Source organism: Uloborus diversus, chromosome 3 (genome assembly GCF_026930045.1).
Source record: "Uloborus diversus isolate 005 chromosome 3, Udiv.v.3.1, whole genome shotgun sequence".
Lineage (NCBI taxonomy): Eukaryota > Metazoa > Arthropoda > Arachnida > Araneae > Uloboridae > Uloborus > Uloborus diversus.
Window position 1 is genome coordinate 181,499,921 of NC_072733.1, and position 72,089 is coordinate 181,572,009.

The window sequence follows — 72,089 nt, forward strand, 5'->3', positions numbered from 1 at the left end:
AAAACCCATTAAAGTTTCTTTAGCAACTTCTTTTGTTTTAAAGGGTGACTTATGTGGGCTGCTGCAAGCCATATTTATATTTTAAAATTTTTATACTTAAACTTTGTTCTCTATCATAGGTAAATTTGACATTTTGAGTCAAAGTTATGGGCTAAGTGGAGAATTAACATTTTTTTTTACTAGATAAGAAATGCTTTTATTGCTATTTTTTCCGTATCTATGTAAGAATTAATTAATATGAAAGCAAACTTTTACAAATCATAACTTCTGTTTTTTCTCTAGGTACGGAGCAACACTGTGTTAATCAATTCTGACATTATATTGGTCAAATTCAAGATTCCACGCATGTGTGGAACTTTAAAATACAGTTTATTATTAAAATGATCTTATGCAAGTATAATTTACACAAAAAGCCTGCTCTTAAGAGCAATAACATCAAATTTATCAAATTTTGATACTTGATGAAATTATTGTAACTTTTTCCAGTTTTTATGCATTTATGATCTACTTCAAGGCGGAGCGACACCTCAAGATATTTTTGCGGTCGAAATCCTTTTGCATAACCAAATATCTCTACAAAAGGCAACTTTTCCCGGTTATTACTTAGAGTTTCAGATTTTGATTTTTTTTCAATCCACCCTAATGAACATATCCAGTACTTCAAAAGTAAGTCCACCTCTAACTACAGCGGTATTAAGTGAATATGAATCTAGCTTTTGTTGTAAAAAACACTGCTTATTTTGTGGCGAGGAAGTGGATGAAGAGGCTGAGAAGAACGAAACGCAGAATTAACGCAGAAAAATTCTTAAATTTTCTACACTTGCATTCAAAGAATCCCCTTTTAAAATTAGCTAAAGATCGTTCGGAGGTGTGTCAAAAGCTGCTCTTGCACGTTTTAATGTTGAGTATGATTTAGTCACTGCTTTATGAATATTTTTGCGATAATTCTGCGCTTTCTTCTCAGCCTCCTCATCCACTTCACAGCCACAAAATAAGCAGTGTTTTTGAAAACAAAAGCTGGATTCAAATGCACTTAATTGCGATACAGTACTAGGAGGACTTACTTTTCAAGTATTTGGCCTTGGAATTAAATCCTCACGTTGCTGCAGAGAATGAACTTTTCCGGGTGTATGCTTTTCTGCAATTCATGCGAATTGTAACGGACTTTTTACTTCTTAAATAATCAGCACTCTTGTAACTTCTCCCGACACTTGCATCAATTAAAGTTGGCATTCCACGACTGCCCAGCACAACAGTTTCACCTTCAGTCCAAAGTTTGTTGCAAATAAAGCAAAATTGTGACATTTTTCTTAAATATTGATCAGCAAAAACAGTAGACACTTGTAATAAATACATTTATTCACTCGAATTGCACGTTTAACTCTAAAAGAAGCATGTACGTCAGCCCACCTAGAAGGGGTCATGGCCCAGTCTGCGCCATCGAAATTTTTAGGGGGATTGTTTTGAGGGGTATTTTTCTCAGTTTTTAGAGGGGGGCGGCTCCGCGATATTGAAGGGTGCGCCCATGCCCTTAGTGGGTTGGGCACCCTTGGGTATGTGAACGATGCCACACGGACTAGAATAGGCAGATGTTATTCAAGGCCATGCGAGTAGAGGGGATTCTGTAAGTGACTGGCTGTCTTTTGAGAGTACACAATATCTGGGAAATGGTTTGGTCTAGGAGATAAAAATCATAAGGACCATTTTTATAGAGAATTTTGAGATCTACAACTTTGGTCTGAGGTACTTTTCGATAAAACGTACCGTTTTTGAGAAAAATCCAAAAAATCTAAAATTTTGACCTTTGACCCTGAATAACTTTTTTAGTGCACATGGGATCGACGGGGACTTTTGGCACTTTATTTGTAATGCTAAACCCAAGGTCTCTACAAAAATTTAGCTTTCCCGGAATTTTCGTTATTTCCATTGTCTAAACTGATCGGACTATTAACTTCATTTAATAGCTGTTGGTACATCAACCAAAAGACTAATGGTGCTAGTGAATGCTACGCAAAATCAAAATTCTGTTATAGAAAGTAGAAATTACTCTAAGAAAATCAGAGTTGCGTTAAAGTGAATTAAAAATGAAATATTAAGATTTTGTTACAGATACGTTAATGATAATTTAATTGTTAGAATTTCCAGTTGAGTGTAATCGAGACTAAACGAGTAAGGAGGGATGGCTTTTAACAGAGAAAAGATAAAGTTCTGCAAGTAGTAAATGATTTGGTCATAACAAATGTGAAATCTCTCTTATGGAAGACAGCGGATAAATGATAAAAACCAACAGCAATTCTTTATACAAGCTAATTGAAAGTCATAGTACCCTGCTGTGCAAGCAGAGATAAGTCTTGCGATTTTGCAATGATGATACATTCTTAATTTCAAAATTTAAGTCAGTATGTACAATAATGTTAAACTTTGAAACTAATGCAATAATTTTAAACTCTTTTGTTAAGCTTTAATAAATTTTAATTTGCTATATTTTCTAAGCTTTGAGGCCACTCGGCTACCTCTACATATTTTAGTACATTGTGGAAACTTCTCATGCGTTATTTTTGTAGTAAATAGAACCAAATAAAAGAGTGAGGCTTGCAAAAATCAGACAAAATTTCATAGCTTTTTAAGCTCCACCCTAGTGTCCATGAAGGAAAGGGGTATGGGGCAAATTGTGCCACCAAAATTTTAGGGGAATTACTCAGAGTTTTTCCATACATTTTTTGGAAGAGTATACAAGAGGATTTACCATTACCTTGGGGGAGGGGGTCGTATATCTATGTTGAAACCAATGAAAAACTTTAGAATGAAATTCATGAAATTTTAGTTATACATGCTCAACTTAAAATTAGTTCTTTTACATAGAAACTGTACCTGCACTTTCTATTTATGAACCAAGTTTAGATTACTGCATACTTTGAAACTGTCTAATGCAAGGGCGCCCATATAGGGGGGCGGGCTCGAGGCCCCCCTTTGAAATCAGAACTTCCCCACTTTTGGTACTTTTTTCTTCGCAAAAATGTAAAAAACATTTATTCTCCAGCCATTAATGAATTAGTTATTAAAAATGACAAATTTTAATGACTAATCTGTCCTGAAATCGGTTCCCATGGAGAAAATACCCTGCTAAACCATATGAAAAATATCTGAGCCCCCCCCCCCTTACAATTTTGCATATGGGCACCCTTGGTCTATTGTATCAATGTAAGTTTCAAAGTGATATAGCGTTCCTGCACTTCGAAATTAATCCCAGAGTATGCACCCAATGGCATAGTTAAGACCTTGATGACTTCAAATTCTGCACCAAGTAACAGAATTGACTGGGCAATAGAAATAAACTTCGTTCCAGAATACAACTATAGATACCTCTTTGCACAAGGGCATTCATTTCTTTTTCACAATTTTAAAACAGTAGAAGACCATTTTGACTCATACCTTGGGGACCAGAGAATTTGGCATTATATGAATCATTTCAGAAATTTAGAAAATATTCTAAATATATCAATGTATTTACATATAAGATTAAGTTTTTAGTATGATGAATAATTAATGGAACTAAAGCTCAAACTTGATGCAATTTAATTTATATATTATCATTCACAAGATCACAAGTATATTTCATAATTGAAAAAGTACTATCATGCACTTTTGCTAACTTTATGGATTGGATAACAGCCGCCGCATTTTCAAGAACAAGCTGGAACTTTTTTACTGTGAATACTAATCATTTAAAAGCTTGGGATTAATAGGGGAATATGAAAAACTGTTTCAAAATTCAATTTGCCAAAGAATTGTTATGCTTGAAGGCAAAATGAAGCACTTTTAACTGAAAAATATATTTACATTGAAAAGTTGTGCATTTTATAGAGAAATGCATTTTATAGGTCAGAGTTATAAAGGTATTTTACTCTAAGCTCTTCATTGCAATTTGCTTAGATATAACTGCTTAAATTACAAAAAATTACAAAATAGATACATAGTACAAAATCAAATGATTGATTTAAGTTTTCATACTTTTGAAATATATTTTATAAAATAAATTTTCTATCGGCGAAGAATGTCTAATAAAATTTTTAATTTGGTATATGCTTGTAATACTAGAGAACCTTCAATTTCTTAATTTTTCAATTTGGTTTCAAATTCGGGTTCAAAACTTAGGGTTATATTACTCAATCCGTTTGCACAGGTGTCATTTTTTATACATATATTTGCAGTTAAAATGCAGGTTTTAAAAAACTTTGGCTTTTAATATTTAAATATAAGAGGCCATTTTGTATCATAATATGAAGTATCAACTTTCTAGAATATTTCTTTGTACTTAACAAAATTAGTTTGTACATGTTGCGAGAGTGACCTTACAGTAACCCCAGCAACATGTAAAAATTGATACTTTATCTTATAATTATTCATTCTATTCAAAAGTATTAAAATCAAAAGCCAAGATTAAATTTCTAGGAATAAAGTGCAAATATATGCTTATAAATATGACATCTGTGCAGATAGGTTGACAAATCTAGTAAATTTAAATAAATATGGTTAGACTAGAAAAACAAGGTCTTTAAATAAAATTTCATTTTCCATTGAAAACAGTGGATTGCAACTCCATGAAAAAATGTACCTGTGCATAAATGTATACCTTTTGGCCAGGATATATGCAGTTTTTTCATCAAGTATATTCTTATTCGACTGCAGTCATTTCACCAAGTTAGTTAAAATAGACTTCAATGTGATTGAATTCTATTGCAAATGAGTACCCTCAGTTCAAATTTTCCGAGTTTGACCTTTGATAACACTTCGATCAAGCTAAATTTATCAGATTGAATCGAATCAGATAAAACTTGTCAGATTAAATTTAATCAGACAAATCAAAATTTTAACCTGATGAAATTAAGTTCCAATAAAATTCTTATATAACGAATTAAACATTGAAAAAATAAACAAATTAATTTTATGAGTAAATAAATGGGTGACCGATTAAATAAATAGCTAGCAATACCTCCTCCAATTTGTCTGCTAAACTTATTTGAAATTATTCAATAGATTATAGTTTGAAACTCCAAAAATAACTTGTTGACAAAGCAAAAACTAATTTTGCAACTAACACAAAAAATCAAAACTTAGAATTAAAAGCTAATTAGTTGTAATGGTGAAACATTCTACTTGCTTTTGCATAGAACTAACTTTCTTATGCTCATATACATACTAAATTTGATGAATTTGTTATCTTATCTAGGTCTAACAATTTGGCATGTCAGAAATCTAACATTAAGCTCCTGGAATTAATTTTACTAACCGAAAACAGTCTATGATTTATAATTCCTTTATGCCATATTGGACCAGTAACTGATATTGTTTAATGGAAATAGTTCAGAAAATAAAATCCCCATTGATTATAACATTGTAATTGTATTGGAAGTTCATGAAAATCAAACTTGATAAAGATAAAAACTCAAAGCTGCTTTTTGTTTCCTGTCCTCCCTAGCAAGACAATCTCTTTAAAATAAAGATTGCAATATTTAGAATTGTTTTTAAAATATCTAAATTTTAATTATGTATTAAAAATTATTCTGTAAAACTTGAATATAGAGGTTTGGAAAAATGAAAATAACCAATTCATTTATGGCCTTTATATTTTGAAAAATTTCTGAATGTTTGTTTTGTACAATGTTCTACAACAACATATCAATACAAAAATTCAAACTGTACACAGATGTTGTAAAAAATTGTTTAATTTCACTGAAACTATACAATTTTCATAATATATCAAATATATCACAAGCATTTTTGCACAATTCTTCAAAGAATTTTATAATTTAAACTCTTGGAAATTTATATATGAAAAATAAAAGTTCAGCATAGTTCAAGATAAAATATCAAACTCTACATAACTATTACTTAAAAGTACCGCTTTGGGTAACAAAGTAGCTCATGGTAAAATTATTTAAAATTTTAAGATTTTAAAACAATTGTATAAATTAAATATTGATAGTTCAACACTATACACAACTTTCTGGAATGCATACAATAAATAGATAAAGTTTACTCAACAGTGACAGATTTAGCCAAATTACGTGGGCAGTCAACCTGGAAAAATACAATTTTGTTAATCTTTCCAAATGCATGTGCAGAAAATAAAAACATGCAAAAAACTTTAAAACAACACAACATTTGAGTGTTTCAAATCGAACAAGATGAAATAATTAAAAGAAAATTTACTTTAATTAAAAGCTATAACATCTCTTTAAAACTGACTTGGCATGAAAGTGAATGAAATGTATTTTACAAAAGAAAGAAATATTGCAACCAAGTTTTATAGAAAATTTTGAATTATGGATGAATATTTGATTTAGATTTACCAAGATTGATAAAATTTCAAAGTTCAGTATTTTGTTAAATTTTTAAAAAGCTGACACAACATTTAGTACAAATTCTATAAAATTTCAATTTTATTTTAATGAAGAATTAAAGTATATAGTTGCAACTTCTACGCTTAGAAATTCAGCACTACTTAGCAATGCATTTTTTACTAACCTCCTGTTTAACTACACTGTTAATGCACTGTTAGTGTTTGAGCTCTTAATATTAAGAAATTCTTTTGCATTAAATTCTTCATTTTCATACTTTCTCTCACTGGTGAAAGACAAACTTGAAAATTTTTTAATTGATTTAATATTAAAATTATTTCTTGTTATAAAACGTGTACAAAGTTATTTTACATATCTGGTACATAGTGGCACTTAGGGTGAGTCTTATTTTTGAAGATGTTATTTTTTCATGAGGCACCCTCTCATTTTGTTCCTTTGGATGAAAAAAAAATTCACATATCATAAAAATAAAAATTGAATAAAATTTAGAGGTTGCTACCGTTGCTTCAAAATTTGAAATCTTTTTTTTTTGCATCGATTATTATAATACTTATTTATGTTATCTTTTTGTCATTAATTTTAATTAGTACTAAATTAGATTGTTACTGACTTTGAAATTAGTTCATATTTTATTAAATCATGTTAATTAACTGTAGCTACAATCAACTCAACCTCTTAACTGTTGGTTAGCAACTCAAAGAAGCACAAGTTGTCAGTTAAGAACTCAAAAAGAAAATTAAAAGTAAATATAATCAAACAGTAATAATAAGTAACAATAATCAAAAACAAAATTATTGGAATTCATCATTAGATTATTTGCTTGACCTTGCACTTGCTGATGATACTTTACGCAAGATTTCACTTCCAGGCAAGAAATTATTTCTAACTGAAAGAAAACTAACTAGGAGGACAAGGCAAAATTGGAAACAAATAAATTTCTATTTAAAAAGGTAACAGAACTTGTGTAAAAAGAAGAAATTTTGAAAGAAAAAATCATGAAAAATCTGAATCAACTGTAGTGAAAGTATTTTTTTTTTTTAAACCTCTTTTGTAACGGAATGTACTTTGACTGATTCTGAAGAACAAGAATTTGCAATAAAGTTTATCTAGATTTGATCTTTTTTTGTTGAAAATCATTTTCACTTACAAGAAGGACTGTTGCTTCAAGTAATTTTATCTGACATCTACGTGTCATTTCTGAATTGAAAAAAAACTCCAAATTGGTCTCTTTCTTAAAGAAACCTAAAAGAACAACTCCTCCAATGAAACACTGAACAGCAGATGTTGTAGAACTAAAACCAAAGGAAAAAAAATAGAGGATTTCATTACTAACATTCAGATTTTTCACCATAAAGGTCTTTTCATCAAGTTTTTTTTTTGAAGAGATACTATTATCAAATAGTTTGGATGATGAGTAGCAATAAGAAAAAGGCTTGTATATTTAACATTACTAGAAACAAAGGGGAAAAAATTACAATATTGGTGAATGGGTAAAAGACTGAAATTATAAACCAATGTTATGAATGGCGTAGTGGAACTTTAGCAGGATTTAAGTTTGACATTATTACACAGTATAGAACCATGAAATGCTTATTATTTTTTTGTATGCATAGGGAATAAGTATTTGGGTTATGTTTCTACCTTAACCAACCCAAATTCATGTTAATGTCAAATATTGTAATAGAAAATTGGAATATATTTTTACTCGACTTTTTCACAATGAACGTAATTTTAATCGCTGGTAGCAACCTCTAAATTTTGTTCAAATTCTATGAAACTTTTAAGTAAGTGTTTTTTCATCAAAAGGAAGCAATTAAAGAGATGCCTCATAAGAAATTCAAAAATTTTTCAAAAAGTGCATTATAAGACACATCCTCTGGCACATACAAAATATAATTAACAGTGACAAAACATTAAATGATAATTTAGAACATATTTTAACTAAACTACTGATCAAATTAACCAGTCAGCAAACTTATAAATGCATCAAGTGTGTTGCAGCACTTGAGTAAATTAGTTTAAAGTAGTATTGAAAATAACTTTTCTTTTCCAATATTGTTTCTAGCCAGCAAACAATATCTTGGATAAAGTATACCTTAAGTAAACTTAATGCATAGGATTTTTTTATAATTTTTGAAGTAAGTTAAAAAATATTTACTTACATTACATCCTCTCAGAACTGCAATATGATATGATAGTAACTGAAGAGGAATAACTGTTAAAATTCCTTGCAAGCAATCCACAGTATGAGGAAGTTTTAAGAAACTAAATGAATGCTTGAGAGTTTCGTTATCATCCTTTTCACCTATTATAATTGGTTTTCCACCTCTGGCAATGACCTAAACATTTGAAAAAATTTTAAGCTCCATAATGGGGAAAAAAATTATTACCTTTGAATACAAATGGAAAATAACTAAAATTCTTACTTGTTGTAAGGCATTCATGCACTTAGTGTAAACAGGATCTTTTGTAATGATCATTATCACAGGCATTGCATCATCAATTAAAGCTAAAGGTCCATGCTTAAGCTCACCAGCAAGAATTCCTTCTGAATGCATGTATGTAAGTTCTTTTATTTTCTAGAAATATAAATATGAGTCAAGTTCAAACATTAATTATATAATTTGTATGGCAGCTTGGATCCAAGGGGGTCTGAACCTTTTCAAAAATAGATGACCCCCACAATAGTTCAGATTTGGGAAGATAAATTGTATTATTTTGGAATTAAGCAATTATTTTTAAGCTTACTAAAATTTTTCATTAGAGTAATTACAATGCTAGGCTCTGTTGACTGAGAAGAGAGAATGGAAAGAGTGCAGATTTTCATTGGTGAAACTAAGACCCCAAGTCACAAAATAGATTTTAAAGAAAAGCATTAGAAGAAATCAGGTTACTTTCACCAGTTTCATGCAAAAGGAGTCAACCATTTGTCGCTGTTTAGTCATGTGACTTGAGGTTTTTACTCAGCTTTGCTAAGCCAATGATTGGACTCACTCCTATTTACTAATTCTTGCTCTCAGGTTGAATGAGCTTCCCCTCCCCTCCTTCATTTCATTGTGGTTGCAATTCCAGGGATAGGTGGGTGCAGCTTTCTAACACCTGAAAAATGCTTGTGAGGGGTGCTAAACACTCTTTCCAGAGATAAGTAGAAAAATTAAGTTAGTAAATTATGCCTTTCGGAAAATATTAAATGTGCCAGGAAAGAAGAATCTCTGTAGGGAGGGTTTCAGAAAAATTGGTCACAGTGCTTCAAAATTTGGAAACATTGCTCCTGCTTGCCGCTTCACCTTTAGAAAAAGTAACATTTTTAGCATAATATTCTACTAGTGAAGAGAGAAGAGATTAATATTTAAATTTATAAATATTAACTAGGTGTTTGGAATTTATTGACAGCTATTTAATTTACTAATAGTTCATCTAAAATTATTTGTCGCCTGATAGTTTCTTTATCTTAAATAGTGCAATTCTCTACTGATGCCAGCAGGTAAAATTCAACATTGTCAAGATGTAGTCTTAAGAAAGCATACTATTTATCAATATTATACTAAATTTATAAAGTATTGATAGCATTTTAAAACACATTGTGGAATTAATAACATCAAAATAAATAAACGATTAATTATACTGAGCATCTGCGAATAACAGCATTCATTATCTCTTATAACACATTGGCAAGAGAAGCGACTACTCTAAAAATTGGGAAAAATTACTAACTATTGATTTAAAGCCTATATTTAATGCTCTTAACACAAAATTCTTACAAAGTAAGCTCCCATAACTAGTGCATGGCAATATAAAAACTAGAGCAACATCAATAAAGTTTCAAACAATAGAAGAAAAAGTTTGGATTTCTTTTGTACATATTGTAATATTTCAGAATAAATTGCTTAAAACTATTGGGTAAAAATTATATTTCCTCTAAAGCTGTTTTTTTTAGTTTCCACTTTTTTGCCAGGGTGCAACACTTCATTTAATGTAGGGGAATATGGTGAACAAAGTGAAATATTTATTGATTTTTGTCACACCTATCTGGAAATAAATATTTTAACTTAATAACACATGCAGTGTATTCCAGTTAGGAAGAAATTACCTCTGAATATCAAAGCATTATGATAATATAATCAGTTTTTGAAAATCAATTCTGAAATTTTAATGTTTTGTGTCAAGTCAAAAATTTGTTATCAAGTTAAATTCTTGTTATTAACATTTTAAATATTAAGAACTAGGTGCAATATTTAGTTAATATTATGCTTATTTACTGTAAATATTTTGCACAATTAGTGCATGTAGGGCAAAGGGAATGGGCCAAAGTGAAATTGTTTATTCATTTACTCATTCCATAATTTAATAAATCACTTTAGTCTTCATTTATTGAAAAACTTATTTCTATTCTTCCATTTAATAATTCACATATTCATTGAGTGTGTTATTCATTATTTTTTATCGACTGATTTATTTTTCCTTCTATATTACTTAATTTATTAGTTTAGTTTTTTTATTTCTTATTCAAATACAAATACAAAAGTGACGACCAGCAACAGACTCTGGGCCCAGCTAGACTGGTTCCTAGTCAATATACAATCCCCAGTGAAGATCAATGGCCCTCTTAAAACTGTCTACTCCTTTGCTCATTACCACCTCTTCCGGTAAGCTGTTCCAAGGTTCCACTACCCTGCTATAATAATAATTTTTCCTAATATCCATGTTAGCCTGAGATTTAAATAGCTTAAACCAATGACCCCTTGTCCTGTTTTCAGTGCTAAACTTCAGCCCCGTAACATCTTTCATTTTAATAAATTTAAACAACTGAATCATGTCCCCTCGGTCTCTTCTTTGCTCAAGACTACATTTTTAGCCTTCTAAGCCTGGAATCATAGTCTAAATGAGAAAGTCCATTTATTAGCCTTGTAGCCCGCCTTTGAACCCTTTTCAATACATTGTCTTTCTTAAGATAAGGAGACCAAAACTGAACAGCATACTCCAAATGGGGTCTTACCAAACTTGTATATAAGGGCAGAAGAACTTCTTTAGATTTGTTTGAAATAGATCTATTGATAAACCCAAGCATCTTATTGGCTTTGTTGCTAGCAATGCTGCACTGTTGGCTAAACTTTAAATCCTGACTTAAGACCCCCAGATCAGTAACTTTGTTTGCCTGACTAATGACTGAACCTTGCAAATAATAACTTGTACACTTATTTCCATGCCCTAAATGTAGCACTTGACATTTTCCAACATTAACAGCCATACCCCATTTATCAGCCCACTTTGTAATATGATCTAGATCCTCTTTCAGCTGATTTGCTTGCTCTTTATTTTCTACAGTTCCCATAACTTTGACATCATCAGCAAAACAATTCATGTTCCCAGAACTACTTTTGTGAATATCGTTCATAAAGACAATGAACAAAACAAGCCCTAACACTGATCCTTGAGGAACGCCGTTTAAAACCTCACTCCAATTAGAATAATTTCCCCTTACAACTACCCTTTGTTTCCTTCCGGTCTGCCAGTTTTTTACCCAAATGAAAGTTTCCCTCCTATTCCTATATCAGCTAATTTGCTAAGTAGAGCAACATGCGGTACCTTATTGAAAGCTTTTTGAAAATCAATGTAAACAACATCTACAGGTTTCTTATTGTCCAAAGCCATTGTAACTTTGTCGTAGAAATGTAATAAATTAGTTGCACAAGATTTACCTTTCCTGAAACCGTACTGAAAACTAGTCAATGGATTATTAGTCTCTAGAAAATTTACTATCTTAATTTCCATCAATTTTTCAAAAATTTTGCAAACCATCGAAGTTAGACTCACAGGTCTATAATTTCCCGCACTCCCTTTAGACCCTTTCTTGAAGAGTGGTGTAATGTTAGCCAGCTTCCAGTCCTCTGGCACTGTCCCCGAATTATAAGAAACATTGAAAATATTTGCGATTACATCTGCTAATTCCTCCGCACATTCAACTAAAATTTTCGGATAAATATTATCTGGCCCCGGAGCCTTGGTCTATTTAATTTTTTTCAAATGAAGTAAAACGACATCTCTGGAAAATACAAAGTCCTCAAGCTGTACTATAGCTTGTGTGTGTGTGTGTATTCATTCACTCTTATTTACTCATCCACTTGATCATAAACATTTTTATAATCTAATTTAAAATATTTCAAAAAAATTTTCACTTTGCCCCACGAAAACAAGTGAAAATATTAAAATTTTTTCTGAAGGTGCAAATTTACTGCCATAATGTTTCAACACTAGTTTTATTACAAGATACTCTTTTTTTATGTACTGTAATTTTCACAACAAATTTCCAGTTCCTTCATTTTGAAAAAGTTGAAACATAACTATTTCACTTTGCCTAACATTCCCCTAAATAGAAGGGCACAATAAGTAAAAAAAAAAATCAAAGGATCCATCCAAAAAGGAGTTTGATAGCTAGTAAATAATTTGAAGAAATTAATAGCCAAAATCAAAACCAAAATAGCATTTAGTTTACTCGAACATACCCAGAAAAAAAAGGAAAAGATTTTAACGTGATCAATGGATAAAAACTTCTTTCAACTCTCATTCTCCAACAAGACACATCCTTAACGTATATATAAGCTTGTCAGATGTCCCGGTTTTCAGATAAAATCCCGGCGTCCAAGCCGGTTTACTTCATGTCACGGTAAAAAATAAATTTAATTACATCTGACAAAAAAAAAAAAGGTCTAAAAATAATTGACAGTGAAGGATTATTTAAAAAAATTCATTTGTGTACCTCAGAGCCAGACTGACGTAAAAGTCCACATTCTGCAATTTTCTCTTTATTACTGAATTGCATGTAGAATCCTAGTTCACATCGATCCAAGCAAACTTAATTCTAAAAAAAATCCTCCAATTATGTATCAGCGTAAAAAGAGTGCGGGTCCTATCCTTTGCATGTTTCAGACAAACGTTTTTCCAATATCCTGTAAAGTAGCAATTTTATGACTTGCATAAGTCAGGCTCTGAGGTAGACTGTCAACATTGACCTGTAACATTAATATGGGATTAACTTGTGAGAATTTTTACAACAACTAAAAACAAAAAAGGCCTAACCAATGCAAAGAAAGTGTAGATATTGTTCACATTATTATTCCTCAATCAGTTTCTTCTTAAGAAAGTAACTTAAAAATATTAACTTGTAAGAAGTGAAATGTTTAATTAAAACTGCTTGCATCATGTATTATTCACTACCCCTAGTATTGGCTCATAATAAGTAATCATTTATTCATTAGAGAGATTGAACTACCCTCTAAAAACAATCCAGGGATGTTTATACTTTTTAACACTCTATGCTGGTGGGGGTGTTCTGGTGTCCGGGTTGAACATTTCAGAAATCTGGCAAGCTTACATATGTGATTTGATAACAAAAAAGGTCACTGATGTATAATATTCCCATAACAAGAAAAAACGTAAAGAGAAAGAAAACTGCTTCTTTGAACATTCAATTACTGATTTTTTTAATAAGTCAAACAATTCTGCCAAAAAGTAAGATCACGTATTATGCATAAACATATTAAGGATAGAAAAATTGAAATTACTAGCATATACATAGGAAATATTTAGATTTCATAAAAAGGAACTTGAAAAACGAAAAACTTTGTCGAGACTGGAGCACATAGGTACCTAGTCCAAGTTTTATTTAAAATCTATTCAAGATTAAAATTTGTGTTTTGTATTGTAGCAAACTTAAACTTTCATAAAACCTTATAAATAAAAACAAGTTTTTTCTGAAAACTGCATGACTTCCCCATTTTTTTTTATTTTTTTTTGCGAGTAATGGTGGGGTGTGTGGGGGCAAATTTTAAATTTGCTGTAAACATGCCGAAATCTTTTAAAACTTCATATTGTCATAGTTAATACATTTGAATTGTTTTTTAATTTCTATTAAACTTACCAGTGCACCTTCCATGCATGTTGCATGATTATAGCCTCTACCCATAATTAATACAGATTTCTGTTGATACAACATTTGTGACAATTTTAAAACTTCTGAATCTAGTTTTAAAACTTCTTCAATTTGTTCAGGCAGCTTACGAAGTCCTCTTATAATTTCACTACGTCGAGACTGCATGGAGATTCGATCTTCAGACATAACCAATGCAAACATGACAAGAGACAAAAACTGACTTGTGTAAGCCTAAGTGAAAATAATAGTTTCAACTAAAGGATTAAATACAAAATACAGTGCATCAATTAAAGACCTTCAATTAGTGAAAGAGAAGGAGAAAAAAAAAAGAAGCATAAAAAGAATTGCAATACGTGCATGTATACTTATTTTCTGAATCTGTGTCCAGAACTAAAGTTTTTTTACATCTAAATATTGAAAAGCTGTTCTTTTGATCAAATTTAAAGTTAATTTATGATTAAAAGTATAATGTCAAAACATTGTCTACTACCAACATAATGTATCTCATGGCAAATAACCTTTCACAGGAAAAATTAAATGCTATAATCAAGCTGAATATATTTTTCATAGGCCTAACAGAAGGTGTCTTGCTATGTACAAAGTTTTAAAGCATCATTTCAAGCAAATCTGTTTACATAAATATTGCTCAACGAAATTTGAACTGAAGCTTATTCCACATTAAAATATAATTTTGAATGAGTGTTTTTCTCAATTTTTTTGAAACAGTTGACCTTCTCAAGATGGCTCCATAGCAAGCAAAACTCATGAGAGAAAAGCATTGAGCAGTCACGTGATTGCCATTCTAATACTCTTAGATGGTAGAGTTGAATCAGACTGGTGTAATTTCATTGGAAACTATTGATTCGATCCACAACAGATAAACATAATTTGGTAGGACAAACAATTTGGTAGGCTAATGCCTTTTAGTTATTTTGAAATTTGATATTACAGCATTTTAACAAATTATTATGTAAGACCCAAGCATAAATCTATAACCAACTGTCAAACTGTCCACGGTTTCAGAGTTGTTTTACCAAAAAATCAACTTTCCATGACAAATTTAGATCATGTTCAAAACATCCATGACACTCAGATACGCATATAACTTGATAATGGCAAAATGTTTGGGGAATGGTGACATATGAGAAGCAAAAGTGTATGCAGACTTTTCCAAGTTTCGAGAAAAACAAGTTTAAAAGTTAGATTATAAGTAGGCTTTCATTGAATTGTTTTTCAAAATCATGCTCTATAGCAGCACCTACCAGAGCTACTAATACCATCTCTTGCCCTAAAACAAAAAAGTTGTATCATTTGTAAGGATTATCTTCAAATTTAATTTTGGCACTTACATTCCTTTGCTTCCCTACCTCATATATGGTCTGGGCTCAAAGTGAATGATTTATTTCTGCACAAAATTTAACAGCAGCGATATTAGACACTCAGAATAAAATATATTTGAGAAGATGTCAATATAAGAAATTCAACATTCACAAGCTGTTGAATTCAAACAGCTGATAAACATATGCATCTGAATGGGTATGTGGCCTACAGATGTGGACAGCAGAGTGAGTAATGCACATGAGTGATTGGTTTTGACCTGTAAACCCATGTTATACTAAAACCAGATTCTTTACCTCTAAATCAAAAGGATCTGAAGGTTTGGCGGCAAAGTTGGATCGAATGCTTCGACCATACACCATAAACGAGAAACTATTTTTATTTATTTTCACTAAGAGTTCAGCTTTTTCTTTCTTAATTTCCCTTATCTGTATACAAATTACAGCTGTACAAATTTTCTAATGCATGCAAATAAAAGTGCAAATCATGAAATGCTTGGACAAATTTGGAATACACCTTATGTCATATTTTATGCACATTTATTTTTAATTGTAACTAATACCAAACTAGTTTCAACAACATTTTTACATTGCAATGACTTTCATGTTTATAGAAATTACTCAACTTCATGAAGTTAGACTTTACTTTTCATAACAGTAGCTAAATAATTTCTGTACTACATGAAAAGGAAAACTAAATTCCATAACTAGGTAAATCTTGTTTTCATAAATAAACATTGGTATACAATACTTATTCAATAATACATGAATCATTTAGTTTAGAAAAAATATTTTTACTGTAAAGGACACATGCAAAGCTTAAACAAAAATGCTATCAAGTTAATTTGCATAAAAGTTTGCAATGAAGCTAAATTGTAATTACTTTGCTTGATGCAACACCAATTTCAGGACCACAGTTTATGTGCACACCACAATGACTTTCTCTGCAAATGCTAGAACCAACTGTATTGGTTATACCAACAATTAGGGCTCCACGCTGCTTACAATATCTAAGAGCAATTAAAGTGTCCGCCGTTTCACCTGTGGATAAAATTATAACCATTAATTTCTGGAACATAAAAAATCTAGAATTAGTACCTTAGAGATAAATATTACCTGATTGGGAAATAAAAAAACAAACATCATCACGAAAGATTGGCGTATTCCTATCTAAAAAGTCACTGGCAAGTTCAACCATAACAGGCAACTCCGTAAGCTCTTCAACAGTTTGGCGTGTCTATAAGAAAATATTATAGTAAATTTAAAAGATGAATTTTAACTCCGTTTTTTGATGTACATAAAACATTTTATACAAAACTTATATTTTTAAACCTTCAAAATAAATATTACAATAAAATATTTTTAAGTGAAATTTCTTGAATTGACATTTTCTTACATAGCCTAGTTTTTTCTAAATGCATCTAGTATATATACATGACCTGAAATATTTGCAGGACCATATACATTAACCGTGTGTAAGCCTAAGAAGTTTTTAAAACTTTCAATATACATTATGTGCAGGACCTGATGATCACTCACCTCATAGTGATTAAACTGCATACTTGATATTAAATAAAATTTCTAACTGGTCACTAATTTTATACCCAACTGACCACATACATTTTATTTTTCACACAGAATTTGATTTCACACGCCAACAAGAAAAGCTATGATTCTTTTTAACTCCTTATTGTCACTCTTCACTTTTGGAAAGAGAAGGAAACTTCTAAAAGCGTTGGCACGTGGCAAAATTTTCCTTTAAAAAACTTAGATTTATTTTTTCTATTTCTTTTTAGACCACAGTTTTTTTTTACTTCATTGATTTTGAATGGAAAGTATAGAGTACAAATAGCGTATTTCGTTCAAAGACAAATAGCACTTTTATGTGTACAGTCCAAATATCGACTTGCACAAAGGACGCATTCCAAGACCCCTCGCACAAGTTGAAATATCAGGTTGTAGAAAAGGATATGGATGCATTTTTTTTAGGAACATTCCCACTTCTTTTAGACGCTTATAAACACCCCTCAAATAGCCTTAAACGATTCCTTAACCATATATTACTGTTTCTTGCATATTGAACTGAAATTCTTGAATTAAAAGAAATTTTTTTATTCAAAATAACATAACAAATACTGTTCAGATGCACAAAATCAAATCAATAATCAATGGGAGGGAAAGACATAACAGAATGATACAGTATATAGTAATAATAAAATGATGCACTATAATAGTACTGTACAGTAGGGTGTCCCGTCCATATATGAGAAAAAAATTTTTTTGAGCTACACTATCACAAGAGGTGTCAAAATTTGCGAAATTTTTCACAGATCACGAAAAAGGTAAAAAAAATGGAATTGCGTGTCATCTTGAGGGCTCTACCGCTCTTTGAAGTTTTGCATATTTTACATTTTTGACAGACCTAAACGATATGATTTAAAAAATACAAAAATAAAGTTTAGAAAGCATTTTATTTAAGAAACTAATGAAACAAAGCACAAGAAAAAAAAATAAACAAACTACAGTTTATAAATAATGACAAAAGTTTAGAATTTAAACTTATTTTTGTGTCCAAAATTTGGCATTTCTGCGCGAGATTGCAACTTGGTTCTAACGAAGCCATCTCTAGAAGTAGCGTTAGTAACACTTTGTGAAGCCTGTGTCATTAGTTTAACACATCTTTCCACAGATTGTGAGTGGCAAGGAAAGTCAACGATTTCCAAGCTATTATCTTTTGCCATAATTTGAAGGTTCTCGTTAGAAATATGTCGAAGAACCGGTGGTGCTGTAACCTGACACTCTTGCCAGACAATTATTTCCGTATAATCTTTAGCAGAAAAGTTAATTTTTGGTGTTTTAAATATTCTGCATTTAGTGCTACTTTCAGCCTCTCTAGCTTTTTTTATTCTTCGTAATGCTAACTCCCGAATGTGCTCCCTATCATCAAACATACTGACTAGCAGGTTTTCTGCGTGCGCAAAAAAAGCATTTCTTTCGATAACAGAATACACAACAGATTTCAAGTTTTCGGGTAAAAATCGAGAGTACACAATCATTTGAAAAAGATGTTTGGCTGCTTCCTTAAAAGATGACTTTTGCTTGATTAAGAACCAAACTGGAGCGTACACTTTAACCACGTAGTTAACAAGTAATCGCAAATTTTCTGTTGGATTAAGAGTACCTACATAAAGTCTGAGTATACGATTAGCAGAAGTAAGCCATCTCGAGTGCGCCATTTTTCCAGGTTGGCGATTTGCCAGCTCAGGACTACAGAAACCAGTTGATACAGCTTGACAAATCTCATAAAGATATTTTTGATCCGTGCTTAGTTCATCAACCACATTTTTCGGCAAATTAGGCAAATTACCATCCACCGCGCAAAAAGACAATGTCGTTTTATTTTCGCAATCAGCTAACTGTTTTCCAATAGGTCCGGAATATTCTTTAGGACCCAAAGTGCAACCATCTAAGGTCAAGAATAAATGACGAAGGGGTAATTCGTTGGCATGAAGCATACACACACACCATTGCAATGGTCTTTCCAAATACTCCTCTAAATATTGAATCACGCCACCCTTCCAACCGGTGTTTATTGCAGTTCCGTCACATCCAACGCAAATCACGTCTTCTAAATTCAAGCAATGACCTTCTAATAGAGCTGTAATCGAAGTTACAATTGCCTTTGCAGTGCCACGACTTGGCGTTGTGTGTCCCAAATAAATTGATCCGGGTTCTGCTAAAATTGAGATGTGCTCTTCTAAAATTTCTTTGCGATGGTAACGAGCTCCTATTTTCTCATTTATCAGAGTCTTGTCTTTACGTCCATCAAAGTAAATGCTTTTTATAACAATACTTCCAATATCTTTGGAAGCTTCTTTCCGAGCTTTAGCTACAGCTCTGTGGATTTTGTTTTTATCAACAACCAGAGTTAAATCTTCTTTTGAAACCAAGCCGACATCAGCTAAAACTGCAGAAGCAACAGCAGCAGCAGATCGCGTCGACAAACCGTATCTATCACAGACCTTAGCAACTGTTGGCAAGATCAGTGTATTTCTATTTGTCGTTGAAGTTGATGGTGTCCCTGTAGAGGCCGTATTCGTCTCTGTTATGGGATACGTTTCTGGAGAAAATTCACGCATTGAATCGTCATCAAAATTTTCTGAGACAGAATCGTTATTTTCAGTAGAAGACTTTTTTGCTGCCCTTTCAAGTTTTCTCTGCTGTTGTTTCATTAATCTAGCTGTTTCTTTCTTATCGACACCTCTTATCACCATTTTCCTGTCATTTCTTTGATCCAACAAGAAACTTCTCTCATTGATGGGAACTTTTTTAGGTTTTAAACACGAACAAGACTCAAATACAGGGCACTTACAAGCCGCAACGTCGAAGAGCTTCTCAGATGACTCTAAAAAGCACTTCAGTTTATTTTCAAAACTATCACTTCGTTTGCCTCTGGGGTATCGTTTCAAATTGACATACTTTTCGAAATAGAATTTTAATAATTGAATTACTCGTTCCTTAGTTACGATTGGAATTGAAGCTTTTGTCCAAATACTGTTGATTTTTTCAGAAACAATTGTATATATATCTGAACTGGAAGGGTCCTTTCCCTTATGCATACATTTCTGTTCGCTCCTGACAAATAAAATAAATTTTATGACGTCTTTTACAGTAGGTAGCTGCCGATCATCAAGTTCCTTGTAGGGTCCCAGTATAGCACAAGTAGTCTCACTACGTCTCGAACTCATTACTTAAAACTAACAGAATCGGCATATAACACTAACAATTGCAACTGTACTTTTATAGCATTAAAATTACTTTGGCTACGAAGAAAACACCCGTGAGTCAAGCCAAGAAAGCCCTCGAAACAAGTAAAAGGAATTAGCAAGTTGAAACCAAACAAAGTCGAAGTCCTCAGTAACATATTGTTGCATGCAAATCGAGACGTGGCGCCAAGCTTCGTGGACGATTCTACTGCGGAAATGGGGGTTATTCCCATATCGGCATTTACAGTAGTAATCACCATATGTTTATTTTTTTTTCTGTTCGTGTTGATATTACAAATCACGATCTTTTTATTTCAGCTGTCGAGCTTTTATTTCACAGTAAATTTATAACTTTATTCACAGTACTTCTTTTTCAGTTGCCATAAAAATGACAATTTTTCAAAACTTTGACGATCGGTAGAGCCCTGAAGATATAGTTTTATTCTATTTTTTAAATTATTTTTGTAATTTACGATCGATTTCGCAAATTTCGAGAGGTCTTGCATTAAGAAAAACGGAAAAAATTTTTTTCGGGACACCCTACTGTACAGTATCTGGGAGCATGGTAGCGCCCCCGCCAAGTCCAGAAAAAGCAAGCCAATTCAAAACAAACACTGTCACAGCCGTACTATCCTTTTCTCAAAGCTGCTACTCACTGCAATTTCGACCCCCTGTAACATTGTTGTGGGTAAAGATAAAAGCCGATTTTTTAATGACTAAGAGGACATGCGAAAGCGAGCTATGGTTGCAAATTTCGTTCCATTTATACCAATGGTTCACAAATTGTCAGCCGCAGTTCCTGAATTTTGTCCCTGACAGATGATAGGAAAAAAAAGTCATAGAAATTCGAAACTACTTCTAGCAGTCATACAAGCTTGAAATGTTTAACTCAGTATTCACCATATAATGAAAGGAAAAATTGAAACATTCCCAAAATTTCAGTCACGTGATATAGTTTTAGAGCTACTTTCCATTTCGCTAATTAATTAGCGACAGATGGCGCTCTCTTACTATAAAAATGAAATCATTGCCTAGTCAGCCGAGTTTGTAATTGTTGCATTAAATAATGAGAACCACAAACACAGAAGATGGTTACATTGTAATGATGATTGCCATATTTTTTCATTGTCAAAATAGACTGTTCAGAAGTTAGTATGAAGATATGTTAGATTCTTACATGCTTGAAACTTGGTACATCTAAAAAAATATTCCTAGAACAAAAATCCTAAATTTCATGGTTATACCTCTGATAGTTGTAGAAGTATCAAGATCTGAAAAGTGCCTTTTTTATAAGGACTGGTTGGTTTATTCATCAAAATGTTTACTCACTTCCAAGTGACTCATAAATTTGGTATAAAAATTTTATGCTTGGTTGAAGGAAAAAAATCTAAAGCATCAAAAAACTACATTAATATAGCAAAAAAGATACGGTATTTTTATGAGCATTGCGGCGAGCACTTCACGGTACCATTTTAAAATGTTCGCCAAATAATCGAAATAGAACCACTTGAGAAATGCTGACAAAACAAATTTGTTAAAATTTAAATTTTTAAAACGGGGCTTAAAACAATTCTTAAATTTCCATCAAAGGAAAAAAGAAATGTATCAAACAATTAAACTTTCAAATCTAGAGCTTGAATATGCTACCTTGCGGTGATTTAAGAAAATAGCCACATAGTTAAAACAACCTCCCTTCAGGAAAAACTTAGACTTCAGACATTTGTGATGCTAATGTAATTCCAGAAGAATAAAAAAAGTGTACATGAAGAAAAATACGATCTAGGTTTTGATAATTCCTCGGACAACATAGAAATTGCAGGAAGATTTGGAAAACTGGGAGTCTTGGCAATTTTTCCAATTGTCGCCAAGTCTGTGGACTCCTAAGACCAAGAGCCAAAAATGTACTTTCGCATGGCTGATAGTGGCAGAAGCAAGCGATTGTTCAAAATTGGCGAAAGTGCCATGCTCCCAGTTATCGAAATATCTTTGAAATTACTAACAAAAAGAAACAAGTGCATCGTAAAAGCAGGAAAAAAAGGAAGTCTTTCATTTGTACATGCTTTTACATTTAATTGCCTAATTGGGAACATTTTTAATAAGCTAAATTAAAAGTTAATGATTTCCAAATAAAACATAAATGGGAAGAAGCCAAGTTTGGTCGAAATGAGATTCAAGTTACTCTGTGTCACCGACAGCAATTCAGATCTAACGGGTAGCAAGTTCCATAGCAGTTCCTCATAAAAGTTGAATTGCCCCATATTCTTCAATTGATTTAGAAAACAATATTTTACTTTTGATATTGGATTTATACTTAGCGTTTTGAAAGCAGTTTATTCACAAAAAAAAAACAAGGCTACCAACAAAAAGAAATGAGATCCCATCAAAAACATAAAATGTACAAAAATGCCAAGTCTCACTTCCACCATAAAATGTAGTGAGATATCAAGTACAACCAAGTGAGAAGTTATAGTTAGTATTTTGGGAAGCACACATTTAACAACTTCATCCTAAATTGTTTCTTAACAAGTTACCATAGCCATTTGTAATATCCTTATTAATAATGGATACCTTTATTTCTATAATTAATATAATGACTTGGCAATCTCACGTCAATGTAATAACTTCTACATACTCTTGCGTTACCATCGCTACAGAGACTAGTTTTGCGACGGCAACGACTCGTGATGATTTGAGAGAGTTTTATTTTTGTCTGTACGAATAATGCATAAATACGACCTGTTAGTTCTTTGTTCGAATAGACGACAATATACAAGATACACATTTTAAAAAAATGTTGATTTAAAAATGTCTAAGTAAAACGATACCAGTGGTGATATTCCATTTGGCATAGGATATACCATTATTGGTGATTTGAGCGCCTGCATCCGTGCAACATTAAAATATCCAAAATTCTTCTGTCATAATGTAGCCATGCGATTGCCAAGTCATTATATTAGTTATAGAAACAAAGGTATCCAGTATTAATATAGGAAGAATAAATGGTTATGGTAACTTTTCAGGAAACAATTTAGGACGAAGTTGTTAAATATGTGCTTCCCAAAATACTAACTAAAATATCAGACTTTGTTATTCTTGATATCTCACTACATCTTATGTTGGAAGCTAGACTTTGCATTTTTGCACATTTTATGGTGGAAGCTAGACTTGGCATTTTTGCACATTTTATGTTTTTGATGGAATAATATTCAAGACTTAAAAAATGAAAAATTTGACGATTGTTGCTAAATGATCAGATTGTTAGTCTTATCTAATTTATTTTTAAAATACATTTGTAACACCTTTTCCTTATGGTGTTTCCATTTATGCAGTGGCGCCAGCTAGGCTGGTCCTAGTTAGTTTATAAGTTCCCAATGAAGATCAACGGCCTTCTTAAAGCTATCCACCCATTTGATCATTACCCTCACTTCCGGTAAGCTGTTCCAAGTGCCCACGACTCTACAGATCATAAGTGTAATCAGAGTAAAAGGTTAGCTAAGCCAATGACACATGACATAATTGATCTGTTAAGATTTGAACATCAAATTCTGAGCAATTTAAACATTCTTATATCTAAAATATAATAAATATGCTTATTGTACTGAATTTACAACTCATTTCAAGCACCAAAGGAGGCATTTTTGCCCTCACTAAGAATACTTAACCGACTTTCTCAGGTTAGAACAAATTTCATCACAATTAACATCTGATAAAAATATGACCTTTTTCTATAAATAAAATTAGTGAATATTTTAGTATTTTTGCTCAAAACTTTGAAGTTATTTCTCATACAGGAAATTTTTTAATTTCGAAAAAAAAAAAAAAATCTAATGTCTATAGGGATAAGCCTTATTTGGCAAATATTACATTTTGTTCTAACAAATGTAAAACAAGGCACTATGGTCCACTGATCAACGAAGAACATTAAAGAGCATTCTTCATATGCACCTTTTATAAAAACATGTGAAGAAATGAGAAAACTCCCTCTGCTCCATTTTGACATTAATGTTAGTCATGTCGAAGTTAGATAAATATCAAGGAAGTAACTCTTAATCATTTCCAACATTACGTTTGGAACTATAGATTTGAGCTAGTAAACACTATTGAAATTTAACTAAAAATATTTTTAGAAATTAACTTTGCATACTAAATATATAAATTTTGCTTAAGATTTAAATTTAGCAAGGCAAAGATTATTTTTTTATGCTCAAGATAAATTTTCATGTGGTAGTATTCACTTTAACTTGTGATGAAAGAGTTGGTGGCTCAGAAATAGATTTTTCCTTTTTCATGAGCTTATTACAAGTTTGGCTTGAAAAATGATGAGATTCGAAAATGTATAACATTTTAATAATTTACAAGTAGGACTGAAAAGCACCCTATGGATTCAAACAAAAAGTATCAAATATACTAGGTATCCATTCAAAATTAAAGCAGCTAGAAGGTTCTCATGTAGAACAGCAATTGTTCAAATCATCTGCAAATGGATTCCTCGTAAATAATAAATTTCATTCTGGTTGTAAAATCAGAACATAGGTCTTAGAAAAAATTTGAATTTCTACACATAGTTTCTTGTTCAATAATTGAAAATAAAAAGAACCACAGTTTTAAGTAAACCTAACAATGTGAGAGCCAAATTAGGATGACCTTACTGGTAAAATAATTTAATTCAAACTAAGTTGAAACTCAACTAAAAATATTTTGTAACATATAATATGATGTACAAATGTTATAAAAAACTTACAGCAACTGCACTATGATAACTTGTTCCACACCCAATCATTATTATTCGGCGACATCTTTTTATTTCAGGAATATAATCTTTAATTCCACCAAGAACTACACTTTCAGCATCTAAGTTCACTCTTCCTCTCATGGTATTTATAATTGACTGAGGTTGTTCAAATATTTCCTTTTGCATAAAGGACGAGAAACTACCCTTCATGATTTCCTGAATTGCCATTTTCAACGTAATGATTTCTCGAGCAGTCGACTCATCAAGAGTTCGTTTCAAGCGGTGAATGGTCAAATCTAAAGAAACAGTTTGTGATTAGTTTGCTTTACAAAGCTAAAAAACTAAAAAAGGTACTTCAAGAAGACTTACTTCCATCTTTAATAGCTGCAACATCATCATCTTCTAAATATATAACACGATTTGTATGTTCTACAACAGCACTAAAAAATACAAATTTTAAATTATCAAGTAAATATAAAAGCAATGAAAATATTTTAGTACTTCAAAATGTTTACCTAGCATCAGATGCAAAAAAATATTCAACTTCTTTTTTATCTCCAGCAGGATGGAATTCTGTTGTTGAATCAGACCTGTGTATACCTTCCGTTTGAACAGTATCAATAGGCAGTTGATGGGCATGTAAGTCTTTCAAAAGAAAAAAGATGAAACTATATTTCTATGTATATAAAGTTTTAAATTCATTTAAAACAATGAAGTTTTACATAATTTACACTTAACTTGCATTTAAATAAAGTCAACAAATTTTTCAGCAGCCTAATTTCAAAGATCTCCTGAAGTTTTCATTCTCATAAAATAAATTTTGAAAATTTGTAATTTATAAAAAAACTAGCTGAAAGCTAAAAATAAAGTAACTATTCCATCTGGACTGGTGAATCCAGATGGTGATAGAGTTCTCTGGTCATTTTTGCTGATATTGTTTGCTTTTTAGACATTACAATCCTCTTCAATACTGTCAGTTTCTTTCACTAAGCTCCTCTTTCCATTTACTATTTTGCTTCGCCAAGCTTGTCTTACTGCGCTGCATGTATGCTATTGTGACATTAGATACTGTATCTCTAGAAACACAAAAAGTCAAGATGTTTCAGTTACACTTGCTTCAGCTAAACGCGTTCCAACAATTTGATCTCTTAAAATTTGAGGTCTGATATTTCACGCGCTTGAAAAAAATCCAAGATGTCTACTTCTAATGCCATTTTTATTCACAGGTGTTTCCATTATTTTGATAACTACCTGTATATATGTCTATATAATTTCAAAATATAAAATAATGCATAATTTTAGTACAGGAGAAAATTGAAGTAATGTTGCAGAAAAAAGATTTAAGTGTCTAAATAAACAAATAAGAAGTGATTTTTACAGAGACAATCCAATGGAGACCTTATTTTAGTTAACAGCATGTTAAGTTTTTGGTGAAAAAACAAATAAGCAAAATAAACTATATGCTGATTAGAATATACTTGCCCAAAATTGAAGAAAAATACTTGTACAATTTTACTTACATATTTCTAAAAAATATTTAAGACATTTAAAATAGTAATTTTTCTCCAAGTCTTAACATACAAGCAACAAATTTCAAATGTGGAGAAAGTGTTGGTGTAAATTAGTTTCATAATTTAAGACCTTATGTAACATTCCGACATTCACACTGCAATTAGAATAATTTAATTCCTATTTATTTTTCTCCTAAAAATATATTTCTTTACCTATTTTCTTGAAAACGTATACAATCAGTATGACAAAGATTTCTTTTCTTGTTAGTTTTTAACTCGAAGTATATATGAAAGTTAACTCCTGAAGGTGATACAAAAATTTAATAACAATGTTGGTTTTAAGAATAGAAATTTTGCTTATAACTCAATCTAGTTCCACCATCATAAGGATCTTCATCTATTAAACAGATTGATTGGGATGAATTCTTTTAATATCAATCTCTTTCTAAATGTACAATAAAACTAAAGGAAATTATAAATGTAGATAAAAATTGAGGCTTTCATGATAGAATTTAAAAGCTTATAATTGACTTTAGAAAAGAAAATAGCATGGAGTCATAAAATAGTTCAGTATCACATCCTTTAAAAAATATCTTAACCTTTTTGATTGCTACGTTTCCTTTCTTTTAAGCTTAAAACAAGCTAGTTTTTTTTTCCAGCTTTGAATAGTAGTTTGCTCTAGTAACAAGTCCAAAGATCTACTTTAATGTCTTTTTTCAAATTCAAAAGAAAGTTCATTACAAAGTCTCAAAAAGCTTTTTTCCCCAGTGAAAAATTTCTAATAATTTGTCAGATTCTAAGACCTTTTGAATTTTATAGCTAAAAACTTTCCTTTGCAACCTACAGTAAAAAATACAATTTATCTTTTCTTGACCATTGTTCAAACAGCAAGATTATCACTCATTAGTAAGAGCTCTACAACTTTTTCAATCTTAAATTCAAAACACAAGTCAGTGCAACGCCATTGTTCTTAAGAGTTGAATGTCTATTCATAAAAGAATGACAAAAAATGGCACACAAAAAGCTGTTCTGTAATAATATGGAATCCCAATTTCAAATTTTTGAAACCCTTGTAACTGTTCCCCTATAAATATTTTTTTTTTTCAAAACCTGCTCAAAATTGTTTCCATTCACCTACTACACATTGAAACACTATTAACAGCTTATTCTTTTGTTTCTTCGATGCTATATAATGCATAATAAACAAGTTATAACTGTGCAATAATCTTTTACCTTCAGATTTTTAATGAGTTATTTCCTCATTAGTATACAATACAAATCATAGAGCAAAAATAAAGTTTCAGACACAAATGATTATCACACCAAAATTGAGTTCTTTTCAGCAATCCCAAAATACAAAAATGACAGATTATATTTATTCCAAAATATATGGAAAAATGGTAAAAATTGGAAATTCTTAAAATCTAGAGTCTCTTCTTTTTTGAAAGATAGGTTTCTCTCAGATTCTAACAATGCATGCAAAAATAATTCATATTCATAACTCAAAGGTGTTATTAACACATTAAAAACATGAAAGAAAAATAATTTGTTTTAACAAAGCTTAGTTTAAAAAAAATTCTGCTATACTTTAATTTTTCAAAAAATAATTTATTAACATTTTAACCTTCTGTGCAGAATGTCTTAAAGGGTACATCTATTTTTTCAAAGCAAAATTTTCATTTTAGCATAATTTAAGACTTACAACACAGCAATAAACATTCGAGTAGCTCTGAAAGGAAATCATGGATTTAGTTACAAAGGATAATAAAACACTAAAGAAAGTATCAACAGGGCCCAATCAAGTCAAAGTGGCGCCCAGGCCCTGGTAAAATTTGATTCCCTACTCTAAGAAATTTGCAGATTTTTAAAGTAATAGTTTCAAAACAGGGAAGAAAGAAATTTAGCACTTTTTAAAGCTCCTAAAATTATGGTGCCCAGGTCCACGGACCCGCAGGACCGTGCCTTAATCAGGCCCTGGTTATCAGTTCATGTACAAGGTTAAAAAGAATTAATGCTCATAATTACAGTAACTCATTCACTTGAAAATTGAAATGTTTACTCTATCTTTAGTAAATAAAAAAGTCCTAGTATCCAATAAAACTAGGCTGAATCTTAAATTACAAAGGAACAGCATTTTATTGTTCATAAAAGAAAAAATAATACCTGGTCCCAGATTGGCATCTAGATAAAGTTGCAACGAAGGATGTCAACATGCACAGGAAAGGAAAAGTGACGATCAGAAACAAAAATATCAGGTTAAAAAGAACCATGAATAAAAGACTAATTAAAAGATAGGTTTAAAAAGGTTATACAAGGTAACACAGTTTAGAATATAAAAACCCACAGAAAAATTGAAAAATTAGTTCATTTTAAATACTTTAGCTTGTTAAAGTTATCTTAACTGCATAGGAGCTAGTTGTTGCAGGGTAGAATCTTTGCATAACATTATTAAATATAAACACTGCAATACAAATTCTATATAAATAAGTAGAATACCCAATTAATTGAAATATATACTAAATGTATATTGAGTTCTTTAAGTGCTTGCCCTAATCAAAAGGTTAAAAAATAAAGCGTAAATAAAAATTTACAAATGCAAAAATATTACCAATTATTTTAAAAATTAAAGAAACATACCCGATTTGTTTTGCTTCTCCAGCTCTAAAGTTACACGAATAAAGGCAGGGAACAGCATATGAAAATAAGGATCACACACAAAATTAGAATATAAATGAAAATGCAGGAATAAAATATACAGGACTACAGTATCTAGTACAAAAGGAGTTTAAAAGTTAGTTGGTTGACTTACATGCGAGGCAGAACTGCGGGAGGGGGAAGCACTCTAAAATATGAACATTTTCCCCTATTTCAGAGCAACCCTTTAAAGCAGATACTATAAGTAAATACTTACATCCAGCTATATTTTTTATCATGGTCTGACAGAAATCAAGACTAATTACAGTAAACGGCAGACTTCACGAAAAGTGGGGGATTGCTGTTATAGGTAAATTTTCCGATAGTCATGAATTAATGCCCATCTTTAAAATGTAACAAACAGAATGTTATTAAAATTTATTCAAAATGAAAGCAACAATAAACAGAAATTATAACAGCGAACCCATTACAAAAATTGCAATCGCAAAAATGAACCCTTGTGCAAAAAAATCAGATGTTTTTTAACATAAAACTGTTCCATTACATTTCAATTTCCTCCCTTTTGTAACATTTACACTCAAAATTAGTGGCAAAACGTTCCTGATTTTTTCGGAAAGTAATGGCTCGATTTATATGCAGGTTTTCAATTTTTACCCAATTTTCCTCCTAAAAGTAGGGGGGGGGGAGTCGACTTATACGCAAGTATATATGGTAGTCGGGACAAATGAAAACATAATTTAGGTTTCAAATTTAGATAATTCCCTTTCATTTAGATCAATTGGGACCAAAAATCATACATGTTGTCCAAAACTACACTCTCCAAAAGAAACTGGGTATGAAAAACTTGACTGGATAACTGTTTGCGAATGAAATCTTTTTCTTTTACCCCAGAGACAAGGAGATAATTAAAACACTATTCATTTTCCAATGAGGTTGATGTAGGTAGATAATTATGCTATACACAATTAGCTTAGAAGTTGAAGTTTTACACCAACAATGCTCAATCTGCAGCTCGTAAGTCACACACAACCTTCTGAATACTCCAAATGCATTCGAAACACATTTAAAAATTATGCGATAACTATATATGAAACACAAAAGTGTAATTTACAAAACATTTGATGTAATAAAATAAAGGATCAGTGAAAAACTGTTATACGTAATTGGGATAAACTAAAATACGTATAATGCAGATTAAGAATGTCATTAAAGGTGAAATTCATAACTAAATGTTTTTAGTAACATACATAACAAAGAAAACTAGTTGAAACCAATTTCTTAGCACGTGTACATCTGTTAGAGGAAATATAAAATGACTCAACTTTTAAGTATTGGAAACTCAATTCAGAATCTTGAATTAGGTTGCCTAATCTCAGTTTTGTTTCAAAAATCACAAGTTTGATAATACGTTTCCATCTATCCCATTTTTTTGACCAGTTCATTTTACTTTTTAGTACTACCCGAAAATGTTTTTCATATAACCCGAGTATTTCATATTTACTAAATATATGTATTAAAATTTTTAATAAATTAAAAAATTAATATTTTAATCTTTTACTCTCCTGTGTTCATTCCGTTTTCACGGGAAACTTTTAGAGTAGGCCATAATTTTTTAAATATGTACTGAAACATCAGATATGTTTACTTGCATATGAAAGAAAAACAGTTGTACAAGTGGCTTAAGAAAAAACCCGTAGGAAGAGAAACCAGCTATCTTTTATGAAAGAAAACTAGAATTAAATCTGAAAATATTTCCAGAGAAAAAAATATTAAATACAACAACAAATAAAAACTCAACTGCACTTTTCTTCTTTAAATTATTTAAATTGCTGTTCTTAGTCGAATGTATTCAAAATGAAAAAATTTGAGCATCAAGAACAGCTGGTTTCAAAATTTAAATACAATCCAGAATGAAAATGATTAAAAAATAACTGACCTTTACTGTATAAAACTGGAATATAATCAGTAGCTAAAGTGGTCTCGCTTTTAAAACCAACAAGCAAAGGGCTTCCACGTCTTAAAGAGAAAACATTTTAAATTTTCTGAATTTTTTTATAATAAACTATGTATTTTTACATTTAAATTTCAGCTAAATATTTCTGAAAGATTTACATGAAACGCATTTGAGAATAAATTAGTTGTACACAAGTAAAGTTACTTTAATGGTTAAAAATAAATTAAATGAACTTTTTAACAATGTATTGTCTTTTGCAAATAAAGAAACACTTGCGGTTATTATAATCTTTCTATATATTGTTCCAAAGACTTGTTATTTTTCCATTAATAAAATTTTACATGATAAATCATTACTCTAAGCTTTAGCATACTTTGACTAAGATGAATAAATTTTAATTCAAATCAGCAAAATAGGGAACAATATTTGGAACAATAAACTATAAAGGGTTACTAGAAACAGAATGTGCACATTTAAGTAGTTGCGTACTTTCAAAAAGCTTAGTATCTATTTTTATGTACCATTTGTAAGTAATAGTTTCTGTTAACCCTGTATACCTTTTTTCTTGAGCAAAATAACAATTTGTGAATATTATACAGGCTACTGATTCAGCACCATTTGTTTCTCTTCATCACTATACACTTTATCTATTCGATAAACAATGCACATTTAAAATAGAAAAGCTAGAGAGCTTCAGGAAAAAAGATAAACTTAAAATTTTATTAGAGTTTACAATAACTATTAAGCAAAATAACAAATAGAGAACAGTCAAGTACATATTACAATCAAAATAGCTGCAGAAGTTAAGATGATTGCACCAGAATATTTTAACAGTGAATTGACCCTTTGTTGTTCAAAGTAAAAGCTTATGACAACTTAGGTTATGCAATAAAAAAAGCTTTAATTTTGTAAGAACATCAATATGAAATTTAGTTTCAAATTAATAACACACCTACAAAACAAATTACAACAATCTAAAGCATTTTTTTGGTGTAAGAACAGAAAATCTCAAGAAAGCTTACAATTACAAAAACTTTTTACAAAATGTTTGAAATTATATCTTTGCTCTAGTTTCTATTTTGAATAACGAATATTAGTTTGGATGGTTAAAAAAGTTATATTTTAATGTCCTGGAATATTATGACACATTAACATAACTATGCAAGATCTAATAAATTGCTTTATTAATCAGCATTGATAGTATAGTGAAATTTAAGGAAAATTTAACAAACCTGATTCAACTAATTTTTAAACTAGACTCCTTTTGAGAAAAAAAAACTTGGGTTTGCAAAGACTTGTAAAGGTAAAGAAAAAAAATACAAGTTTTATAGCAATGGCACAGTAAGGATACTCACCAAGAAAAGGTCATGACACAGACTCTCATTAAAATTTAGATTTTTTTTTAAATTTGGAGATAAACTGTAAGGTATAATGCTCAAATTGTAACACTGAAACTTAAAAACATTAATGCCCAAAGAGAACTGTTGCATTTCACATTGAAATTTCTAAATTATTAACAGATTTATACACTAAACACTCATAAGTAAACAGTATAAAAATACCTTGATGCAACACATTCATTTGGATATTTCGAACTCTTGAAAACCAATGCAAAAGCACCTTCCTAAAAAAAGAAAAACAAATAATTTGAATAAGATATTTTAGTAAGCCACCTGGCAAAAACTAAGCAAGGACAAAGAAAATGTAATGTTCATTATCAACTTCTGCTTAATATTCACAAAATTCTTTGATTAACATTTACTCACCAATTGTTGTATTACTTGTTCAACAAGCTCTCTAAATGAAAGATCAGGATTCAAATTATGAATATGTTGAATCAATTTTGGAATTACTTCAGTATCAGTATCAGATTCAAATTTGAACCCTTGGTTCAACTAAAAAAGAACAAATCTAAAATCATTGATATGCATTTATCAAGAATTTCTATCTTTTAAAAATGGACTACTTCAATGCTGAGAGTGATTTATTTGAGAAGATGAGAAAAGTAACCAAAAATTTTTTTTATTTGCCATTAAAAAATTCCACCCCCCTCCCAATTTACTAAACATTCACTTTTGCCGACAAAAACTTTGAAATTTAATACAACAAGAATATTAAGAAATCTTAAAATATACATAGTTAAAAATTTGTTTTTCAATGCTTTAAATCAATAAAGCTAATTTCTTAATATGTTTAGTTTTTCAAATCTGAAGAAACTTCATGTACAGCACCAATGACAAAATGTTTGGAATCAAAACTTGGATAACATTGATACATCCATCAAAACCTGTTTTGGGGGTAACATGTTCTTATTGAAAGATAAAATATTTCTTGTTGCCAATAGAGAGTAGAAACATTTTACTTTCTACTGTTTGTAAAGAAACAAGCATGCTTTTAAATTGCTACTAAAACATAATTTCATGTTTAAATAAAAGTTAATGTAACTTATTCATGCCATTAACATTAATTATTAACACAGTGGGAGTAAAGAATATGGTGACCAGGTGTCGAATAACAGTAATATTTTTAGTCCCCATTTCTTTTTAATTATCACGTGGCAACCACTAATCTTGGCCTTTATTGTTGTGATAACTATAGGAAAGTGATAACAAATGAGGATATTGTTTTACATTAAAAAATCTGCCTTTTTCTTTTCAATTTATTAATATAATCATACACCTAATTCCTTCTAATGTGCATGCCCAAATATTAGGAGATGTGCAAAAACCAACATATGCCCCTACATGTAGCACATTTCGACATGCTTGAAAAACATTTGGATACAATAAATAAAACAATTTAAAATGGTAACGCCAAATTCTTCAAATTCACATAAATGTGAAAAATTTTTCATTCTCCTAAAACTGCTTGAATAAACTCTTTTCTGCTATTTTCAGAAATTAAAAATTGGATAGGGTAGGAATTTAGATTCCGTAACATACAAAGTGAATTTAAAAAGGCTTCTGATAAATTAGTTGACCGCTCAAAACTTTGTATTGAGTTAAATGAATCCTATTCGGAAATATTAGCTTTAAAAACATTTCACCACTTATTTTATTCCATCACTAAACAGTCCAGTTATTTTTAGATTACACTATGCATAAAAAAGCTATAATTTGAAGATTCAAACTTACCAGGAACTTTTTAATATCAGCATAATTGGTTATGATTCCATTATGCACAACCACAAACTCTGCAAAAAGGAATTCAAATTTTAACAGAAAGAAACAATGCATGAACACATGGATGAGTAAAAATCATAGAAGTTAAATTACACTTGATTATTGAATCCGTTAGGCAGGCCAGTCATTAAGGAGATTAGGAAAGAAAAACTTTTCTCGTATGGCTTTCAGAAAGCATTTAGGTTTGGTTTTGTTTTTTTGGTATGTTGCCTTTGTCTGCAGCAAACTTTGATACGTTAAGCTTGCAGTTAGGACATCTATTTCATGTTTTAAAATTAAAATATTTTTTCACAATACTTCTTAGCTAAAAATATGTGAATGATAAAAGAGGCTTCTTAACAAAGAAAACAAAATGAAATAATCATTCTATACTTAAATCTAGAAATTTGAAAAATAAACCACTTTTTGATTATATAGAGAGCACTACTACCAAGTTCTTTTTAAATAAAAATTGTAATCAAGATGGTATAAAAATCATCGCACATAGATTTATCTTAATGTCAAAAAATTTCTTTAGCATGGTGCAAACATATATACTTATAACTAATTATCTCTTGACTTATTAAACATTAATAAAAATATTAGGTTAAAAACAGTTTATGAAAACAGCTGCAGTTTGGCTATGATCAAAAAATGCTAAAGATATTTTATGTACAATTCAAACAGCATCAGTAGTTTCGATTAGTAAATAGCCAATTAATGCCATTTAGAAAATAACACTTTAAATTTCAATTTTACTCAAACTTAAAACTAATTTATCAGACACTTATCAAAATATTCAATACAGAGTAATTTGAAACATTTGTTGAAAAGATAAGTTTGCAATCTGACTTAATTCATACCATTCGATGGATCTGATCTCTGTGGATGACTGTTGCTGGCACTTGGAGCTCCATGAGTAGCCCAGCGAGTATGTGCAATTCCAACATGTACATCAAACTCTTCATTAAAATCAATCTCTTTAGAACCTGTAATTTAAAAGAAAAATTTAGTCACACAATTTAATCTTAACACATAAAATAAGGAAAAGATGAACATGTAAAGTTATTGAAATGCATTAGAACAATGAAAAAAACTTCAGACTAAGGTTTTTTTACGCCTGAAAGTAAGAATTTTAACACCTTTCATTATGAGAATAAGAAGGATCATAAGAATAAAAAGCTTCAAGGACATCAACATTATATACAAATGTGATGACCAGCAACAGGCTCTAGGTCCAGCTATGCTGGTCCTAATTCATTAGTTCCCAATGAAGATAAATGATTTTTTTAAAAGATTTCTACCCCCTTGTTCATTACAGCCTTTTCTGATTAGCTGTTCCAAGTGCCCACAACCTTACTAAACCAACGAGCTACAATCACTTCAAAATTAACTGACTAGAATTAATAAAAAAATAGATTAAAAACACCAGTTACATAAAACTAAAGAGTTGTCGCACAATTCTATAGAAAAAAATAGTCTATCTTTTTTTCATTTTAAAAAACAGAATATCACCATGAATTGTTAGAATTTTTGGTCGCAAAGATAAGAGTGGGTCAGAGTTTATAATTGTAATTATTGTATTTACTGTTTAAAATTGTATTTACTGTTAATAATTTTTATTATTTTTTATCAAAGAAAATAAACTATGACATTTCTTCAGATCAAGAATGTGGGATATGTTGGTCTACTTTTAGAAAACACATTACAATAATAATTTTACATTTATCAATAAAAAATTTAATTTATTCATTTATATATATATAATTTTCAATTCTTAACACGCCAAAGTTTCTCCTTTTTAACATTGAAAAATGAAATTAATAGTCTTTTTCAGTTGTGTATCTGGGGAGGGACGACATGTCTCTGGGAATATTGCTGCTGCTTAGTTCCCCTTGGTCTTTTATAAGAAATTTATCATGCTAGTTTCATTAAAATAAAAAACAAATTTCTTTTTATAGAAAAAAGAACAGCCCTTCCTCACATTTGCCCAACCACCTGCATGGCCAGTCTAGTCATTTTTACTGGTAACAATATTAATTTTTTTATTTATCTAATTCGTCAAATACAGGCAAACCTTGGTATCTTGAAGCACTTGAGGTCTAGAAACAATTTTCCCTTCCCCTTTATATAAAAACTCCTACCGTAAAATCCCAAAAGTAACCCCCTTATCGATTCTAGTCCTCCCCCCTTTTTTTGTGGAAAGGGAAATCATTTAAAATCCTGAATATACCTCCCCTCTTTCACCTGAAAAAATTTCCGATTACCTTCATTTGCTACTCCTTCAAAAAAAAAAAGATTCTTTACTTGGAAAGCATTTACAGAAGTTTAGTTTCCGCCTCCATATTCTTTTCTAAAAGAAAACTCAATGATTTGAACCAAAAAAAAAAAAATGGTCTCCATGGTTTATTCCTTCCAAAATGTCTAGACTCCTTTTGACGAAAGGGCACCTTTTTTTTGTTCATATGTATTACAAAATAAAATTCATATGATTGTACTGCTTTTTATTCATTTTGGAAGGAGCATTTTTGATCCGACTTGTGAAGATGAAAAATCTTCAACACAACGCCATTTTGAAAATGTTGTGCCATTTTGGAAATGCGTTTCTTACAAAGTAGCGCAAAACTTAAAAGAAACCTTTTTTAAAGGAGAAATAAAGTAACTGAACGAGTTTATGATCAGAAACGTATATTTTACTAAATCAAATAAGAGATTTGTCTGTGTTTATGCTCGCGAAATTTGTAAAGTTCATTTTTCGAAATTACGATCTGCGTAACAAAATTTGCTGCCGTGATTGCAATTTTTGCTTCCATTCTGAAATAAGAACATTAAGATTTTGTTTCTTTTACTGTAACCTTATTACATTCAGTACATGAATTTAAGCCATAAGATTTTGCACTTTAAGTGGGTTTCACCAACTTAAAGTGCAAAATCCTTTCGAAAAAATGGCATCCACATGCAATTTATTACTACTAGAAAATTATAACAGGTTTTATTAATTTCTCACTCTTCATTAATATTAACTCTTATTTACTTATTTAGTCTCTGTACTCGAAAATTAATACTACTAAAAACAATTATTTTGGCTAATTTTTCAAAAAAAATCTCGATTATAACCCTGTCTCTCCGAAATTAACAAGTTTTGTTTTGAAAATAGGGGGGGGGGGGGTACTTTTGGGATTTTACAGTATATATTTTCCATAGTTCTCAAAATTTTATTTTCTCGAAACCCTTGATATGTTGAAATTTTAGCCCAGACGCAAGTTTGAATTGTCATTTCTCTTCGGGAAATTTTGCTTTTCATCCCTTTCCTTGGAAATATTGAGAATAGAGGATCAGGACAAGATGACAGGGAAGTGTGGGTATGAATTGGGAGCTGTAGTTCTTTTTATCTCAGTATTTTCCCCAGGGTTTAGAATCTTTGTGCATTTTTTTCAAACCTGTTCTTATTGAGGACAGGGAGGTCAATTTTTGGTCAGCTTTCAAGCTAAAACAGAAAATGCGTCCTTCATTTCCATCATTCTGCCTTTTTTAACACTTGCAAAATGGCTGCCGAGAAGTTTTTGAATGTGGGAGGGGGGGGGGATATTGGTTAAACATAAAATTTGTTTTTTCATCTAAAACTTAAAAAATCTAAGTTGAAATCTTTGTTCATTTCAAAATCTCATCCTGTACACTTTCGACGACTATAAAATTTCAAATCTAGTAAAATACTGAAGACTTAACTTTAATCGTAATTCAGAGTGATCCTATAGTACATATATAAATGCATATAGCATATGTGTGTAATTATGAGTTACTTGTGTAATTTTTTCAAAACCTCGTTAACTCAAAAACTCAATATCGAATTTTTTTCACGACTCGAGAGACTAAGAGATTGTACTGTATACATACCTGCCAATATCTACTGGGAAAAAATCCAGTAGATGTTTAAGAAATCCAGTGGATGATTACGATAGGTTTTTCTTTGTTATTTAAAGAAAAGGGATTTCTTCTGATCCTGCTTTGTGCAGCCAAATGTTCCTTACATCATATACACAATCAAGAGAAATGATCAAAATCCAGGAATCTCCCGGAAAAACCAGTAGAGTTGGCAGGTATGCTGTATATAAAAAATAACTTACCAAAAATTTCACCCTCGAGCATCTTTACTTTGCCACTTCTACGAATAATCTGAACGCCATTTCCATTTTGATCAGCATCAAAAGCAACACCTGTGAATGCATAAAGATATTTAATATAACAGAAAATAAACCAATAAGTAGAAAATAATAGATTAACATGCGAGAGTACAAACATTATCTCAAATAATCTTAGAATATTTTTTATTTTGAGACCTCTAAAATAGAATATCTTATGCTTATTCTATTATTTTTATACTCGAACTTATTACTAAATTATATTCAATAATAAACACCTGAACTCTGATTTTCAACAAAACTTACAACGCCTAATAGAATTGTAAAAAGTATTAACTTTGAAATTGACAAAGATGCTGCAGTTAAAACTTATTGTGATAAAAAATATTGATTCAATTTGAATACTATTTTTTAATTAATGAAAGGATCTACCAATATAGTGTAAAAATCTGAAATGCAAAACCACCAGTGCTAAGGTGTGGGTTATTATGATGTTGCAGTACTATATTATATTAATTTCAATATCTGACCAATGCAGGGGCGGATCTAGAGGGGGGCCATGGGGGCCATAGCCCCTCCCAAAGCCTTGTGAGTGTAGGAATTTTTTTAAAGAAAAAAAATTATGAGAAGATAACAAAATTTAACACATGTATTTTACTGAAAAAGTATAGGCCTTAACTGGGAGATAAATTATATCCTTATCCTCAAAACAACATTTTTTTTCCAAAATTTGTCTCCATCTTTTACATCATTTCTTGATTCCAACTACAGACGGACGATCTCTAAATGCTGCGGTTCTCAGAGTATACCTATTGTTTACAAGATCAAAGAGAGCCTAAATTTTGTTTTTATGGCTTTAATTTCGAAACTAAGAGGAGAACCCCTTTTCCCATGCCCTTTCACAAATGCCTTGATATGTAGAAAAAAATTGCATTTTAAGTCTTATTTGGAAAAAATGTCAACGGAAACTAGCTTATGCAGCCCTTATCACTTAACTTGCTTAAAAGCAACTTAAATGAATTTTTTCGGGACTTCAATTACAAACGAGTTTTGATAGGACCCCCTCCCTCCCTATCCCTAGTTTATATCGTGATGATAGCTTTAAAAGGAGGTGTTTTGGAGGAGCTCACGAATCTTCCATCCCTTTCTAAAATATGTATAAATAAAGTTAAAAATCGAATTTTTAAAGCCTCAAAGGCAAAATATTTCCAAGAAGGAAGGATTTTAAGCACCTTCACACTTCCTTTAATGTAAGCAAACATTACTAAAGATGCATTTTTAGGCTGGACATCTGAAGAGCTAGAAGAGCACCCTTCCTCTTCTAACTTCTCAATGTATAATGACAGAATATTTTGGTTTCTAAGCTTTATTTTCAAAAAGTATTTTAGTTCCAGCGCCCGTAACCTGACCTTTCTCCGTACATCAAAAATAGACAAAATGCATTTTTATTTTCCTAATTTTCAAAAATTACTTGGAAATTTAAATTTTGAAGCATTTTCGAGGGAGATTCCTTAATCCACCCTCCCACCTACACTGTAAAATTGCTTCATTAAATTTACTAATGCTTTTCCGTAAATTTACTGTACAATTTCCCCTTATAAATAGAAAAGTTCCGTTCTGGATTGATAACGGAACTTTTCATGGAATTACTGGAAATTTTCTTTTACTTTAGCGCACTAACAGAACATGTCCGTATGCGATCGTTAGAGGGAGCCTTTATCCGTGAAAAAACGGAATATCTCCAGCGTAGAAGATTTTTTAAGTATTGAGTGATAGTAACAAATGAGTAAGGGTGGTGAAGCACGTTGTTTATTTCGTGCATGGAGATAGCTGATACTGAACATTTTTCGAACTTTTTCCTCTTCTCCATCAACACCAAATTGTTTTGAACAACAGCAGAGATTACTGCATTAACTGAAACGCTTAGAGCGTTTGTTCGTAGGCTACGGTTAGTTTGTTTATCTTGCAGCAATGGCGGATGCCGTAGCGGTCAGAAATCGCCGAAGACGAAGTTTTTGTATCTTCTCATCCGGGATTGATTGCTGGTAAGTGTTTCCATTTTTACTACAAATAAATACTTTTTGAATTCTCTAACGATGATTGCTGCTTAAAATTAAGTTTTTATCTAGTTTGAACATTTAATTTCCCGTAGATCTTTGTTTAAACATTAAAACATCGTGACAAGTTTTTAAAATTAAAAAACATCTAATAATATTAATAACTTTTGTTTGCTAAGGGGATATTTTACAAAATTGTCTCGAATAACTAGGTAATTGTTAGATGGGACACCATTGAGTCTTGATTGTTTTATTGTTAATGAAGAATATTTTCTGCCTATATGTAAGGTTAATGTAAAGATATTGCTTATTACTTAAAATACTACTGTTTTTTTAATTTTTTTTATTAGTTTATTTTAATTTCTATGAATAACAACTATGTCTGTATAAACTTGCTTCTTGCAATTGATTAGATTTCAATTAACAAGTTGAAGCATCTAGTTTTAGTTAACTACTTGGGTTTTCGATTCTCTCCCCCCCCCCCCTCTCTTTCAAACTTTTAAATGCTTGTTATCTACATTAATGAATATAATAACATAATTTTTTTAGGAAATAAATATAAAAAAAAAGGAACAATCATTAAAAAAAGCATTATTTTGAGAACTTTGAATCATATTATTCTAAGCACTTTAACATTCCAGATGCTGTCCACTTTGAACCCTCTCAGCACTGGAACCTTCCAAAGTGAGCCGGAGAATTTATTGATGGAATGCGGATTCAACTGTGCAACTGAGTGAACAGAACTCCTTGAACAGAAAAGGGAAGTTTGCCGCGAATATGCAAATTGTAAGTATAAAACATGTTGTTTTACATATGCATTAGGGCTGGACGTTGGATTGATACATCGCCAAAAACCAGTGTAAACCCTGCATTGTTAAATCGGTTTCTAATTTCTCTTAACCAATGCATTGGTTCCACACTGACTATGAATCGAAGCGCCAATGTACGGACACCGGTTTACTATTATTGCCGTTGTAATATCTTTGTTTCAAAACGCCACTGGAAGCGACACCCTGATAGGAGGTCACTGTGAATGTCACTGTGAACTACCAAAAGTTTTCTACATCGACAATTTTTTCTTATGATTCTGTTAATTTGGACACTTTACTGCAAAACTGTTTGAAATTTTTAAATAGCGATGTTTAATGTCTCTTCTCATTAGATGCACGTTTGTGTTCATGCTCGTATTTTATCATTCGGTAAAATTCAGAGTATCGCCCGGCAAATTAAAAAATCATCCCTTCCCGAACATTTAAAAGCGGGGTTGTCTCTAAAGAAGTATCATAAGTGAACGAACAACTTTCACTTTTCCCAAAACTTGCAGTAAATGCAATTGCTTTTAAAAACCTTTTTGCAAAAAATATATTGATGAACAAAGTTGATCAGATAATAACTCTACAAAACAAAGCAAAATGAAATCTCAAAATAGGAGCAAAGGTTGTATGCACGAATTTTATTGCTTTGAGTTACCTCTTTCCAAATGCAAGATGATATTGCTTCCACAAGCTTGCATCTGTTTGTATTGAAAAAATAGGTTCATTGTAGTTTCAAAACAGATGACTAATATTTATTGCTACCTTGTACACAGTTTTCTTATTTTTGACAATTTTTTGCTGGTGCTAGAAAGTGTTTGTAGCATTTATATTTTTTCATTTAGAATATATGTATTTTTTAAAATTTAATCAAGCAATTATAAGTGAAATGAAGAAAGAAAAAAAATGTACATTTTGATGCATCATAACATCGTGATGTAAGGTTGGCGATGCATCACAATGTAGAAATCCCTACAATGCCCACCCGTATTTGGAAACATAAATATGCAAGTATAATGAATATAGTATGCATATGCAGGAGTTCGACAAAAAAATGTGAACTCTTGAGAGGTAAAAAGAAATTGTAGGTTACCGACAAATTACATATCCGAGTTAATTAGGAAAATCTTAGCTTCTGAAAGAGTCTTGCTCTAAAACAACTTGTCGACTTTTTTTTTTCTTTCTTTTAGTCACCTCGGTGACCTGTTGGATCCAGTATATTTGTAGATCTGGTGCTTGACCTGTTACTTTGAGATTTTCAATACTGAGGAGCAGTGGCATAGCTACATCAAGTGGTGTGGGTAACTGAATTTTGCGAGGCCTCTGATTGTAACTAAAAATTACATTTGAAGCAAATAAAACCAAATATCACATTTACCGGCTCGGGATATCAATACAAAGCCAATCATATTCTTCGACATCATATTTCAGTGTTTTTATTCATTGATTTATTAAAAGTGCTTGAAGGGAACTTAGATTTGCATGTTGACTGTTGTTGTTGAAAATTCGTTATACATTATTTGTAAATATAACAGGCGAACCAAAAGACCTTTTTAATTTTTTTATAATGGGGAAAGCCGTGCGAATACCACTATTAACTGAATAAAATATTTCATTTTCCACTTTGCTCCATAAAAAAAGTTGAAAATTTCCACTTTTTTTTTTTGAAATTGCAAATTTACTGCCAAAATTAAAAAATACAGTTTCAATGTTAGTTTTATTTTAAATAGAATGTTCTTTCTTTACGTACTATAATTTTCAAAATAAATTTCTAATTTTTTCATTTTGAAAAAGCTCAGTCATCTTAACTATTTCACTTTGCCCCACATTGCCCTACTCAGCACAAATGGTTGGCTGTTTATCAGTTACTAGATTACTATGAATTATGACGACAAAATTTACAGATATGAAAATTTTCTGCTTTAAGTCTAACAAAAGTAATTTTTAATTATTGCAGTGTAATCTAGTTTTAACGACATAGCTGCTTTAGCAAATAAAACTAATAAAGCAGACAGCCTATCCTAACCCAACACACTTCACAATTTGTTCTAAAATGCAGAATATCTGTAAACCGAATTCAATGATAATTTAAAGAGTAACTGATGTTAAACAGAAGTCTTTCCGCTTGTGGAAGGATATACTTTTAAGTTTAAAAACCCGATTGACCCCGAGAAATAAAGCCTAACAATATTTTACTGTTTTAAAAATAAATTTTTTATGAAAAAAAAAGTTTCCATGAAAAGTTTTTCAGGTGTATAATAATCAGTCAGAATCGGATTAATATAATTTTTACAGTTTTATGTGGGGAGGGGTTAAGGAGACCAAACTAAGAAGGCGTAACCTTGGCTCTCGTTGACCTGAGTTGAACTATAACATATACACTGAAAAAAATAATTCTGCACCAGCTGCAATTTTATACGATTTTGTGGAATTGTGCATTATTGCATCCTTCCAAATAAATGCGAAAGGAGATTGAAAGCACAGTACAAGGACAAATCATAAACATAAAAAAATAATGTTTTTTTTGTGGGGGGGGGGGAGAGAATATAGTAGAAAAACATCCAGGTATAACTCCGTGATATTTATTGTGATTCACAAATTCATGATTCCTTTCCTAACAGTTCTTTTGAAGTTTTTGAATAATATTCTCGAAACAATTCTTATAACCTGCTAAATTATTATTTTTTCATGGATAAGTTTTGTTTTGTTTCTTGAGAGTCAAGTAATGATGTTCGGAACAAAAATTGAGTTAGCAAATAGCCTTACTATAGTTAGGGCAAACCTAACCTGGAAGCATTGTGAAAGCTAAGCATATCCGAAGCTCAGTATTACTTGGCTGCAGGGTTAGGTTCGCCCCAACTATAGCTAGGCAAGAATTAGAAGAGATCGAGAATTGTTTTTGAGCTATTGGCTGGCACGTTCAATTCTAACATATAAACTACTCCACACTGCCACTTTTAAAATTGAAAGTATTAATTTAAAAATTGTTGCAAAAAAAAATATATGGGTGTTTACAAATTAACTGTTTCTGAAATAAGATGCCTAATTTCTCTCCAAATTTCGACAGTGCTGTTGACTACTTTTTTTGCTTGCTGTCAGCGTATTACCTCATTGTCAAGAAAAATAATGTCAAATATCTTACCGTAGGTAATTAATGTTTTCATCTGCATGTTTATGGCATGACACTTGGTAATTTATTCAATAAAATGTTCATGTGTTAAAAATTTTTGATATCATGCATTAATACTTTTATTCTTGTAATTTAGGTTTGTGACATTAATTGTGAAAAATTGGAATCGTCCAAAGATGGCCCAGTTGTACCTATCAATCTTATTTAATCTCTATATATGAGTGCAGAAATAAAAATGGTACTGATGATGACAGCAAAGCAAACTATTAATTCGACATTGGCACAAGCAAAAAATTTTAAAAATTGTGTAGCACAAGATCTGCAATAAATGATTTTGTACTTGTAATAAATGTTTTGTTTTAGTGAAAACAATATTAACTATGCACAATTGATAAATTTCAATAATTTTGATAAATTTAAATTTTGTGGCAGTTATTGTTAAATAAAACATCGCACAGTTAATTACAGGAACTTTTTTTTGTCGGGGGGAGGGGGAGAGGAGGGTATTTTTGTGAAGATTTTTCTTTTTTAAATCAAACAGTTGGTATGATTTGCGTTTATTTCATATGTTTTGCAATTGTTTGTTGATAAAAGATTTTAATACAATAAAATGCAAAGCAAATACATTCCCAGATGGCTGTTATATCTTCCCTCTGTACTTTCAAAAGAGAAAGATGCATAGTTTCTGCATAGTAAAAATGTGTTTCTTCACTTTTAGGAAGTTTCACAATTTTTTGAAAGTTAAGGAAGAAATTTGTGCAAATGCTCTAATAAAACTGCTTTTCTTTTTCTTTCTTTTTTTTTGCTGTTTTTCAAAAAAAAAAAAAAAAAAAAGAAAAAGAAAAAATATATGGGCTTTTAAAATCTCCAAATGTTAATTCATTATGCTTTAATTGCCCAGCTATATTTTCAAAATAAAGTTTTTTAAACTGAAAATATACGTGCATAAAACGGAAAATATTTATATTATAAACTGAAAACATCAGTTCATGAAACTGAAAATATCTACGTTAAAAACTGAAAACATCAGTTCATAAAACGGAAAATATTCCGATTGAGAACGGAAAATAGCAGTTTTAAAACTGAAAGTGTCCGTGATAAAAACTGAAAGTGTCAGTATGAAAAAACGGAAACCATCCGTGAAAAAAACGGGAAAACAATACTTCTGTAAAAAACGGAAAATTGTCGGCAACTCTGCTGCCAGTACATTTTCCGTTTTTTGAGGGAATTTTAAAATACAGTGTAATGTCTCGATACCCCGAAAATCGAGTTTATAAACTTCATTTTAATAAAATTTCTCGGGAGTTATTAGGGCCCAATTTCCCAACAGGCAGAGTAAGCAGCTGCCTAGGGTGACAAACATTTGAGGGGTGGCAAATTTACTATTATAATATACATTTTTCGAATTAAATTTTTATTTTTGAAAGTAAAATATTAGCATTCTTTCGTTTTCCACAGAGAATTTTTTCTTGTAATCTAATAATGATTACTTTCGCACATCTTATGAAAATCAAATGTTTTTCAATCATGGTATTTGCCGAATCGTCAGCAAAATTTGCCGATTAAAAAATTTTGTGGGAGATCACTGTGATCATTTCATCTGGGCGCCTCAGAATGTGAATCGCCATCATTTCTTCGTAAGTTTGACAGTTTGAATCTGGGGAATACTTTTATACGTTTTTTTGAGTCAAGGATATTTTGCTTCTTTTTTTGGGGGGGGGGGGGACGGCAGATTTCAAATTTGCCTAGGGGCGGCATGGAGCTAAATTCGGCCCTGGGGAGTTTGTTCAAAAATTTCGGATGGCCCCTCTCAAAACAATCTGCTGGATCCGCCACTGGACCAATGAAGTTTAAACTGTTAAGACCCTACATTCTTAAAAGCTATTTCTGTAAGGGATCATTCACAAATGAAGTGATTTTTCTAGGGGAGAGGTTCATGCTATTGTGAAAAATGCAGAGATAGTAACAAAAATATCACATTTTGGTTTAAATAATAAACCCTTTTATAACAACGTTTATGTAATATAGTATGACATGTGAAAAGGCAAGAGGAGGGGTAAGGTGAACTGTGATACAGTCGAACTCTTATAGTGAGCCCTGTTTTAACGAGAAAATCCGAAAGATTTGGTAGGTACAGCGTTAAGTCTATGGAAAACAAAATTCTTAACAAGCAAACCCGGCTTAAAGCGAGCAATATTTTTTTTATTCGTAAAATCTGGTTTTCCTCCTCAAAAAAGACTTACTTTATTTTCAAGAATACCCGCCACACCCAGTGTAAGCGCCGCATTGTAATATATTCTCGAAGAAAAAAATTTTTAATGTATGCGCCGCACCTTCCATAAGTGCGTTCAACATTAAACTTAAAAGCACAATCAATAGTACAGAAAGCTGGATAAAATTTAAATTTTTTTTTATTGCTCATTAGTATTTTTAAAAGGCCTCATTTTGCACCTTTTGACTTCGGCATCCCCTGATTGGCCATCACTTTCGATGGTTAATTTATCTGATTACCAACAACAAACTTATCTTTCGTCAATGCTAAACTTTAACAGCAAGACTCCAATTGCTTTTGTCTTGATTACCTTAAACTTAAAGGCTGCAGTATAACTTTTCAATCACTTTGGAGCCATTTCAAAAGTAACTCTGAAAAAATTACGTAATAAAAAATAAGCCAAGAACGCACAAATGACAGCAAAAGATGCAACGTGACGATATGAGTGAATAGTAAAGTTAGAGCTAGGAGATAAGTCTCCAATTAGGTTGCCTGACTCGGCATCCCACTTTTATGAGGGGGTAGTAAATTCCTTTTATAAAACTGGACATCCATCCCCCTCCCATACTAGTACTTGTGCAGTCTCCTCTCACTGACCCCTTCGCTCTGACATAAGGCTTGCTCGCCCACGTGGATCAGAGTTTCTCTCCTCTGTGAAACATGCGCAATCACAGACTCTCCTTCCCTCCCCCTCTTTGCTTTACTTGTCGCCCAAGGTCGAAGGATTTTACAAAATGAAAAGAAACTGAATGGTGCCAGCCATTAGCAACATTTAATTTTTTTTAAACTTGAAAATAAAAAAGTATCCACCTTACTCGCAATTTTTTAAAACTTTTTCTCTTGTATGTGCTGTGGCATTTATTCCTGAAAATATAGTATTCTAGTTTTGGAAAAATTCCATTAACATTTTGAATTCGACCGAAAGTTAGAGATATGACACAGATCATGAAAACAAGTGATGACACTGCCTTTTTTAAATTTGTGAAGTAGAACATTAAAAATTATATATGTTGAAGAGAATGCTATCATTTCCGAAATATACATATACTTCGGAGATATTGTAGCTGAAAATCAAGGAAAAAACAGACCAAACTAACAAATGTTAAGAAATTGAAGTTAAATAGCCCTCAACATACTTGACTTCTAAAGTGCAAAAAAACTTTAAACTATTTTGAAGACACTGATTAAAATGGCTATGTTTTTCGAACCCCACGTTCCTCGAACACAATAACAAGAAAGAGGCAATAAGAGAGTGATTTAAAATACCAAGGTATTTATTTTTAGGGATAAATACCTAAGGTATATACCCTGGTGAATACTCAAAAGGGATATTTCAAAAATTTATATTCAACTAAAATACTTTTCTGTATGTATTCCACTATGTATAAATACAAGGTCTATTCCAGAAGTAATGCAATTTCTTTTTAAAGTAATTTATTGAACAGATTTGCACAAACACTTAAAGTTCTACAAAGTAATGTCCTTTGGTTTCTCTGCCATGACTGGTAAGTGCTGGAATACACCTTGTATAACCAGGGCCCGATCAAGACAAACTGGTGCCCAAGTCCTGAGTAAAAATTGGTGCCCCCCTCCCCCCCCATGAGAAAATCAGCACAATTTCAAAGTCAATGTTTTATACTAGAAACCTAATACACTAGAAACCTACACATTACTACAGAAACCTGGGATTTGAATACCAAACACTTGATAGTCACCATACTAATCATAGTTAAAATTGCCTTACCTTAAGCAGAAAATGAATTTAAAAAACAATTTAAAACTGCAAAAATAATTCAGGCCCTGTGTATAACCAACCATATACAAAATAAATTTTTTCCTTAAAAATTATATTTTGATCACATATTTAAAGAATCATTATGTCAAACAACTTAGCAATCTAAATGATATTAAATGTGTTGGTTATGCCTAATCAATGTTGATAGCCAAATTTCAGATATAAAAAGCCGTTCTACAAAAAGTAAAAAGCTTAACTGTTTACAAAAAAAAGCAAACTTCTCCAATTATGACATTGAAAAGAAAGATTCTTTGGTTCTCGATATGTTTCTTTCATAATTTCATCAAGTCTTTCAATAAAAATTATAAACTGTAATACCGTTCACTTTTTGCATTTTTGTAAAATATGGAGTTTTTGGGTATTTACCCAGGCCTTGGGTAAATACTCAAAAAATATTTACCAACCCGCTGGGTATTTACCCTATACACTTGGTACTGTACAGAAATATAAAAATAACAAAGCAAGTATGTATAAATTTATAATTTTTTTCAAGAACCAATTTTTTTTTAAGAGCACTCTGTTATAAAGCACTTTGTGTCAACGAGCGATCTTCAGAACAGCAATTCCAGATCACAAGTTTTAGATTGCAAATTAAAAGGATATTATATATCTATGTGATTAAAATTGCATTTAAACTAGACTGAAGATTAAACACAATATGAGAAACATTTTAAATATTCACTTAGAACTCTGTTAAATGAAGAAAGGCCAAATGTACTCTATTTCTTAATTTGAATTAATCAACATTGTAATAAGATGACAAAACATTTTTTTCAGGTCCATAGTTCAAGATGCACAGTACGTGTGGCATAGTTTAATAGGAGGGGAGAAGATAACTATCTTGTTAACTACCAAAATAATTTCAAATAAAACTTAAATTGTAACAATTTAGTCAAGTAGTAGAATACATAGCTATTTTTTAAAACTCGTCATAGCCAACATGATTCTACCCAACGCTAATTTATGATTGGTAAAACTTTTACAATTTCTGAACTTAAACATTTTTACTCAAACAATTTAATTTTTTGGTACTAAAAATAACAAATTTATTTTTCACAACCTCATAGTAAAGGTCAAAAATGTTGGAGATTTTTAATTCATAATTCTGGTAGCAAAGAGTAGAAATAATAAGAATGAGATAATCCTTTTCATTTAAAGGCCTACGTCTGTCACAAAGATTAAACATACCATATTTTCCTGCAGATAATTTCGGATTATCTGTTAAGATAGTGTAAAGCTAATGAGGTGTGGAGTATAGGTTGCCACAGATTATCTGTTTTCTCAACACCATTGTATTGAACCTTCCGTAGGTTGACAGAGAACAGAACAGAAACCTGTCTGTAGGTTGTTTATTTTACATAGTTTGAATGCTCTTCTTATGCGATTCTGGCTATATAAAACAAACCATACAGTAAATAAAGAAGTCTTCAGTTACACACAAGATTAGACCATTTGCTTCTTTGTCGACTCTTTGCCTTTAAGTAATTTACATACTTATTCAATGAATTTTATCTTCGACTTAATGCCCTTATCTCAAAGGTACAGATGAAATTTTATTTTAATAAAATGTCTCAAAAGTATTTCATTGAAAGGAATTGTTCCAAAATGTATAAAGTTATTTCCATCAGTTAAAATAATCAGTGGAAACATTTTTTAAATTTTAATTGAAAATTTTTCATACACTAGCATGAAAGTTTTATATTTTTCTATTAAAGCATGATCATTAAATCTTATTTATCCTTTCCAAAAGGTCATTCGCTAAGAAATCCACTAAATATTTTTATCATGGAACAAGATGTCTTGCACGATTACTTTAGATTGTCATTTTTTCTCCCAAAGATACGGGGAAGGAAGGGCTAACCTTCCGATGCCATTTTAGCAGACTAGAGAAATGAAACAGTTCCAGTTCAAGGCCAAGCATGTATTTTTGTGAACAAGTGCTAATAAACTTCAAAGGGATGAAAACTCAACCCACCGAGAGAGAGTACAGGGTGCCCAAAAGATTGCCTTAAAGGAGAAGGCACAATGCTAAGAATACCTCTAGATATATGTTTAGTCTAACAGCCTAGTGTGAAACTAGAGGCTTGGCTCTTGCAGGGGCCTTAAATTTTATTAGTTCAGATGGAAAGGGGCCTGAAAACTAAATTGACAAGGGCCATCTCAGTTCCATGGCGACCCTGGAATACCTCTGCAAAACAAAGAAATTTCGAGCACCCTGAAAAAACTACCTTTAGCTCAACAAAAGTTTAACATTAATATTGCAACAGTTTAAAGGATCATGGTGCATCAAAACTAAGATATCAAAAATAAAGGGTGAAGCTCTATTATAGGATTAGCTAGAAAAAATGTTTTACCTAGAAAAACCTTTTTGCTCACACATTCTGAAAATAACAAATAAAATACAAAACCATAGGATCTTTAAAATATATTTATAAGAGTATTGCAAATGTTCAACAAGGCCAAAAAGGTAGAAAATTTAGTTTAAGGTTTAAATTTAATAATACGAATATTTTTATAAATTAGTGCCACTACCAATCCAATAGTTTGAAAAATCACATAAAAACATCAGGAAAAGGTTCAATCTTCGAATCAGAAAAGAAAAAAAAAAAAAAAAAAGGAAAAGAAAAAAAAATGAAAACTGATTACTAAAAACAATTCTATTTAAAGTGCCACAACAATAAATACCAAAAGAGAATCTTATTTCTAATCTTTTTAGAATAAATTTTATCCCTCCGTTTTCACTAATTCAGAGTTCTTTTCTCAATTTTGTTCTTTCCTTTTTTGGGTCAGTGTCCCCCCCCCCCCCCGGCCCTGGGCCCGTCTCTAACTAGATGCAGGGCACCCCAATAGGGTCACCAATATCCCAGAAAATTTTTTATTCAACAAAGGTTGGTGTTCCATTTGGCAAATTCAGAATTTTTCGCTGAAGGAGGGAAGGGGGAGGCTATTGACTAGATTCAACGTTTTGTTAGGATAAACTTTCTTCATAGTGCTTTAAATTTGCTCCTTTTGCTTTTACAATATAATTTAACCTAATGAAAGATACTAATTCTGATATGCTAATTTCCAAATAAGTCCAGATTGGAAAAAAAAACCCTTAACTAACATCTTTCTTAAATTTAAAAGTATACTTTTGAAGTGCAAGTAATAATTGCACAAAAGAAAATCTTATTACGTTGTTTCATACATTTAAAATTAAAACTTCTACAGACCATATAAAAGTGACCTTTCAATTATAATGACTTTTATATTGTAAATAACTTTGTTTAAAAAGTAGACAAAGAAAAACCGAACTGAATAGTAGTTTCTAGCTAAGAAAAAGCAATATTTAATTCAAGCCAAATTACTGTTTCACGTACAACCGCATGAAATCATTCTTTATGGTCATTCAAAACTAATAACAAATTAACTACATAAATTTATAACATTGAAACTATGAAAGGTTAATTTAAAACCATCACAATAACATATTTTCAATAAAAGCAATATTTCTTTCACAATATAAAAACCAAGTAAACTTGAACATATTTAAGTCACAAACCTGCCGAGTCATATCCCCTGTATTCAAGACGTTGTAAACCTTTAATAAGGATTTCCAAAATTTCTCTCCTTGAGCGAGGCTCTAGATAATTAAGATATGCGAAAATACCTAGAAAAAAAAAAAGAAGTCAATTTATCTTTGTAAAACACTACTGTTCAGTGTTGAAACTACTTGGGGAAAAGTACATAATACATTAAGACAAAATTAAAATTTTAGGTAATTTGCAATTTTTTGTGACAACACAACCTGAAAAACTTTCAATAGAATGAGACAGTATTACAATGAAACAAAACTACGTGTGCGTCTCAAAATTATTTAAGTAAAAAGCAATATTAGTAAATACATCGTCATTTGACAGCCGTGTCAGGAGAGGAAAAAACGTACTTAGCACATGTTCGTATCATTTCTAATTTTAATTTTCAACATTATAAGCTACTTACCACACATTTCTTCAAGTGTAAGTGATGAATAGTACAAAATTATTTAGTCAAGCTGCTTAAACAAATTACCGGTTTTTGAAACGTCAGTAAAATGACAAGAACAGCGACAACCTAATCAACGGCTGCCTTCGGCAAAAGAAACGAGTGTCAGTAGAGCATCAACATTAAATGCCCGGTGTTTGGATTTTGCTTATTATCTTCGTTCTGAATGGCTGAATTTTGGAGGCTCGATTCTACGCATTATACGTCACTGGTGAAACGGTTGAAGTTAAAGTGTTTAGATGAGAAAAGATATTTATTCCTTTCAAGGCTTGACTAAAAAACTGAAATTGATAAATGTTTGTTCGTCACGATTTTAGTCAGGCAATTTCGTTTCAATTTTGAGTTCAGACTTTTCATATGCGGATGCAATTCTGTGTCAATTCAATATGAATTGAAAAGTGGAGAACTGAGTGGTCACCAGAAAGGCATTACATTTCTTTACTCTTCACATTGTGTCCATGGACCCGATTCCCTTGACGTCACTGTCACTGCCGTGCATTGTGGGAGCTTATAAACTCTGCTTTCTATTTAAAAAAGAGAGCGTTTGGAAGCTTTTAACTTGGCAACGTAGTAACAGAATGATGAAAGATTCATTTAATACGATATACTCTTTTTATAAATGTATTTTCCTGCTTTAAGCTTCTATGGTTCCTCATCAGAAATATGGTAAAAACTTAAATTCTGTTTTTACTTTTCCCTTTTCTCAGTATTTTTCATGCAGTCATAAGTATATAAGCCCTAAACATGTTCATGATGCGTATGAAGTTCATTAATCCTTAAATAAGAGGAGTTTTTTTAGCACTACTAACACTGCGTATTTGGTCAAAATACCCACAGACCGACAACTGAAAGGATCGTTGCCAAACTGTGAATAGGGTCCATTGGTAATTTACGCTTACACGAAATTCGATCAAATTTTCAATGTCAAAAATAATGAGAACTTGAGAACATATGCGAATTCCCAGACAGAGCGGCGGAAAACACTTGCTCTGATAGCTGCCTGAGCGTAGTAAAGAAGGTAAGCTGGGGTTGGGAGAGGGCATTTTCGCCACCCCCTGACTTTGAAAAATTAATGTTTACCACACAAATGGGCCTGAGTTTTTTTTTTTTTTGACCAAGTTTTCATTGCTTGCCCGTGCCTGTGCAGTGGATCAGGGCCGTCGCCAGGTCAAAAACCTGAGGGGGGTGAACACATTTGGCGGCCGCCTTAATTGTTTCAAACGCATGTTCCAATGTGCAGAGAAAGAGAGAGAAGATTTAGCTTCTGGTTTAGCAGTTATAATCGTATTACTTGACCTTAGTACTAACAATATAAATTTATTCGTAAGTATATCAATCAGAAATAAGGGGTGTCGGAGGGCTTACTCCATGCATTTTTTCGAAATTGAAGATATAAAAACGCAGGCTTACACTATATATTAAGTTGAGGATAAATGTTCAGGCACATTTTACGAAGTCAAGGTAAAGTATATATATCCGCCGACACATTCACTTTTTTTAATTTTAATATTATTACTTTAAATGAAAATTATTGTCCTGAAAATCATTGCTAAGTGTGGAAAAATGCATGGGTCACCGAAATATGTTTGAAATAGAAAAAAAAAAGTTAAATACAAAGAGATTCAAAAATATTGTTATGTATTATTATTAATGAATTGTATTGTAATTTACATTGTAATGTAACTCAGTAGGGCATTTCAAAAAAAAAAAAAAAAAAGAAAGTCGATTTTTCCAGTCACACATTTTCTAATAGTTTTCTAAAAACAATTGTAAAAAAAAGTTTCATATAATTATAAACAAAGGTAACCCGTGTAACATTTTAAATATTCACACACTTAGAACTCGCTAAAATGAAGAAAAGTTAAGGCCAAATGTACTCTATTTCTTAATATGAAATAATCAACATTGTAATAAGATAACAAAACATAATATGGTTCAGGTCCATAATAAATAAACAGGTCCAAATACATGTGGCGTAGTTTAATAGGAGGGGGAGAGATAACTATCTCGTTAACTAGCAAAATAATTTTGAATAACACTGAAATTGTAACAATTTAGTCAAGTAGCTGAATACATAGCTTTAATTTTTTTAAAACTCATCATAGCCGACATGATTCTACCTAACGCTAATTTATGAACGGTAAAAATTTTACAATTTCCAAACTTAAACATTTTTACTCAAACAATTTAATTTTTTCATACTAAAAATAAAACGAATTTATTTTTCACAAACTCTTTGTAAAGGTCAAAAATGCTGGAGATTTTTTACTCGGAACTCCGGTAGCAAAGAGTAGAAATAACAACAATGAAATAATCCTTTTCATTTAAAGGCTTACGACTGTCAAAGATTAAACATACCATATTTTCCTGCGGATAATCTGTTTAAAAAGTGTAGAGTTAATGAGGTACAGAGTATAGGTTGCCATAGATTATGTGTTTTTTTCTCTACACCATTGTATTGAACCTCCTGTAGGTTGACAGAGAACAGAATAGAAACCTGCCTGTAGGTTGTTTATTTTACATAGTTTTATTGCTTCTTTGTCTCGACTCTTTGCCTTTAAGTAATTTACTTACTATTCGACTAATTTTATCTTCGACTAAATGCCCTTTATCTCAAAGGTACAGATGAAATTTTATTTTAATAAAAATGTCTCAAAAGTATTTTATTGAAAGCAATTGTTCAAAAATGTATAAAGCTATTTCCATCAGTTAAAATAATCAGTGGAAACATTTTCAAAATTTCAAATGAAAATTTTTATACACTAGCATGAAAGTTTTATATTTTTCTATTAAAGCATCATCATTAAATGTTATTTATCCTTTCCAAAAGGTCATTCGGTAATAAATTCACCAAAGATTTTTAGATTTTTGTCATGGAACAAGATGTCTTGCACGATTGCTTTAGATTGTCATTTTTTCTCCCAAAGTTACGGGGAAGGAAGGGCTAAAAAATGAAACGATGAAAATTGTGTAGGTGGTTTCTTGCTTGTTTTACTGACAATATAAATTGACTTATAGAGTCATTTATTTTCAAAAACAGCTGCATATTCTACAAAACAATTCGGTAAAACAGGGCGGCGACAGGGCCTGATTAACGCACAGTCCGGCGGGTCCGCGGACCTGGGCACCACAAATTTAGGGGCACTAAAATAGCCTAAATTAACTTACTTCCTTCCTTTTTTTTCAGTTAAAGTGAACGTTCCTTTTCAGCTTTGAAAAGAATCAAAAATCGTTTTAGAAGCTGCGTTTCTCAGGATAATTTACAGGCGTTTCCGTATTGACCATTGAAAATTTTGCGACATCAAAATTAGATTTCGATGATGTGATCGACACATTTGCCTCTGTTAAAGCCAGAAAGAACTTTTTTGAAGCTTGATGTCAGAATTAGTTAGTTATTATTATTTTTTTTTTTTGCTATTTTTGCAGTTTTAATTTTTTTTTTTTAAACTCATTTTCACCTTAAGGTAAGGCAATTTTAACTATGTGACTATCAATTGTTTGGTATTCAAATCCCACGTTTCTGTTGTAATGTGTAGGTTTCTAGCATATTAGGTATCTAGTATAAAACATCGACTTTAAAATTGTGCTGATTTTCTCATGGGTGGGGGGGGGGGAGGCAACATCTTCTTTCCAGAACCTGGGCATCAGTTTGTCTTGATCGGGCCCTGGGCGGCGAGGAGCAAGCGACTCTTTACAGAGGCGTTTTTAGGTGTTACAGAGAGGGAGATAAGTAAGCACTTTTGGTGGGGCTGAACTGGAACACGTGTAGTAGCCACTTAAACAGATTCGCCTTTAGAAAAATTAAATAAAAATATACTAAATACTGATTGTTTTTTCGTTGATCAACTGGCTTCTGGTGTAGGCACATATTTTAGGGTGCGGCACATTTTACGAAGTCAAGGTAAAGTAATATATGTATCCTCCGACACATTCGCTTTTTTTTTTTTAATATTATTACTTTAAATGAAAATTATTGTCCTGAAAATCATTGCTAAGTGTGGAAAAATGAATGGGTCACCGAAATATGTTTGAAATAGAAAAAAAAAAGTTAAATACAAAGAGATTCAAAAATATTGTTATGTATTATTATTAATGAATTGTATTGTAATTTACATTGTAATGTAACTCAGTAGGGCATTTCAAAAAAAAAAGAATGAAAGTCGATTTTTCCAGTCACACATTTTTAAATATTTTTCTAAAAACAATTGTAAAAAAAAGTTTTATATAATTATAAACAAAGGTAACCTGTGCCGACTTGCGTCTGAAAGTGTGAGCCAGCACTTGTGTGCTATGCCGAATTGAAAAAAAAAAAAAAAACTTTCTCTTTAAACACGAAATTTTATGCTGATAAAACGTTGCCCTATAGTCCGACATGTACTACAAATTATTTATGCAAATTAAAAATGTTTAGGTACCCTGCACTAGACATTAATCTTATAGTTTTCTTCAAAAAATTGATTTTTTTTTCTATAATTTTTTTAAAAAAATGTAAGATAAATTTTAAGAAATCATCAAGTTGAAAATATAAGCAACAAGGTTGGAAATCAGCGATAAATAGAAGCTTTTGCTCTTATACAATATTTAAGTCTCCTACATAGTGCTCAAAAATATGGATTTGTTTCAAGTTTAAGTAAAATGATTTATTTTAAATGCATTATGTTTTTATTAATCACTTATAAAAGTTTATTCCAAAATGTGTTTGCTAATAATTTTTGAACTTGATGTTTTATTTAAATATATATGTTATTTTTTTAAAAGATAAATAGAAAAACTCAATTTTCTGTAGAAAATTAAATTTTATGCCTCCTGCTGGATACCTAAGTATTTTTTAAATTTGGATAAATGTTTTTGCTGTACATGTGGGGCTGTAAGAACACGTTTTATTAACGTGAAATTTCAATTTGCTAAAATAATAATAATAATAATAATTTCGCCGAAGACAAAGTTTTAGTGTACGCTTTCAGACGCTAGTCGGCACGGGTTGCGGTAGTTCAAATCATATGAAACTTTTTTTCACAATTGTTTTGACATAAAAGGGAAAATGTAAGAGGGTGAGCGACTTGGAAAAATCGACTTTAATTTGTTTAGGGTCATCCTAATACTTACACCAGAAGTTTTAAATGTTGGAATGTAAAGATCATAAGTAAATTCAAACTTTATCAAGAGATGCGGGAAGTATATTTCAAATAAAATGAGTTGGAAAAAATACCTAAGGTGTCTCAGCAAAGAACCACATTTGTTCAAAATATTAAAAGTTCTTTTTCTGGGGCCGTAGACGCTTGTACTTCTAGTAAATAAAAACATTAGGCTCGAAATTAAAAATTTTACAATGGAAAATCCAAACCGACAATTGGTTTTGAAAAAGGAAAACTGGAGGGTTTTACCACAATATGTTTATTAATAACTAAAACTAAAAATGATGATACTCCAACCTCTTATTTTTACGTCCCCAAAGATGACCTGGAAGTGAGTTTTAAAACTTAGATTTAAAAACAATTTCGGGAAAATATTCTCGAACCTCATCCTTTGCTCTAACGTCATTAAAAGGGGTCTACACATGAGGATATAGGACTGCAGTTTCGAAAAACTTCCAGGAGAGTGCTCCTAAAGAGGGGTCCCCCCGAACTCCCCTTTCAATGTCACAATCGGAAATAGTTCACAATTGCGTACTTAGAGTTTAAATTTCGGGGTGTGACTCTCAATCTATAGATTGCGTAAAACTGTTTTTCAAACTACAATCTTGAAAATTTTCCCTGGATCATATATAATAATACTTTCCTATATACGTAATAAATATTTCCCTTTCCTGCACATAATCGAATGTAATGCACAGCTATTTTTTTGGAACTATAATTTTTAAAAATTATCGGGGAGGCTCCGTAGAACCTCCTCTTCTCCCCGAACGTAAATATATGTATATCTAAAACTGCGTTTTTTAAAGTTCAATTTTGAAAAACTGCCGGGAGGTAGCCCCCCGACGCCCTCTTTTCTGACTGAATATTATCCTTACGATTAAGTTCATATTGCTGGTACTAATGTCGAGTACTCCCTGATGAACCAAAAGCTAAATTTTCTCTCTACACATTGAAGCATGAGTTTGAAACAATTAAGGGAACGCCAGATGCGTCTCCCCTCAGTTTTTTTTTTTTTTTAAACCTGGAGACAGCTTTTCACACCCCTTCAAATGCTGCGGAGTAACCCACAAGAACGACAGTCCCTAGAATAAGATAAAAACCCTGTAGAATTAACTCCCTTGAAAATTTTAACACTGCAGGTTCTGCCATGAAACACCTTGTAGGCACCCCTTCGAATACTAGCATTTCCCTCTCAGCAACTGGCAACTGCTTGTTTTCCATATTCAATGCAAACTGTGATTTAGAGGGTGGCCTGTTCCTTTACAGCGAAAAAGCAGTATAGGCGAAAACTGGAAGATTTAAAGCAAAGCATTTGTATCCGAACACCAAACTCGTTCTCGAAAAAAAGGGGAGAGGGAGAAGGTTTTTGATTGCAATTTGTGTTATGGTATACCTCCGTTTTAACAAACAAATTGTTCATAGTGAAATTTTTAGTACACAACGAATTTTTAATCAAACTATATTGCACTTTAAAGTTTATTAAAAATGCGAAAATTCAACTTGATAGGAAAATGTAAAGCAAGATGGATGTGTTGGGGGAGGGAGGGGGCGGCATTTTGAAGTTTTGCTCCACCTCGGAAAATTCCTAGATCCGGCATTGGAGCTATGTAGCAATACATGTAGTCTACTCCTGCCAGGAAAAAGTTATCCCCGAAGATTAAAGCATATGATAATACAAGCAATTTGCAAAAATTGCTAACAGACAAACAGATTTTGTATAATCCGGAGTGTATCTTGAGGAGACCTGTCACACTCTCACACTACACGTATACTTACACCCCTTGAAGACGTACGATGGAAACATTTTAACAAATTCGGAAACATAACAGGATTCATGAAGATTTCACAGGGTGTCAATTGTTTATTGCAGAATTAAAAAAAAAAATTACAAAACCTTAACTTGAATGAATACTTGAATAAAAATGAATAAAATTGTTTCCTAAATTTGTTAATATTTAATTAATTTTTTGCGTGCCTCTGTCCAGGTTTTTTCTTTTTTTTTTCTTAATTTGAATCCTTTACTTTTATTATTAATTGCCTTTTATTTATTATTTAATGTGTAAAAAATACCAGAAAAGCTCAAATTTTATGTTATGTCTACTTTACTAAAACTCTACTCTAAGATCTATCTATACTCGAATAAATTTCATATGTTGTAATCAGAATGTCCCTAACTTAACACACCATAGTAAATTTAACTAAATATGCTACCGTTCTAATGATCTTTTTTTTTTTTTTTTCCGGTTAAGGAAGGCTTTTCTTTACTTCTTGTACACATAATTTTTAACTCAATTAAAACAAGGATAAAAGTGCGTTGTTGGTTTTCTAGCTTGAAAGAATGGATAAAAAAAACAAAACAAATTTATAGCCGATTTTTTAAAATTAGTTAATTATGCACTCGTGTTTGTTGACAAGTCATTCGATAGTTGAGATTTATTCAACCATCTATCATACATTTCTTGAATCTTAAATTCGATGTCTATCGTAAAAAGATTTTTTTCACGTTTCAGATAACAATTTTTTCTTTCATTTAAAATCAAATTCTATTGCCGAAGGCCTTAGTTTACCATATTCATGAATCTGAAATAATTCCACTCTTTTTAATTGATTTTTCTTTTTGCAGGAGTTTTGATAAATTGCCAGCTGATGAATACATTTGTAATACAGTGAAACCTGTGTAAGTTGACCACTCGCGGTGCAGTACTTCAGTGGTCAACTTAGACAGGTGGTCAACTTATAAAGGGCGGTAATGATTTTTTTTATTTTTTGTCATTTCTTGCACCATGTATTCATTTTTTGAGTAATTTCCCCATATTCTTTCTGTTCAACTCACTTTCATGGTTTAACATCATTGAAAGTGAAGCAATTAAAAATACTAATCAAATAATTTTGTTATTTTTTTCCTTGTTTTTAACTATATTAGACACTGTAGTTTTAGAAATTCCATATGTGCCGGCTAATTTTCTCTGGCTTTCTCCATTTTCAATTTTAATATAATATTTCATACTTTTTATTAATCTCAAGTTCAACTAACTTTCTTTTTCAAGTCTTTTTTGTACAACTTATAGCACAAAGAGCAATAAGCGCGACTCTCCCAGTTCATAAAGGCAAAATTAAAATGTCCTATCTCTTAATTCCTTGCACCAGAAACATGTAACTTTACTCATTAGCAGACCCAGATCTGCATACCCGCAGTGCGAGGGCCCGCGTCCTTAAAGGAGCTAACAGACCTAGAAATTGAAGAAAAAATGGAAAAAAACTAGCTTATTCACTTTACAAATAGACACTGCTGGCCACTAGGGAGGGGCCTTACATATTTTGTTGCAGGGGGACACAAAATGTATAGATCCGGGTCTGCTTTTTTTTTAGCACAATTCCTGTATTGCCACAACATATTGCAACTGAAAGAAAAGACTTTGAAATTTTCTACTGACACCTATTTTCATTGAACAGAGTACAAAAAGCTATATCAAATAGAACAACAAATGAAAAACAAGTTTGGAGAATAAAGAGCAGCATAAGCTTTATGCTGCTGTTTAGTTAGTAAAATCTTAGTCTGTCATCAAAGCATTAAAAACATTTTTGGAAAGCTATCAAAAAAAAAAAAGAAGTAATAATAATAATTAATTAATAAATAAATAATAAAACAAAATAATCTGCTGAAGAAAGTTTTAAAAAAGAAACCAAGTGGTCAACTTACAAAGGATTTTTTACAATACTCCAAACCAAATTTGGCGTACATTAGTGGTCAAGATAGACAGGTGGTCAAGATAGTGAGGTGCAGGGCCTGATTAACGCACGGTCCGGTGGGTCCGCGGACCTGGGCACCACAAATTTAGGGGCACTAAAATAGCCTAAATTAACTTACTTCCTTTTTTTTTCTGTTCCAGTGAACCGTTCCTTTTCAGCTCTGAAAAGAATCAAAAATCGTTTTAGAAGCTGCGTTTCTCCGGATAATTTACAGGCGTTTTCCTTATTCACCATAGAAAATTCTGTGACATCAAAATTAGATTTCCATGATGTGATCGACACATTTGCCTCTGTTAAAGCCAGAAAGAAGCCTTTTTAAAGCTTAATGTCAGAATTAGATTTTTTTTTTTTTTGCTATTTTTGCAGTTTTAAATTGTTTTTTAATTCAATTTCACCTTAAGGTAAGGCAATTTTAACTATGATTAGTATGGTGACTATCAAGTGTTTGGTATTCAAATCCCAGGTTTCTGTAGTAATGTGTAGGTTTCTAGTATATTAGGTTTCTAGTACAAAACATTGACTTTGAAATTGTGCTGATTTTCTCATGGGGGGGGGGGGGCACCAATTTTTACTCAGGACTTGGGCACCAGTTTGTCTTGATCGGGCCCTGGCTTTATGAACCTTAGGCAAAGCATAAAACCTAGCACAATTAGCAATAGAAGGAATAACAGAGTGCTTAACTTTCAATGGAATAGATTGGACTGACTTGACAGCCGAAGTAATAGCCTTTAACTCATTATCACAGGGATCTTTAGAAATTTCTAAATATGGACCAGAAGAAAACAAATCATTAGTTTTATCAACATAAGATGACTTGTCAAGAACAACAATTTGACCACCCTTGTCAGCTTTAGTGACAACCAAATCTGAATTAGAAACTAAATTCCTTACACAAGTACTAACAGTATTGGCAAAAACAGGTTTAGAATTTTTAGAAGTGAAGTCAACATTAGAAGCAATAAGATGTCGAATGGAATCTTTTTGAGTTGAAGATAAAGCACTAAATTTAAAGGCCTTCTCAATGGGAGCAATAAGCTTAGAAAAAGAAGGTTTACTAACCACAGCAAAATTATCATTGCACTTAAGAGCGTTCAATTGGGAACAATTTAAAGAAACACTGGAAAGATTAACAACCACTTTTTTTATTAACTGCGGGTAAATTATCTGAAAGAACAACTTGCGAATTTTTACAGAGGTGTGTCAATTTCTTTTTTAAAGTTGCTTGATGCATCTCAGAGGAACGAAGGGTTCTAGACCAAGAATTTCTATCAATAACATCAAAATCAGAAATAGAATTGGAAACAGAAAGATGTAAATCATAAAGCTCTCGTTCGATAAACGATAGACGCTTTCTGGTACCCTGGATCAAAGCTCTAAGTAGAGCCAATTTCGACCTAAAGAGAACTTCATTAATTTTGCTCGAACTAGGCAAACTACATTTTAAAGAGATAAATTTCGGAATAATTTTCTTACGCCTACACTCTTGAAGAAATTTCAAATGGTTCAAAAAACGAAACTTTTTAATTCGGAGATTGCAAAATCTATTAACTTGAGACATAATACAAGCATAAGTAAAAATTAGAAAAGAATACCAAAAACCAATGTTTAAAATGAAAACACCAAAAGACCAAAAAGAAAAAGAAAGATGTGAAAAGTCACAAATCAAACAAAATATCAACAAAATAACGAAAAAATACAGAAAAATAGAAACGTAAGGCCCGTTTAAGCCGTAAATTAAGCAATAAATAAATACCTTTGTGCCGAGGAATAACAGGAAATATCCAACGTTGTTTAGCACAAATAAACAGATTTCAGAATACACGTGTTTCGAGGTTTCAAGGAACCCCTTTTTCAATTCAAAGGTGTGAGCTTCTAGATGTAAAGACACCCAGTAAAAGCAATGAAAATGGACAGCAGACAGTTTAAATATCAAAATAAGCAATAACAAAAGCAAAACAAGACAAAACGGAACTCAAAGTCAAGATTTATTGCATGATTCCCTCCCAGAGAAAACCGTTAAGCAATTAATTTCAGTAAAAAGACCCATAAAATACATGTTGCTGTCAAAATGAAACCGCTTATTAATAAATTAGCAATAAATTTATGTCCGAAAAAATTTTACTACGAATCAACTGCCACATTTAGCGAAAGGAAGAATAAACACAATTCAGGAAAACAAAGAGGTTGGAAAACAACAAAAAGTTAAACAAGTACAAAATAAAACATGCAATGGAAACGTAAAGACAGGAAAAAAGTTCCAAAGAAAGACATTACCATAACCACCTACAACGCAACGAAGAAAAAATATGAGAGCAAAGAAGAGGGGCGAAAAAAGGTTATCAATTAATGAATGGATGCCACACTGCAGAAAAATACGGAATGGATTTAAGATCGTTAACTAGATTAGAACAATTCTTCAGAATGTGGAAAGACTCCCAAAAATTAAGATCTGATGAATTTGGGCATTTCTGTATAATTTTAAATGAGTTGAAATCAAAGGAGTGATTTGAGTCCCAGCAGTGTTGAGCAATACTAGACTTATTGAATTGTTGTTTTCTCACATAATTTTTATGCTCTTTTAAACGAAATTTCAAAGAACGGCGGGTCTGTCCAATATAGGCAAGGCCGCAAATGCAATCAATTTTATAAATTCCACAATCATTAAGAGGATCAATAGAATCCTTAAGAGACGAGAACGAAAGTTTATTAATTGGTGAAAACACAACATGGAATTGGAAACGTTTAAGTATCTTAGCGATCTGAAAACTAACAGAAGGGAAGAATGGTAAAACGACCAAATTCTTAGTGATGTAAGTTCTTTTTCGAACATTACTTTGGGATCTTTTAGAAAGCTTTTTATAAATGGAATCAATCAAAGTGGGCGGATAGTCTCTATCAATTGCCACAGCTCTAAGATAGTTAAGTTCAACATTAAGAAGTTCCTCTGAAGAACAAGTCTTTAAAGCACGATCAACAAGAGCATTAAAGGCAGAATATTTTTGATTAGGTGGATGAGACGATAGTCTATGAGGAGGTAAAGAAACAGCAAAAGGTTTGCGATAAACAGTAGTTTCAAAACCAGACTCAATTCGAGAAACGAGAACATCGAGAAAGGGAGAGGCAGTTATTTTGTTCTAGTTCATACGAGAACTGAATATGAGAATCTATAGAGTTTAAAATAATCAAAACCTTATCAACATTAAGATCATTATGGTTCATAAAGAACAAAACAGTCATCAACATAGCGAACATAAAATTGAAACTGTAATTTTTGGAACAGCTTAACTTCAAAGTAATGCATGTAAATATCACTAAGAATGGGGCTAAGTGGGTTTCCCATAGCCAGACCATCAACCACAGTATAAAATCTACCATTAAAAACAAAAGAACATTGTTTTAAACAAATCCGAGTAAGAAAAATTAACTCATCAATTTCCTTTGAAGTAAAATGAAATTCAGAAAGTCTACTCTTAAGGCATAACAATGAACCTTCGACCGGTACGTTCGTAAATAAAGATTTCACATCAAATGAAGCCATAAAAGAGTTATTTGGAGCAAAATTATGAATTTTTTCGACAAATTCAGTCGAATTTTTCACAGTGAATAAATTCTAACTCCTAAGGGGAGAAAACACTGAGACTAAATATTTCGCAAGTTTGTAGGAAGTCGTACCAATATTGGAAACAATTGGCCTGAAAGGAATACCAGCTTTATGCAGGGCCTGATTAACGCACGGTCCGGTGGGTCCGCGGACCTGGGCACCACAAATTTAGGGGCACTAAAATAGCCTAAATTAACTTACTTCCTTTTTTTTTCTGTTCCAGTGAACCGTTCCTTTTCAGCTCTGAAAAGAATCAAAAATCGTTTTAGAAGCTGCGTTTCTCCGGATAATTTACAGGCGTTTTCCTTATTCACCATAGAAAATTCTGTGACATCAAAATTAGATTTCCATGATGTGATCGACACATTTGCCTCTGTTAAAGCCAGAAAGAAGCCTTTTTAAAGCTTAATGTCAGAATTAGATTTTTTTTTTTTTTTTGCTATTTTTGCAGTTTTAAATTGTTTTTTAATTCAATTTCACCTTAAGGTAAGGCAATTTTAACTATGATTAGTATGGTGACTATCAAGTGTTTGGTATTCAAATCCCAGGTTTCTGTAGTAATGTGTAGGTTTCTAGTATATTAGGTTTCTAGTACAAAACATTGACTTTGAAATTGTGCTGATTTTCTCATGGGGGGGGGGGCACCAATTTTTACTCAGGACTTGGGCACCAGTTTGTCTTGATCGGGCCCTGGTGAGGTGGTCAAGTTACGGAGGTTTTCCTTCATTATATGAGATAGGACTAATTCCGTTCCTGACAAAAGCGGTCAACATAGACAGGTGGTCAACTTACAAGGGTGGTCAACTTTACAGGTTTTACTGTAATTTATTTCCTTCTTCAAATTAATTTTATTATATTGTGTTTCTGTTGAATAAGAAATGTAAAAGTGACCTACTGACTGTATTACAGAAAAGTTTGAAGCTAAAAATTTGCTTGTGAGAAAATGTGTAGTAGTATAAACTGAATATTTCAGTTGAGAAGATTAAAATTAAAGTTTAGTTTTTATTGATATGGAATGAGGTAGAAGCACTTGTACGAATACTAATTTATGACGGAGTGGACGACCGCATTTCATTTTAAACTGAAAAGTCTTGTATCGTGGGAATGGTTACAAGTCATATAAGGAAAACTTTCATTAGTTTAACTTTTTTTTCAGGGGAGGGAGGGGTAGATTGGAATGTTTTTCAGCAAATTACATTCTCAATTCAAATCCTTTTCTATTCTAGTAAGACCGGACAGATTTAAGGAAACAAATTGTTTGTTAAAATTTTACAAAATGGTTAAAGTTCCGAAGGGCCAAAATAACAGCATAAAATCCACTAATATTGCCAAATTTTCCAAAAAAAAAAAAAAAAAGATAAAAGAAAGAAAGAAAAAGAAATCGACTCTCGGTGTACCACCCACATAAATCCGTCCCTAAAGTTACCAAAACCGGTTTAAAGCTGTGTTTTAATAACTTTATATTTCAAAATTTTCCCCCGAATCGCTATTTGTGCCCAAATATTTCGCTTATAACCTTCTCTTTCTAATGATGATCCCTTCTAAAAGCCCTTGCCCCCCCCCTTCCCCGCGTCTCCTTGAACCTCCCACTTTTTTGGTGCACCAGCCGACAATGCTAGGCAATTACAATATGAGTGTCGAATTTTAGGAAATGGTTTGCAACGGTATGCATGCAGCTTGAACTTCAGAGAAAACTATTTTCTAAATGTGTATGCAATTACATATGCAGTTACCTAACTAAAATGTTACCAAATCGATGAGAAGGCAGACAAAGTAAAAATTTTACTATTTTCCTCCGTCCCGCTAATTTACTTTGCCCCGAGTCTCTCTGAAAAGCAAAAAAACGAAATTGTGTAAAAACAATGCCATTTCTGGGCAAGTGTACGTTTCAGTTGAGTAAATAAATCGAAAATTTGGTGACGTGATCTGTGCCGTGTCCACTGGCATTGTGTCTGTGTTTGAATCAGATAGGCAGCACATAAAAGTGTTATAACCCAAAAACAAATGGTAGTCTTTTGCGTATCTTGTGTGACAACTATTTGCACGATGCGCCGATTAAGAAAAGGTTCAGCTGGCTTTGAAGGTTTTTCTTCTTCCTATATTCCGTGTGCTTGATTCCATCTACTACACAAGCTCATCTCTGCAAAATGAATAACGAATATCGAGACCAAATTTCAAAACAAATCAAGTTAGTAGTATTATTTATTATTTTTTACATTTTACTTATAAGTAAATTGGTATTTTCTTTAAAACTACTAATACTTAAATTATAATTGATGTACTTTAAGTATTATTTATATGTGCTTTATCTGTTATTTACGCATTTTGACAGTGCGAAGAGCCTTCATTTGCATTTATCTACTATTTTTATGTACTACTAGCCGCCTGCGGCGACCAGCTGGTCCGCCTTTTTACGCCATTCGCCTTTTTGCGCCAGAGTTGCCGCCTTCGGCGGCTGCTTAGACAATTTAGCGACGGTATTAATCAACGTTTTTCTCTTTTTTCTCAATATTATCATTCGCCTTTTTACACCGATGTTGCCGCCTTCGGCGGCTGCTTAAACAAATTTCGTGGCGGTATCAATCAATCTATATCTATGTATATCATTAGTAGTTTGAATAAAATATTTTCTAGATCTATCTCCAGTTCCGTCGTTTGGAATATTTTTAAAGGAGGGGGTACGACGTACTCTTCATGCAAATTTTGTCGAAAAATAACAAAAAGCACTTCCACTTTTATGTGAAAGCATTGTTTTTTCAAAGTCATGGTGTGTGTGGGGAGGGGGGCACTGACACCCCGTTGAAATTCCTTAAATGACGGACATGCCTCTTTCTTGCTGTCCATCTGCTATATCGAACTCTATATTTGTCTATCTATCAATCTATACGATCTGCGCATATCTACCTCCTGACAGTACAATCTTTTTTTATTTATATAAGTATTAATTCGAAAACAAAAACATTTTTGTCCACTCAACCTCTATCTATCTCTGTATCTACCTAACCTAACCGCCAATTCGTAACAGAAACGAAGATCATGCAAAAAATCGCGGACTTTATTTATTTAATCAAAATAGCCCTCAAAAATAAAAGCTCTTTGTTCCCCGTACTGTTCAAAAAGTTGCGCTTGCAAAAAAAAAAAAAAAAAAAAAAAAAAAAAGAAAGAAAGGTGAAGAGAAGGCAAACGATTTCAGTTGGATCACGTGATGAAGTAAACTCGGAACTCAGCCGGCAAGCGAACAGCGCGCGTTGTGTTCTGCCATTAAAAAAATTGTAAAAAAAAAACTATTGCGTATTTTTCAAAACTTTTTTCTTCTGAAGAAGGCGGAATGTTTTTACTATTACCAACTAAAATTTTAGAATTGAGGGTTCAATACTTGTCGCAGGATGGGTTTCGAAAAAAACTAAACCCAGAAAAAAATGTAAAATAAAGGTTTTTGCAAAAATCAATAAAAAATACAAAAATTGCTCTATCTTCAAAATTTTTTCAATCATGATATTTAAAACTAAATTTCCTACATTATAGTACAAAAAATATTTGTGTGGTGCGATTGGTTCGGGGTCTGTGAGGTAAAAAGTACTAAAAAGTGCAAAAAAACGCATAAAACATTAAATAACTTTTTTTCTAATAAAAATATCAAAAATCGAAGCCCGAGGTGCACTTTTTCAGCAAAAACTGCACCTGTATACCAAATTTCATCTTTCTAGGCCTTACCGTTTTCCTGGGATGCGCGCCACAAACACACACACACACACACACACAAACATCTTATTTTATTATATGTATAGATATAGATAGAAGAAGATAGAAGATATCTTTTAAGTAAATAACTGAAAAGGACATTACCGAAGACATATTAACGAAATATTTTACTTTGATATTTCAGTGTTTGAAAATGCCTTTTTTTATCATCACTAAAATTTCGATGAAACATCTTCAAAAACATCAAAATAAACACAAGGAGGCATTGCATAAAATTTATCACTTCACATATTTCATAAGTGTTAGACATTTGTAAATAAAAAAACAACGTGATTAACTGTCTGCACGATAGTTTTTTTAAATATTGTATCAAATGTCTAGTGACTAAATTCAAAGTTAAAAAGAAATCGGATCACTACATTACACGATTTTGCGTATGTATGTAAGTAAAATAGCTTGTCTTCGTATTTTTCACTAAGATAATGGCTTTTTATAAATGCCGTTTAAAAACATGAAATAATTCCTCAGTTAAACATCTTTCTGATTAAAAGTACATTTGAATGGCTCGGGATAAGAATGTGATAGGCCACATGATATAAATTTTTCAGTAGACCAATTTTCAACTCATATAAAAAAATATTTGTAGTATTTTTCAAAGGTATTATACATTCTATATTCTGCAATACCACATCCAGATGCGTTTTTCTCCAAATGACGTAGTCCATGGTCATGTTTATTTCAATTTTAGTTATGAGAAAGAAAAATTTTGATCGAAAAGTCACTTCTTACGGCTTGTAACATTTCTGCCCCGAGACATTCATTTCCAAAGTAAATAGTTGAAGAGTTAAAAATTATCATATGAATGTACATTCCGGACATCCTATATGTATTTTTATTTTGATACTTAGACGCAATATTTACGGAAGTTTTTCTTGTTCAACGTTTTTGATAAAAGTATTACAACAGTGATAGAAAAGCGAGGTTTCCAGGCTTTGAAAGAATTTGATTGCGTCAAAATCTTTAAATTTACGAAAGTACGAATGCAATCGGTGACTGGAAAAATTGTGATAACTTTGGCAAGTGATGATTCTGAACTTCGCATAAAAGAAAACTTACGTGGATCTTCAAAGTAAACAATGAAATCAGTTTTTCTTTTTATATGAAATCCGAGAGATACTTCTTACTTTAAGTGAGAGATCTTTTACTTCCGTTTCTTTTATTCGTCATTTAATGCACAGAATAACTTGTGATTTTGTTCTCAAAATAATCTATTTACTGTAATTAAAAATTAAGAATAATTTTCGGTGTTAAAACAGAAAGTAACTACAAGTTATTACTTCACTCAGAGGTTATTACAGCATGATGCTGCGTTTATTATATAAAACAAATTTGATTAATCGTAATGTTTTATCCTAAAACCTGAATTTGATTTATTAGTCACGACTTAGTTGAGATTACAAAAATAGTGCGCTGCATGTAATGATAGTTGAACTGAACCACATCATTAATAACAAAAGAAATGCTGTAAGACATTTTGTCATAATATAGTAATAGAGCAAAAGTATCATTTTCATGTTTTTGTTTTTTTTTTTGGAATGGGCAGGATGGGGAAATGGAGTTAATTCTTCATTGTCAGAGAGTTTACATTAGTATGTTCCTGGTAGATATATAATTAGTTTTATAAAATTAATCGTTTATTTCCTAATAAAAAAGTGGTCACCGTTCATAGTACTCTATTGAGCAAGCAATACTAAAAGCAATGAAGCCTCAAAATGTCAGAAAAATGAAGAAACGTCTCTTGTGTATCTTTCATATGTGAGGCGTGCTTTGGTGCGTTAATTCATGCCTAAATATTAAACCACAAGTAGGGTCCAACAAATCCGTGGGCCAGGTAGGTGACTAAGAAAAAAACTTTGTGACTAGTTCTTTCAGGACACGAGTAATTCAGAAGCCTTGTTACGCTGATTTTTTATTTTATAAACTCAGAAATAATTTGTCTGGCGCCAAAAAAATATTTTCCGACCCCTAAGAGTTTTGCAACTTTTCTCGATCTTAGTCTTCGGTCATGTAAAACAGCGATTGATCGATTTACACTTTAAAGATTTTTTTTTATTGAATTGAAAACTTCTTAAGGCGCGTTGAGCATTTTTGAGGCGTGGAAAAACTATCCATTTCGCGACACCGTCACCTCCCCGACATTTGGAATACAACGCATGCGTGGCTTCTCTTAGGTCCTTTACTACGTTGCTTTCGGTTGGAACTGCGGACCTCAGTAGCGCTGTCAGCAGCCCGTGAGTTTCATAATCCGATTCCTGAGTGAGCGTGAGTTCGATCCTCATCCGGGTCAGTGCATTCCATGTCCAGAAGAGAGCATTTTTCAGCTTAAATAATATTTTTGAAGTGAAAACTTCTTCAGACGCTTTAGGTATTTTTTGAGGTGGAAAAAACAATAATGTTTCTGGTGTCGGTGATATATGTCGTTGCCTCAGAGCAACAGTAAGATATCTTAGTGCTATTTCTGGGGATAGATATCTTACTGTTGCTCTGAGGCGACGATGTGTTTATCTTTGAAAATCTGCAAATGGACAGCTAATTGTAATGGTTGCTGTTTATATTTTACTGGATAAGTCTATAAACGCAATACAAGTATTTTTGAATGAAAATTTATTTATATTTTCTAAAGATGCTTCTGCATTACTTCAAAATAAAATTGGGAAGAACTTTGATGATTTGTCAATGATTTTGAGTAGGAATTTCAACATATACTTTGTAGATGATACAAATCTACCATTTATTGAATTTTTAAATCGAGAATTTAATATAACGATGTCCAATAATTGCAACCTTAGCACAACGAGACATAAAGCTATAATTGATGCAGTCTTTACACGATATTTAAATAGATTCGAATCAAAGTTTTTTTATTTCCTATTTTTGTTACCATAAACCTATAGTATCAGTTTTTGAATATAATCCTAATAGTTTAAGAGCTAGCCCCAAAAAATCGACTTGGCAACTGAACCGGAGAGTTTTGCTTGCAAAAGGCATTTAATGCATCCCTTAATGTCCCTACGCATTGTCAAACACCTTTCCGGGGCCGTTAGGCGTGGGTGGACGTGTGAACATGACTTTTTGCAATAATTTAAAACCGGTAACCGAACTGCACGACGTTTTGGCAACTAATTCGAAATAGTTTCATAAACATGTAGCAAAATTGTCAGACACCTTTCCGGGACCGTTAAGCGAGGATGGGAGCGTGAACATG

The 72,089-nt window shown here is 31.7% G+C and overlaps 1 protein-coding gene across 2 annotated transcripts; it reads right to left on the reverse strand.

The window, feature by feature from the left end:
- Positions 1-5,728: 5,728 nt before the first annotated feature.
- Positions 5,729-52,744, reverse strand: LOC129218426 (glutamine--fructose-6-phosphate aminotransferase [isomerizing] 2-like). Of its 2 annotated transcripts, XM_054852682.1 has the most exons (19): positions 52,595-52,744; positions 52,155-52,262; positions 38,533-38,622; positions 35,272-35,397; positions 34,382-34,440; positions 33,014-33,142; positions 32,810-32,871; positions 31,230-31,309; positions 29,276-29,299; positions 28,802-28,819; positions 25,643-25,772; positions 25,497-25,567; positions 25,137-25,423; positions 16,746-16,866; positions 16,513-16,670; positions 14,281-14,523; positions 8,789-8,941; positions 8,525-8,701; positions 5,729-6,081 (listed from the first exon to the last, which is right to left on the reverse strand). In XM_054852682.1, exons 1-19 carry the CDS (start codon positions 52,599-52,601, stop codon positions 6,037-6,039), a joined length of 2,088 nt encoding a protein of 695 aa, XP_054708657.1. In that variant the 5' UTR covers positions 52,602-52,744; the 3' UTR covers positions 5,729-6,036. The 2 variants fall into 2 exon arrangements, with proteins under 2 accessions (XP_054708657.1, XP_054708658.1); XM_054852683.1 differs by lacking the exon at positions 28,802-28,819.
- Between the last annotated feature and the right edge of the window lie 19,345 nt (positions 52,745-72,089).

Bases quoted from the DNA above. Each gene is read 5' to 3' on its own strand.
- LOC129218426 (XM_054852682.1), bottom strand. The intron at 31,310-32,809 runs GTATTTTTATAC...TTTCTCTTTAAG, and splicing joins AATGAATGTGTTGCATCAAG to ACGTGGAAGCCCTTTGCTTG. The intron at 16,867-25,136 runs GTAAGTTTTTTA...ATTTTCTTATAG, and splicing joins GTTATCATAGTGCAGTTGCT to ACACGCCAAACTGTTGAAGA.